General features: G+C 45.8%; 1 pseudogene; it reads left to right on the top strand.

The window, feature by feature from the left end:
• Positions 1-15,100: 15,100 nt before the first annotated feature.
• LOC132818900 (Ig kappa chain V region Mem5-like) lies at positions 15,101-25,641 on the top strand (annotated as a pseudogene).
• Positions 25,642-50,654: the final 25,013 nt, after the last annotated feature.

Here is a 50,654-nt window from a genome sequence, read left to right as displayed (position 1 = left end):
CTCAAATGAATTCTCAAATAAATCTCAGACATTTTGGTGAACTTGGAGTTTTATCAGAGGAAGGAGCTGAAGGAAGTCAGTTGTTGGAGTAAAATGGTTCTGGGAAAACTAAAGTATGTTAAATCAGCAGGGCCAAATAATCTATTTTCAGGAGTGCTTCAGGAAGTGGTTGTAAAATATTAGAAACATTGATGGTTATCTGTTTGGCAACTGTGAAATAGATCCTACAGAGTGGAGGGAGTTAATTTAACAAATTATTGAAAGAGAGAGAGAGAGAGAGAGAGAGAGAGAGAGAGGGAAAATAAGAAATTTTAGACCAATTAGCCAGAAATCAGCAGTGGAGAAAATGCCCAAGTTCATTATAAAATATTTTATAGCTTAGCACTTTGAAAACAGTGACAGAACTGGACAGAGTCAGCATGGATTGTCGAAAGGGAAATCGACTGGAATTGTGTGAGGATGTAGCAAGTGGATTTGATAAGGGGGGCCCATGGATATGGTTTGTTTGGACTTTGTAAGGGGAGTAGGTCGGCGGTTCTGTGGTCAAAAACGAGACTCACGAATAGCATGTTGCCTCCCAGTTATACGGCTCAGGGATGTCTCAGATCGGCTGCAGGATATTCTGAAGGCAGAGGTGAACAGCTAGCTGTGATGGTTCATGTAGGAATGATATTGGTAATAAATGGAATGAGGTCCTACAAGCAGAATTTAGGGAGTTAGGAACCATATTAAAATTCCTGAATAAAGGAAGTCAGGGGTCTGAGTTGAGTATGGTTGCCATTACAAAAGTGATAGTGCTAGAAAAGCTAAAAAGTCTTAAAATTGATAAATCTCCTGCCCCCGATGGGATACATCCTAGAGCTCTGAGAGAGGTGGCTGAGGAAATAGCAGAGGCATTGGTTGAGATCTTTTAAGAGTCACTGGAGTCAGGGAAAGTCCCGGATGATTGGAAGATTGCTGTAGTAACCCACTTGTTCAAGAAAGGATCAAGACAAAAGATGGAAAATTATAGGCCAATTAGCCTAACCTCGGTGGTTGGTAAAATTCTAGAATCCATCATTAAGGATGAGGTTTATAAATTCTTAGAAGAGCAGAGTCTGATTAGAACAAGTCAACGAGGATTCAGTAAGCGGAGGTCATGCCTGACAAACCTGTTGGAATTCTTTGAAGAGGAGACAAGTAGGTTAGACCAGGGAAACCCAGTGGATGTGGTCTATCTAGACTTCCAAAAGGCCTTTGATAAGGTGCCACACGAGAGGCTGCTGAGCAAGGTGAGGGCCCATTGTGTTCGAGGTGAGCTACTGGGATGGATTGAGGATTGTCTGTCTGACAGAAGGCAGAAAGTTGGAATGAAAGGTTCTTTTTCGGAATGGACGAGCGGTGTCCCATAGGGTTCGGTGTTGGGGCCACAGCTGTTCGCATTATATATATTAATGATCTGGATGAAGGGACTGGGGGCATTATAACGAAGTTTGCAGATGATACGAAGTTAGGTGAGAGGCAGGTAGTACTGAGGAAGTGGGGAGGCTACAGAAGGATCTAGACAGTTTGGGAGAGTGGTCCAGGAAATGGCTGATGGAATTCAACATGAGCAAATGCGAGGTCTTGCAGGTTGGCAAAAAAAAGCATAGACTACTTTCTAAACGGTGAGAAAATTCGTAAAGCCAAAGTACAAAGGGTTCTGGGATTGCTAGTCGAGGATTCTCTAAAGGTAAATATGCAGGTTGAGTCCGTGATTAAGAAAGTGAATGCAATGTTGTCACTTACCTCAAGAGGGTTGGAATATAAAAACACCATTGTGCTACTGAGACTTTATAAAGCTCTGGTTAGCCCCATTTGGAGGACTGTGTCCAGTTTTGGTCCCCACACTTCAGGAAGAACATACTGGCACTGGAACGTGTCCAGCGGAGATTCACACGGATGATCCCTTGAATGGTAGATCTAACATATGAGGAACGGCTGAGGATCCTGGGATTGTATTCAGGGGAGATTTAATAGAGACATACAAGATAATACATGGCTTGGAAAGGGTGGAGGCAAGGAAATTGTTTCTGTTAGGAGAGGAGATTAGGACCCGTGGACACAGCCTTAAAATTAGAGGGGGTAAATTCAGAACAGAAATGCGGAGACATTTCTTCAGCCAGAGAGTGGTGGGCCTGTGGAATTCATTGCCGCAGAGTGCGGTGGAGGCCGGGACACTAAATGTCTTCAAGGCAGAGATCAATCGATTCTTGTTGTCTCGAGGAATTAAGGGCTACGGGGAGAATGTGGGTAAGTGGAGTTGAAATGCCCATCAGCCATGATTGAATGGCGGAGTGGACTCGATGGGCTGAATGGCCTTACTTCCACTCCTATGTCTTATGGTCTTTTGGTCTTATGGTAGGATCTCAGAGGTAGTAATCTCAGGATTGCTCCCAGTGCCATGTGCTAGTCAGAGTCGAAATGAAAATATAGGCAGGATGAATGTGTGGCTTGAGAGATGGTGCAGGAGGGAGGGGTTCAGATTTTTGGGACATTGGGACTGGTTCCTGGGGAGGTGGGACAATTACAAATCGAGCGGTCTACACCTGGGCAGGACTGGAACCAGTGTCCTGAGGGATGTGTTTGATCACGCTCTTGGGGAGGGTTCAAAATAGTGTAGCAGAGGGATGGGAACCAAATGAGGAGGTTAGTGGGCAATAATGAGGGAGTAACTAAAGTCCGTCAGAAACCAGATATTGAAGTCAGCGTTACTAAGGTTAAGAGTAGGTAGGGAGCAGATGATGAACGCAAAGGAACAAATGGTCTTAGGCACATCTGTTTTAATGTGAGAAGCGTAGTAGGTAAGGCAGAGGAATTTAGGGCTTGGATTAGTATCTGGGAGTATGATGTTATTGCTATTACTGAGACGTGGTTGAGGGAATGGCAAGATTGGCAACTAAATATCCCAGGATACAGATGTATCAGATGGGTTCGAGAGGGAGGTAAAAGGGATGGAGGAGTTGCATTAGAGGTCAGAGAGGATATCACAGGTGTGGTGAAGGAGGGCACTATGGAGGACTCGAGCAGTGGGGCAATATGGGCAGAGCTCAGAAACAGGAAGGGTGCAATAACAATGTTGGTGCTATCCTACAAGCCACCTAACAGTGAACGTGAGATAGAGGTACAAATATGTAAACAGCTTATGGAAAGATGTAGGAGTAACAAGGTGGTGGTGATGGAAGATTTTAATTTTCCCAACATTGACTGGGATTCACTTAATGTTAGAAGTTAAGATGGAGCAGAATTTGTAAGGAGCATCCAGGAGGATTTTACAGAGTAATGTGGAAATAATCTAACTCAGGAAGGGGCCATACCGGACCTGGTATTGGGGAATGAGCCCGGCCAGGTGGTTGAAATTTCAGTAGGGGATTATTTTGGTAACAGTGACCACAGTTCCATAAGTTTTAGAATGCTCATGGACAAAGACGAGAGTGATCTGAAAGGAAGGCGGATAAACTGGGGGAAGGCCAACTATAGAAAAATTTGGCAGGAGCTGGGGAATGTGGATTGGGAGCAGCTGTTAAAGGGAAATCCACATTTAGACCATAAACCATAAGACATAGGAGTGGAAGTAAGGCCATTCAGCCCATTGAGTCCATTCCGCCATTCAATCGTGGCTGATGGGCATTTCAACTCCACTGACCCACATTCTTCCCATAGCCCTTAATTCCTTGTGACATCAAGAATTTATCAATATCTGCCTTGAAGACATTTAGTGTCCTGGCCTCCACTGCACTCTGCGGCAATGAATTTCACAGGCCCACCACTCTCTGGCTGAAGAAAAGTCTCTGCATTTCTGTTCTGAAATTTGATATGTGGGAGGCTTTTAAAGAGAGGTTGACTAGAGTCAGGACAGACATGTCAATAAGGGATTGAAATGGCAGGATTAGGAAACGCTGGATGACAGATGAAATTGTGAGACTAGCTAAGAGGAGAAGGGATGCATACATAAGGTCTAGGTAGCTGAAAACAGACAAAGCTTTGGAAGAATATCGTGAAAGTAGGACCAATCTGAAGTGAGGAATTAAAAGGGCTAAAAGGGGTCACAAAATATCATTCACAAACAGGATTAAGGAAAATCCCAAATCCTTTTATTCATATATAAGGAGCAAGAGAGTGACTAAAGAAAGAGTTGGCCCACTCAAGGACAAAGGAGGAAAGTTATGTGTGGAGTCAGAGAAAATGGATGAAATTCTTAATGAGTGATTTACGTCGGTATTCACCAAGGAGAGGGAAATGACAGATGTTGAAATTGGGGATAGATGTTTGATTACTCAGGTTCAAGTCGGTTTAAGGAAGGAGGGTATTTTAAAAGGCATCAAGGTGCACAAGTCCCCAGGTCAGGATGGGATCGATCCCAGCTTACTGAGGGAAGCAAGAGAGGAAATAACTGGGGCCTTAATCGATATCTTTGTAGCAACCTTGAACATGGATGAGGTCCCAGAGGACTGGAGAATTACTGATGTTTAAGAAGGGTAGCCAGGATAATCCAGGTATGAACCAGTGAGCCTGATGTAGTGGTAGGGAAGTTGCTGGAGAAGATACTGAGGGATAAGATCTATTTACATTTGGACGAAAATTGATTTATCAGTTATAGGGTGCATGAAGTTGTGCAGGGAATGTCATGTCTTACCAACTTTATAGAATCTTTTGAAAAAGTGATGAAGTTGATTGATGAGGGAAGGGCTGTGGATGTCATACACATGGATTTCAGGAATGCGTTTGATAAAGTTCCCCATGGCAGCCTCATAAAGAAATTAAAGTCGCATGGGGTCCAGAGTGTAGTCACTAGCTGGATAGAGAACATGCTGGGCAACAGGAGACAGACAGTAGTAATGGAAGGTGTTTCTCAGAATGGAGAACAGGAATCCGTGCTGGTACCGCTCTTGTTTTTGATATACATAAATGATCTGGAGGAAGGTATAGGTGGTCTGATTAACAAGTTTGCAGATGACACTAATATTGGTGGAGTAGCAGATAGTGAAGTGGACTGTCAGAGAATGTAGCAGAATATAGACAGATTGGAGAGTTGGGCAGAGAAACGGATGGATGGAGTTCAAACCAGGCAAATGCGATCTGATGAATTTTGGAAGATCCAAATCTGGAGTAAACTGTACGGTGAATGGAACACCCTGGGAAAATTGATGCCCAGAGAGACCTGGGTGTTCAGGTCCATTGTACCCTGGAGGTGGCAACACAGGTCGACAGAGTGTTCAAGAAGGCATATGGCATACCTTCCTTCACCAGACGTGGTATTCAGTACAAGAGTTGGAAGGTCATATTAGCATTATATCAGACTTTGGCTTGGCCACATTTGGAATACTGTGTACAGTTCTGTTTGCCACATTACCAGAAAGATGCGGATGCTTTGGAGAGGGTGTAGAGGAGGTTCACCAGGATTGCCTGGGATGGAGGTTGCTAGCTATGGAGAGATGCTTAGTAGATTAGGATTATTCTCATTACAAAGTCGAACGTTGAGGGGGGACCTGATTGGGGTCTACAAAATCATGAGAGATATAGACAGGGTGGATAGCAAGAAGCTTTTTCCCAGAGTGGGGGACTCAATTACTCTGGGTCATGAGTTCAAAGTGAGAGTGGAAACATTTAAAGGAGATATGTATGGAAAGTTCGTCACACAGAGGGTGATTGATCCTGGAGCATGTTGCCAGAGGCAGGCACAATAACATCATTTAAGATATATCTAGATACAAACATGGATGGGCACAGAGCAAAGGGAGACAGACCATTGGAAAATTGATGATAGGTTTCAGTGGATGATATGGACCAGTGCAGGCTAGTAGGGCCATAGGGCCAGTTCTTGTGCTATAATTTTCATTGCTCTTTGTTCTTTGAACTGAGGAAGCTCAAAGGAACAGAGTGATCGTGGGTGCTTCTCCACTGATCACTGAATGTGGCAAGACAGGTTAATAGAGCAGTTAAGAAGGCACAGGGGACACTTGCCTTTGTCATGTCAGGTGTTGGCTATAAAAGCAGGTGGATATGCTGCAGTTAAGCAGAACATTGGTGAGGCCACAGCTGGAGTACTGTGTGCAGTTCAGGTCACCACATTGTAGGAAGGAGGTGATTGCACTGGATGGGGTGCAGAGGGAAATCACCAGGATGTTGTGTGGGATGGAACCTCTCAGTGATGAAGAGAAATTGGATCATCTCGGGTTGTTTTCTTCAGAGCAGAGAAGGTGGAGGGGCACCTGATCGAAGTGTATAAGGTGATGAGGGGAATGGACAGGGAGGAGAGAAAGCAGCTGTTCTCCTTCTTGGGAGGGTCAATAACAAGTTGGTTCACATTCAATGTCAAAGATAGGAGGTTTCAAGATGTTTTGAGGAAAGTGTTTTTGACCCAGAGGATGGTGGGGGGTCTGGAATACACAATCTGGGAAAGTAGTTGAGGTGGGAAACCTCACAAACTTTAAAAAGTACTTGGATGAGCAGTTGAAATATCCTAACATTCAAGCTATGGGCTTCATGTTGGAAAGTGGGACTGGTATAGGTTTAGTGTAGTTTGGCTGGTACACAGTTAATGGGCTGAAGGGCCTCTTCTATACTGTGTGATTTTATGATTCTGTCGTGGGTAGTTTCGGGCTCCTTATCTGAGGAAGAATGTTCTGGCTGTGGAAGGAGGGCAGCGAAGGTTTACCAGACTGATTCCTGGGAGGACAGCACTTAGATCTGATGAGAAACTGGATCAGTTAGGATTATATTCACTGGGGTTTAGAAATTTGAGAGGAATCACATTGAAACCTGTAAAATCCTAACAGGATAAGACCGGTAAACACGGGAATTGTGTTCCTGATGACTGGAGAGTCCAGAACCGGGAATTACAGTTTAAAGAAAAGGGAAAGGCCATTTCGGACTGAGATGAGGAGACATTTCTTTAGCCAGAGAGTGGGAAGCTTGTGGAATATTTTGTCACAGAAAGCAGTTGAGCCCAAATATTAAATGTTTACAAGAAGGCGAAAGGGATTAAAGGTTATGGAGAAAAAGTGGGAACAGGGGACTAAGTTGGATGATCAGCCATGGTCATATTGACTGGCAGAGCTGACTCGAAGGGCTGAATGGCCTCCTCCTGCTCCTAGTTCCTCTGTTTCTATGTTTGAGAGACTGTTCATAAACATGGAAACATATGGAATTATAGAGTCACAGAGTCATCGAGTCCTACAGCACAGGGACAGGCCCTTTGGCCCAAACTGGACCGTGCTGACCAAAATATCCATCCACACTAACCCCATTTCCCTCCATTTGGCCCATATCCTTCAAATTACATACTATCTATGTATTTGTCCAAATGCCTTTTAAATGTTGTTAATGTACCCGCCTCAATCACTTCAGCTGGCAGCTCATTCCATACGAGTACCACCCTCTGTGTAAAAATGTTGCCCCTCAGGTTCCCGTTTATTCTAACCTTCAACTGATGCCCTCTAGTCCTTGATTCCCCAACTCTGGGACAAAGACTGAGTGCAGTCACCCTATCCATGTCTCTCAAGATCTTATACACTTCTAAAAGATTCCCCTTTAGTCTCCGACACTCTTCAGAAAAATGTCCTAGCTTGTCCAACCTTTCCCAAAAACATAGATGTTGAAACCTGGCAACATCCTTGTAAATTTATTCTGCACTCTTTCCAGTTTAATAATATCCTTCATATAACAAGGTGACCAAAACTGAGCACAATACTCCAAGTGCAGCCTCACCAATGTCATGTACAATTGAAACATAACTTCCCAACTTCTACACCCAGTGCCCTGACTGATGACGGCCAGTGTGCCAAAAGCCTTCTTCACTGCCCTGTCTAACTGTGACTCAACTTTCAGAGAACTGTGCACCTGAACTCCGAGATCCCACTGTTCCACTACAGTCCTGAAGGCCTTACCATTCACCATGAAACTCCTACCTTGATTTAACTTTCCAAAATGCAAGAACTCATACTTAAACTCAATTTATCATTTCTTTTCCCACTTCCACAGCTGATCAAGGTCCTGTTACAATATCTGATAACCTTCCTCATTGTCCACAATACCGGCTATTGTAATGTCTTCTAAATCATTGATATTGATAACAAACAGTAATGGACCCAGCATCAATCCTGAGGCACTCCACTAGACTCAGGCCTCCAGTCTGACAAGTATCCTTCCACTGTGTCCCTCTGCTTTCTCCCATTCTCGCCAGTTAGAGAAAAGTATTTATCTTTGGTCAGGAATTAGTTTGGAGGTAGGAGACAGAGAGGAGGGATAATGTGTGTGCTCTCCAATGAGCAAAATCTGGATAGTGGTGTCCCCAGGGAATTGGGCTAGAACCTCAGCATTTCACGATATTTCTAAATTACTTGGATGAAGGAATAGACAGCCATATATCCAATTTTGTTGATCACACTGAGTGAGGCAGTTTGGAGGAAGTTACAGAGATAGGGAGAGTGGAGGACAGGGAGGGACTTGAGAACAAGGATGAGAATTTGAAAATCAAGGTGTTGCTGGACCAGGAGCCAATGTAGGCACAGGGCGCAGGGGGTTGGAGGAATGGGATTTGATGCGAGTTTAGATATGGGGCAGCAGAATTTGGGATGAGCTGAAGGTTACGGAGGGCAGTGGCTGTGATGTGTGCAAGCACAACATTGGTATGGTCATGTTTGGAGTCCCATGCACATGACAGAGATTTTCAGTGGCTGATCTTTGTGAGATGGAGGATATGGGGCTCAGATCAGCCCCAAAGATGAGGCCAAGTTTGTAAAGAGTCTGGTTGAGCAGCAGATAGTGCTCAGGGAGAGGGATGGAGTTTGTACCGGGAGCTGAAGAGGAATGGCTTTGATCTTCCCAATGTGTTTCCCAGTGAGCCTGGCTCCTCAGTCCTGACTGCTCTTAGTTGCTGTGATTGTCACTGATCAGACACTTATTAGTAGAGATTCTGACCACAGCAGAAAGCCCCAGTGTAAAAAATAACTGCAAAGACTGTCAGAGCACAAGGTTGAAACTTCACCAAAAGAGGAAGTGAAATAAAGAGCTCGGAGCAGCTGGACGTTTGTTACTGAGATGGGAGAAAACTGTGAACTGTCTGCACCCCCAAGAACCTGACAGCACAGGAGGCTGGTTCTGGGATTTTTCTTTTCAGAAACAGCACAGTGATGGGAAAAAGGACAGTCACTCTCTCACAAACACATACACCTGCACTCGGAGATCAGAAACAGAACCCAGCAGCAGCTCTGTCTCCAAGCTGTAAAACCTGAACGGAATTGATCCCTCATTCAGTTTTTAATTGGCAGGATAGACCAAGCAGGGGAAGCAACACAGTGGTGTGTACAGTCAGAAGGGAGTTACCCTGGGAGTCCTCACCATTAACTATGGAACCCATGAAGCCTCATGACAGCAGGTCAAACATGGGGAAGGAAACCTCCTGCTGATTACCACATAGCACCGCCCTCCCCTCCAACCTCAACTGAGCAGTCAGTCCTCCTCCATGTTGAACAACACTTGGAGGGAGCACTGAAGGAGGGAATGATGCAGGATATACCCTGAGTAAGGGACTTCAAAGTCCACCATCCAGAGCTGCTCAGAATCATCACTACTGAGCAAGCTGGTCAGGTTCCACCTGATTCAGCTGCGAGACTGGACCTGGGGCAGGTGGTGAGGGAACCAACAAGAGGGAACAACATACTCACTATCACCCTCACCAACCTGCCTGCTGCTGGTGTATCTGTCCATGACAGTAATCAGTAAGGGTGACCATCGCACAGTCCGTGTGGAGACAAAATCCCATCTTCACATTGAGATTACCTTACATTTTGTTGGGCAAGAGATACGGAATCTCAGGAAGAATGTTTTTTAGCAGCAATTGGTAATGACTTGGAAATTAGTGCCCATTCAGGTGAGGCAGGTGAAGACACTCAGTGATTGCAATGGCAGATTGGATGGGCTCTTGATGAAAATAAACCTGCAAGGCTCTGGGGGTCGAGTAGGGGAGGGGGTGGGACTGACTGGATTGCTCCATGAAATGACAGCATTTACACACTTAGTCTCACCTTTACACAAAGACTGGGAGAAACAGACAAACCAGTTCACAGAAGTGTTTTCTCAAGCAAAACACTCTTGAACCAACTCAGAGAACACACCAGTCTAGATTTACTAGAATAAATCAGCAAATCAATGGCAAGGGAACAGCGAACCAAAAGTGATGGAACTAAACAGTATATTCAATAGCACAAACAACGAGAGAGGGAGGGATGAAGAGGGCAGAGAGGATACTCTCGGGGTCTGAAGGCTCTGCCGTCAATGATGGGATGGAGGAAGCAGCAATGGGCAGGAGACCAGAGACAGAAGATGGAAGGGGGAGGGAGGGAATGTGAGTCTACAGCAGGACACAGAGTGAGGGAGGAGGGAGGCCATGGAGGCAATTGGCTGGCAGTGAGGTCAGATTCTGGAACAACTGTAGTTGTGAGACAGGGAAGGGACCCTCCATATCAGACAAGTTGGGGTTGATGGAATGTGGCTTCAGGAAGCTGGGAGAAGACATTGAAATCATAGAGTCAGGAGGTGGGATGAGTAGGAATTGGGGATTCTGTGGTCAAGAGGCTGAGGTAGTGCAGAGACAAACAATGTTGTGCAGATTGAAATAAGGGACCTATGTGATGGACAGGATGTGGGGTTTGCAGCTCAGGAAGGAGGCCCATGTTTACTGTTTGTTGGTCCTATGGGAAGGTGCCCCATGTTTACATCATCATAGAGTCATAGAGGTTTACAGCGTGGGATCAGGCCCTTCTGCTCAACTCATCCATGCCGACCAAGTTTCCAAAACTGAACTAGTCCCATCTGCATGCATTTGGCCCAATCCTCTCTAAATCCTTCCTATCCATGTTCCTGTAAAAATGTCCTTGAAATCTAGTAATTGTACTCCCCTCCACCACTTCCTCTGGCAGCTTATTACACATACACACCAACCTCTGTGTGAAAAGGTTGCCTCTCAGGCCCCTTCTAATTCTTTCCCCTCTCAACTTAAACATATTCCTTCTCGTACTGGACTCCCCTACTCTGGGGAAAAAAACTTTGGCTATTCTCCTTATGTATGGCCCTCATGATTCTATAAACCTCTCTAAGGTCACCCCTCAATCTCCTGCATTCACTGGAAAAATCTCTGAGCTTATCCATCCTCGCCTTGTAATTCAAACTCACCAACCTTGGTAACATCCCTGTTAATCTTTCTTTTATCCAAACCAGTGCAGTAACTTCCTTCCTATAGCAGGGTAAATAGGAATGTACACAGTGTCCAAATGTGGCCTTCCCAATGCCTTGTACAGCTGTAACATGATGTCCCAGCTCCTGTACTTCCTGCTTTGACCAGTGAAGGCGAGCGTGCCAAATACCTTCTTCACCATCCTGTCTACCTGTGACACCACTTTAAAGGAACTATGTACCTGTACACCTCAGTCTCTCTGTTCAACAACACTCCCCATGGCTCTACCATTAATTGTGTAATTCCTGCCCTGGTTTGTCTTACCAAAATGCAACTCCTTGCATTTATCGAAATTAAACTCCATCTGGATTTGTTGACCCACTGGCCCAGTTGATGAAGATGACATTGCATTCTTAGATAACCTTCTTCCCTGTCCACGATGCCAACAATTTTAATGTCAGCCACAAACTTACTGACCATTCCTGCTATTTTCTCATCCAAATTGTTCATGTAAATGATGAACAACAGTGGATCCAGGATCGATTCTTGTGGCAGACGGCTGGTCAGTGGCCTCCAGTCTGAAGAACAACCCTCTCTCACCAACCTCTGCCTCCTACCTTCAGGCCCATTTTATATCCAATTGGTTAGCTCTCCCTAGATCCTCTGTGATATAATCTTACTAAGCAGTTTACCATAGGAAATCTTGTCTAAGGCCTTGCTAAAGTCCATGTCGACAATGTGTACTGATCTATTTTTATCTATTTCTTCAAAAACTCAACTATCCACTTGTCTCTATTAGAAGGACAAGTGAATAGGAGGCCCACATTTCCTGGTCTTCTTGGAGTATCCAGTCAGAAGGACGTCCATGTTTACTGGTCTCCTTTGGAGAGTCCATTAGGAAGGAGGCCAACATTTCCTGGTCTTTATTGGAGGCTCAAGGAGGAATGATGTCCATGTTTACTGGTCTCCATTGGGGGCTTCAGTGGGAAGGAGGCCCATGTTTCTCCATGGAGCACTCTCGTGAACTGACGTCCATGTTTACTGTTGGCGTTGGAAATGCGATAGGTGGAAGGAGGTCATAGTGAGGGTGATAGGCCGGAGTGGGGGTGGGGACGGAAAGGTCAGGAAGAAGATTGCAGGTTAGGAAGGCGGTGCTGAGTTTGAGGGATTTGACTGAGACAAGGTGGTGGGAGGGGAAATTAGGAAACTGGATAAATCTAGGTTCATCCCTTGTGGTTGGAGGGTTCCTAGGCGGAAGATGAGGCGTCGTGTTGCTATGGTCTGTTGGCCCACGGGGTGGTTGACCAACCAACCCAACCACCCCGTGGCTCGACACTTCAACTCCCCCTCCCAATCTGCCAAGGACATGCAGGTCCTTGGACTCCTCCATCGCCAGACCATAGCAACACGATGGCTGGAGGAAGAGCGCCTCATCTTCCGCCTAGGAACCCTCCAACCACAAGGGATGAATCTAGATTTCTCCAGTTTCCTCATTTCCCCTCCCCCCACTTGTCTCAGTTAAATCCCTCGAACTCAGCACCACCTTCCTAACCTGCAATCTTCTTCCTGACCTCTCCGCCCCCACCCCCACTCCGGCCTATCACCCTCACCTTGACCTCCTTCCACCTATCGCATTTCCAAAGCCCCTCCCCCAAGTCACTCCTCCCTACCTTTTATCTTAGCCTGCCTGGCACACTCTCCTCATTCCTGAAGAAGGGCTCATGCCCGAAACATTGATTCTCCTGCTCTTTAGATGCTGCCTGACCTGCTGCACTTTTCCAGCAACACATTTTCAACTCTGATCTCCAGCATCTGCAGTCCTCACTTTCTCCTCCATGTTGTGCAAAGACAGGATGGATCAGTGGGTCAGAGCCTGTCCTGTCCCTCCAGCTCACACTGACGGCCTGAGGATCTCCTCTCTCTGCTGGGCCTTCATGGAATGAGGTTTGTGTCCAAACCAATCCCCAGTGAGAATAGGCCAACAGCACAAAACTGCCCTTCATTTACCAACAATCTGTCCATCTTTCTAAGAGATACCAAAACCTGGTCGATGTAGAAATGGGCCTTTACTCCAGGAGAAGACATGCTTCTGGGGTCAAGGGTTAACATCCATTAGTGGGGCAGAGCAGAGAGAGATTTATCCTGAATTCAACTGTCTCCACCTGGGACACTGTGAGAAAGAGAGAGAAGTGAGACAGAGAAAGAGAAGTAGAGGTCGAGTGGGATGTGGAGAAGGAGGGAGAGACAGAGGGAGAAATAGAGAGGGGCAGATAACATTTGGAGGTTTTCAATTGAAGTGAGAGATGGAGCGAGTGACAGAGACAGTGAGAGATGGAGAAAGATTATGAGACGGAGTGAGGAAGCGTGAGTGAGTTGGAGAGAGTGGCTATGAGACAGAGTGAGAGAGAGGGAATATGAGAGAGATTAACAGTGGGAGAGAGAGATAGATGTAGAGAGATCAAAGTAGCAGATGTGAGACAGATAGGGGAAAAGAGAGAGAGGGAGAGAAAGGTCCTAGTCACAACATTCTGGGAAGGATGTGATTATACTTGAGAGGGGGCAGAGGAGATTTCCCAGGCTGCTGCCTGGGATGGAGGGTTAGCTATGAGGAAAGATTGGAAAGATTGGGGCTGTTTTCCTTGGAGCATTGAAGGTTGAGAGGGACCTGATAGAGAGGTATAAGATCATTGTTGGCAGTGATACGTTGCATAGGAAGGCACTTTATACAAGAGTAAAGGACTCAATAACCAGGGACAGAGATTGAAGGTAACACAGACATGGTCTCATAGAGACTTGGAGCAGGAGTAGGCCATTCAGCCCTTTGAATCTTGTGTGTCATTCAGTATGACATGGCTGATCCTCTCTCTCACTGCTATATTTCTGCTTTCTCCTTATTTCCTTCATGCTGTTAAAATGCAAAACAACTATCTCTCTTTTTTTCTTGAATATATTCAGTTCCTTGTCCCCCACAGCCGTTTGTGGTAGAGAATTCATCAGGTTGACCATCCTCTGAGTGAAGAAATGTTTCCTCATCTCAGTCCTAAATGTTCTACCCCGTATCTCCCTGAGACTGTGTCCCCTGGTTCCAGACTCCCCAACCAGGGGAACCTCCTTACTGCCCGGGCCTGTTAGACTTTTATATGTTTCAAATAGATTCCGTCTCATCCTTATAAACTTGAGTGAATCCAGGCCCAGTTGAGTTGCAGAGTGAGAGAAGAATTGAGGAGAAATGTTTTCACCCAGAGGGTGGTGGGAGTCTGGAACTCACTGCCTGAAAGGCTGGTTGAGTCACAAACTCTCATGACATTGGAGCAGTGTTTAGATATTCCCTTGTGTTGCTGTTGCCTCCAGGGTCATGGGCCAAGAGCTGGAGGATGAGATTAGTGTCATCACATCTTTGTTTACCAGCACAGACACAATGGGCCAAATGGCCTCATTCAGTGCTGTTCACATCAATGACTCTGAGACAGAGAGAGTGAGATAGAGAGAGAGAAGAGGAAGTGTGAGGGGCTGACGTGGCTCTCTCTGCCTGATGCTATTTACATACTGAGGAACACCCAGTCAGACTCTCACAGGCTGGAGCTTTATAAAGCAGAGCCCAGTGAAGGGAGAGTTTATCAGGAACCAGGCACAGGGACAGGAGCACACACCATGATTTCACACATCCAGCTGATCTGGCCCCTGGCATTCTGTGTCGCAGGTACAAATCTCTCTCCTTCCACCTTGAATCTTTAGCTGCTCTCCATTTCACTCCAATTCCACTGACTTGTGATTGATGGGAAAATGCTGAAACCAGAGGAATGCTCAGTGTCTCCAACAATCTCTCATTTGACCGGCTCTTTCTGTGACAGTTCTGACTTCACTGTGTTTCTCTCTGATCCCTCAGGTATCAGTAGGGACATCATCATGACTCAGTCTCCCCCGGTGCGGTCAGTGGGACTGAGCCAGACCGCAACCATCACCTGTACGGCCAGTCAATCAGTTAACAATGAGCTTTCCTGGTACCAGCAGCGAGAAGGTCAGAAACCCTCTCTCCTGATCTATGCTGCAACAAATCGATTCACAGGAGTCTCCGATCGATTCACCGGCAGTGGATCAGGGACCAGTTTCACCCTGACAATCAGCAACATTCAGAATGAGGATGTCGCTGACTATTACTGTATGCAGGATTACAGCTGGCCTTAACGTTCGGTAAAGGAACCAAGCTCAGACTGAGTAAGTAAACCTCAATCCTCCGTTATTAACCCTTTCAATACTGAAACTTTCTAAATCACAAATGCTGAATTGATGCAGGTGTTAGTGGGGAGCTGCAGTGAATGATTGAGGAGCACTGTGTCTAACAGGGTGTCCAGCTGTATTTCTGTCGTCCTATTGCCCTGCTTAAGCAGCAAGATATAAGTCAGTCAGCTTTACTCACCATGTGGAGGAGCTCTGTCCATTTGCAGCCTGTGGTCCCATTCCTGCAGCATGGAGTGAAATCAGTGAGTAGCCTCCTGCCAGTCTCAGTGTGACGGACACGGGGCAGAGTTTGATGTGAGCTCTGGCTCCCTGTCCCAGTCCCTGATCTCACTGACCTCAGCAGCAGCAGCAGCAGCAGCAGCAGCAGCAGCACAGTGAGACACCGAGCTCCCACCTCCCCCAGCTTTAACTCTGCTCAATCACACAATCACAGAATTGTTACAGTGTACACGGAGGCCGTTCCACCCATCCTGTCTGGACCGGCTCTCCGAATGAGCAATTCACTGAGTGTCATTCTCCTGCCTTCTCCCTGTCATCCTGCACATTGTTCCTTTTCAAATAACAGTCTCATTCCCTTCAGAATGTTTCAATTGAAGCTGCCTCCACCACACTCTCAGGCAGTGCATTCCACACCTTAACCACCCACTGGCTGAAAATGTTTCGCACTCATCTCACTTTTGCCTCTTTTACTAATTATTTTCAATCCATGGCCTCTCCCTCTCAATTCTTTCTCAGGTGGGAACATTTTCTCCTAGTTTACTCTGTTCAGACCCCTCCTGATTTTGAATTTCTCAATCAAATCTCCCCTCTGCCTTCTCTTCTCTGAGGAAAACAGTCCCAACGTCTTCGGTCTATCTTCATAACTAACATCCCTCATCCTCAATGGGTCAGATAGCCCACTCCTGCTCCTATTTCTAATGTTCTTATTACCTTATCTTCCGATGTGAGAGACACACATCAGATTTCCACTTAACACTCTGTGGCTGTACCTTCCCAGTCTTATTCCCAACACTCCGTGCAGACCCATCCTTACACAGTGACCCTGATTTAGAATTTATTACTCTCTCTCCCTCACTCTGAAACTGGGTCAGAAGTTCTATTCCTTATTCTGGTGCTATCTATCTCTCCCAGGATTCTGTGCACCTCTGTGTTCCTCTCTGGTATTAGCTCCTGGATCCCACAGGCCAAGATAGTTTAAACCCTCTCCAACAGCACGAGTAAATCACCCCAAAGGAACTCAGTCCCAGGTCTGTTCAGGAGCAACCCGTCTGGTCTGTACATGTCCATCTCCCCCCAAAGCCAGTCCCAATGTTAAAATAATCGAAAGACCTTCCTCCTGGACTGTCTTTTCAGTTCCACCGTCACCTGTGCTATCCTCCTCTTTCTATTCTCAGTTGTGTGGGGCACTGGGGGTAATCTTGGAGATTCCTACTTTTGAGCTCCTGCTGCTAATTCCCTCTGGAACTCCCTAAATTCTGACTGGAGGACCACATCCCTTTTCTCCCACTGTCACTGGGACCGATGTGGACCACGACTGCTGCCTGTTCCCCCTCTCCCCTCAGGGTGCTCTGCAGTCGCTCAGTGACATCCTTCACCCTGGCACCAGGGAGACAACACACCATCCTGGATTCTCATCTGCAGCTGCAGAAACACCTATTGATGCCCTCACTCTCGAATCTCCTCTCACTATTGCTCTTCCAGTCTTCCTTGTGCCCCCCGTGTACAGCTGAGCCCCCCATGGTGGCAGGGACTTGGCTCTGGCTGCACTGCCCAGATGAACCATCATTCTGATCAGGATTCCAAACTGAATCCTGGTTGGAGAGTGGGATGCACTCATGGGATTCCTGTACTAGCTGCCTGGTCCTTTTGGACTGTCTGCTGCTCCCCCATTCCCTCTCTCCCTGCATACTCTGAAACTGCAGAGTGACCACATCTAGAAACGTGCTCTCTACGGAGCTCTCAGCCTCACGGACGTTCCTCACTGACACCAGCTGCTGCTCAAGCTCCGAAACCCGGAGTTCCAACTGCTGTCACTGACCACACTTCCTGTACTCATGGTATTCCAGGAAGCAGGACAAGCAGTTCCCTCATGCAACCTGATGCTCACTCTCACCAATCCCTGATTATCTTTTGTCAAAGTTCTTTTGAGAAACAGCAACAGCAGGGCCCACAAACCAGTACTTCCAATGTCCATACAATCACAGAATTCCTACAGTATGGAAACAGGCCATTTGGTCCAACAAGTCCACGCTGACCCTCCGAACAGTAACCCACCCAGACCCATTCCCCTACCTTTTTAACGTCCATTTACTCCTGACTAATGTACCTAACCTGCACTATGGGCAATTTAGCATGGCCAATTCACCGAACCTGCACAGCTTTGGACTGTGGGAGGAAGCCAGAGCACCCGGAGGAAACCCACACAGGCACAGGGAGAACATGCAAACTCCACACAGACAGACGCCCGAGGCTACAATCAAACCTGGGCCCATAGCGCTGTGAGGCAGCAGGGCTAACCACTAAGTGACTGTACTTCCAGTTTTCCAGGGATTCAAGGAACCTCTACATAAACCCAAAATACTTAAGATATAGGAGCAGAATTGGGCCAGTCACAAGAGAGTCTGCTCTGCCATTTGATCTTGTGTGATGTGTTTCTCAACCCCATTCTCCTTTTAACTTTTGATCTCCTTACTGATCAAGAACCGATCTGTCTCTGTTTTAAATACTCTCAACATCTTGGCATCCATAGACCTCTGTGACAATGAGTTCCGCAGATTCACCACCCTGTGGCTGAAGAAATGCCTCCTTACCTCAGTTCTGACGGATCATTCTTCACTCTGAGGCTTTGCCTTTGGGCCCGAGTTTCTTCTATTCGTGGAAACACCTTCTCCATGTTCTCCAGGCCTCTCAATATTCTGTAGTTTCAATAAGATTCCTCCGTCATCTTTCTAAACACAATTGTATACAGATCCAGAATCCTCAACCACTCTTTATATGACACCCCCTTCATTCCCAGGAGTATTCTTATTCTTTCTCTCTTTTTCCTCTGGACCCTCTCCAATGACAGCACATCCTTCCTTAATAAGGAGACCAAAATTCCAAATGTGGTCTGATTACAGACTTATACAAACGCAGCAGTACACCTCTGACGTTAAAGTTAATGCTAACATTGTAACTGCCTTTCAAACAGCCAATGGTGAATCTGCACGTTAACCTTCAGAGAAACTTGAGCAAGGACTCCCAATTCTCTTTGTGCTTCAGATTTCTGAAATCTTTCCTCACTTAGAAAACATTCTGTGTCTCTATTCTTCCCACCAAAGTATCTAGCCTCACAAGTCCCCGCATTGTACTCCACCTGCCACTTCTTTGTACATTCTCCCAGCCTGACCAAGTCCTTCTGCAATCTCCCCCACTTCCTCAACTCCACCTGTCCTTTCACCAATTTTTGTGTCATCTACAAACATATGAACAATATCTTCAGTTCCTTATCCAGATTGTTAATGGATAATGTGAATAGTTGTGGTCCCAACACAGATCCCTGAGGATCACCACAAAGCACCACCAGCCATCCAGAAAAAAATCCCTTTGTCCCTACTCTCGCCTTTGTGCCGGCCAGCCAATCCTCTACAATTCGCAGTGCCTTGCTCCTGACAGCATGGGCTCTGATTTGACTAAGCAGTCTCCTTTATTGTACCCTGTCAAAGGCCTGATGGAAATCCAAATGGATCACATCCACTGGCTCTCCTTTGTCTAACTCACTTGTTACCTCCTCAAAGATTTCTAACAGATTTATCAGGCATGTCTCCCTTTGATGAAGCTGTGCTGACTCAGCCCAATTTTGCCAGGCTGCAATTTTACCAGACTTAAGGGTGAGATTCCAAATACCTGCAATCTCACCCTTAGATAGACCTCTAAAATCTTACCAATGACCGAGGTCAGGCTAACCAGCTTATAATGTCCCATCTCTGCCTCCCTCCTTTCTTAAACAGGGATGTTACATTCACTATTTTCCAGTCTTCTGGGACCACTCCTGACTCCAGTGATTTCTGAAAGATCACAGCCAATGGCCCTACAATTACCTTAGCTATCTCCATCAGAACTCTGGAGTGTAGTCCATCGGGTCTGAATGATTTATCCACCTTCAGACCTTTCAGCTGCCTCAACCCCTCCACCTTAGTGATGCCCTTTCCACTCACTTTTGCTCCCAACTCTCTTGAAGGTCAGGTGTACTGGCTGATATTTAAGCATCATGGTTAGCCACAGGTGAGGTGCCAGAAGACTGGAGGATAGCGAAGATTGTGCCATTGTTCAAAAAGGGCTGAGAAACAAATGCCTGGGAATTATAAGCTTAACATTTGTGGTGGGTAAGTTGTTTGATAAGATAAGGTACACATGCATTTGGAAAGAGTGAATTTGATTAGGAGTTGTCAGCATGACTTTGTGAGTGGGAGAATATGCCTCACAAATTTGTTAAGGTACTTTGATGAATTTACCAGGAAGGTTGATGAGGGCAGGATGGTAGACGTGGTCTATATGGATTTCAGTGAGGCCTTTGATAAGGTTCCACATGGTAGGCTGTTATGGAAGGTTAGATCGCATGGAATCCAAGGTGACCTGGCAAATTGGATACACGATTGGCTTGATGGTAGAAAGCACAGGGTAATAGGGGAAGAATCCTTATTGTACTGGAGGCCTGTGACTAGTGGAGTGCCTCAGTGTTCAGTGCTGAGCCCATTGCTGTTTGTTATCTATAACAATGTTTTGGATGAGAATGTACAAGGCATGGTTAGTGAGTTTGCTGATGACACTCAAATAAGCAGCATTGTGGACAGTGCGGACAGTTATCAGAAATTGCAGCAGGACCTTGCTCAGCTGGGGAAGTGGGCCGAGAAATGACAAATAGAGTTTAATACAGACAAATGTGAGGTCTTGTATTTTGGAAATTTAAAGCAAGGTAGGAGTTTCATGGTGAATGATAGGACCTTAAGGAATATAATGGAACAGAGGGTCCTTAGAATTCAGATAAGCAGTTCTCTGAAAATGGAGTCACAGTAAATAGAGCAGAGAAGAGAGCTTTTTCTGCAGTGCCCTTCATCAGTCAGAGCATTGACTACAGATGTTGGGAAGTTATGTTGCAGTTATGCAGGACACTGATGAAGCCACACTTGGAATATTGTGTTCAGTTTTGGTCACCTTGTTCCAGGAAGGATGTTATTAAACTGGAAAGAGTGCAGAAGAAATTTGCAAGCATGTTGCCAGGATTCAATCGTTTGGGTTAAAGGGAGAGTACTTTTTTCTTTAGAGTGTAGGAGACTGAGGGAGGACCTCATAAGATCATGAGAGGCATGGATAGGGTGAATTCACTCGGTCTTTTCCCCAAGGTTTGCGAATATGAGCTAGAGCGCATCAGTTTAAGGTTAGAGGGGAAAGAATAAAAGGGAACCTGAGGGGCAACCTTTTTACACATAGGATTGTTCGCATATGGAATGAGCTGCCAGTGGAAGTGGTTGAGGTGGGTACATTAATAACATTTAAAAGGCATTTGGACAAATACAGCAAAGGAAAGGATTCAGAAGGATATGGGCCAAGTGTAGGATTAGCGTAAATGGACATTTTGGTTGGCATGGACCAGTTTGGTCCAAATGGCCTGTCTCCATGCTGTAGGACTCTGTGACATTGTTATGGACCAGGCCAGACCCTTCAAAACATTTTAAGAATGCAGCCCAGACCTTACCTTTTCGAATTGTGTTCAGCAAATGTAACCTGGATATTCCAGGAATGATACAACTGGCCAAACCACTCAGCTTGAAGGAGAAGAGTATTTATTTACAATCAAAAGAAAACAGAATTTAGAATAACTTAACTATTTGAAAACCTAACTGACGAAAAAATGTAACTTGACAAAGAGTTGTTCCAATTTGCTGTAATAGCCTTGGCAAAAAGGTAAATATAAACACAGGGGTTCTTACAGGAGAGGAATTTCAGACAGTGAGTCCACTGGAAAATGTTGAATTGGGGAACCTTTCTCACCAGCAGCTTTCTTTATCCAGGAGCTTCCAACCGACTGTTTGTCAAAAACAGCAAACTGGAAGAACTGGCCACTCTCCTTTTATTGGACAAGTGTTTAATATAAAACCTAAAAGCCTTTTCCCTGACTGTTGCCTTAGGCAGTATCTGTTAGACATGAGCAAAGTCCCTAACCCAGACAAATTGGAACCTCTGCCTTTACAACCCCTCTTGAAAAAAAAATCCAAGGACAACTCAAACTTGTGAAATGAGCAGCATTGCCACACTACTGTGAAAGCTGATTTAAGGCACCGATGCACTTTTTCCACCATTTCTTTGTTCCCCATTACTACTTCTGCCTTTTCCAGTGGTACAATTTCTATTATTGACTCCCTCTTGCCTTTCATATATCTAAAGAAAACCTCTTGCAATACTCTTTTATGTTACTAACTCGCTGACCCTTATATTTTATTTACACACCCATCCTTACCTTTTTTTTAGTTACTCTCTGCTGTTTTTTAAAGGCTTCCCAATCCTCCGGCTTCCCAATAATCTTCACCACATTGCATGTTTTTTCTTTTGCTTTTATGCTGACCCTGACTTCCCTCATCAGCCATGGTTGCCTTGGCCTCCACTCAGTACCTTTCTTCTTCCTTGGGTTAAATTCCTGCTCTGCCTCCCAAATTACCCCCAGAAACTCCTACCATTGCTGCTCCATTCTCTCTTATGCTCAGCTTCCTTTCTTCCCAGCTCTGGCCAGCTCCTCCCCCATGTCTTTGTAGTTACCTTAAGTTAATTGCATTACCGGTACAACTGACTCCAGATTCTCTGTCACAAACTGCAGGGTGAATTCTGTCATATTACGGTCAATGCCCCCAAGGGATTCCTTCACCCTAAGTTCCCTAATCAGGTCTGCTTCAATACACATCACCCAATCCAGAATTGCCTGTTCCATAGTGATCTCTACCACAAGCTGCTCCAAAAACCATGTCGTAAGCATTCCATTAATTCCTACCCTTGAGATCCCCAAACAACTTAATTTTCCAGTCTCCCTGCATATTGAAGTCCCTCATGACTATTATAGCAGGGCCTTCTCTATCACCTGATTTATTTTCTTCCTCATATCCTGACTGCTGCTGGGGGGTCCTGTGCTAAGTTCTCATCATGCTCTTTCTCCCTTGCAACTCCTCAACTCTACCCACACAGATTGAATGCATTCCAACTCTAAATCCCTTCTTGTGATTGATCTCATTTCATTTCTTACCAAGAAGGTAACCCCACCCCCATCTGCCCATCAGCATGTCCTGTCAATCGGATGTGCATCCTTGAGTATTTCATTCCCAGCCCTCAACCCCTTACAGCCAGGTCTCTGTGATACTCAAAACATCATACCTGCCAATTCCAATCTGCGCTACAAGCTCATTTACCTCATTTCGGATACTCCCTGCATTCAGGTACAACACCCTCAGTCCTGCATTGACTACCCTCCTTTTCATAGTTGTCCCCTTATGCACTGTGCCTAAAATTAATTTTCTGACCCTTTCCATAATCTATGTCCTATTAATTATTCTGGAAACTTTACTAACCTCTCCTGAGCCCTGCGTCACTTTAATGATTTTAAAGTCTTTGGGAACCTCAATTTGTGGCATCACTCTGTCTACCTTATTCCGAATGCGTTATCATACAAAGACTTTAGGTTATTTCTACTGTCTGTATTGCCTTGTTACAATATGACATTCACAAATTCTGATCCTTCCTTTTATTTTCTGGTAACAATCAAACCCATCACTAACCACGACTCCCACTTTCTCCTGTGCCTTTCATTTTCTCACGTTCTGTGCAAGTGAACCCATTTGCTTTCTCTTTGAGTTGACTTCAGGTCAATATTTATCCCTGAAACATCACTGAACATGCTTCATAATCTCATTTACGATTGCGCGATATTGCTGTGTACAAATTGTGTTTTCTGCATTACAACAGTGACCAGTGTCCAGACAAGTCCCTCACTCTCTGTAAATGCTTTGGGAGAGCCTGACATACAAGTCTCTCTTTTGATGCACTGGGAGCCTTTCAGATATCAGAGATGCCATTCCATGGCTCTATTAGACAGACAGCAGGACGGTGTCTCCTGGTGTCCTGGTCAATATTGATTCCCTAATGAGCATCACTAAAAATCGGATCCTCGCCTCATTGTCACCCAGCTCTCTGGGATCTTGCTGAGCACAGTCTGATGGAAAGAGCCACTGCGACATCCTTAGGTGGAGGCAGGTGCAACATAAATGCAAGTCTTTCTTTGTGGTTGGAGTCTCCTGAACCTGACCCTTGCCCGTTGGATACACGCTTCCATCTTCCAGGGAACATGGGATCATTAAGAGCAGTGACACTGTCTGATCCCGGGACACTGAGACTCTTTGCACCCTCACATTTGACCTTACCCCAGCGCTGAGCTGGAAGATTTGAAACAAAATCTAGAACCTTCTACATGGACACCCAACGTGACTCCTTCCTGAAGTGTGCTGATCCAACTCTGCTCCAATATTGTTGGATAAAGTTCTCCCGAGCTGTGAGTGATCGGAGGTTTGTTAAAGAGGTGTCGAACTCCACCCCACATACCAGCTCTTGCTCCATAGCTCTGGAGGCTTTGGTGTTTCAAGTGAATATCCAAGTGTTTTTTCAATGTGATGAGGGTTTCTGCCGCTCTCACCCTTTCAGCTAGTGAGGTCCTGATCCCACCAGCCACTGGGTGAAACAATTACTCCTCAACTCGCCTCGAACCCTGCCCCCAATTCATTTCAATCTCTCCCCATGGTTATTGCCCTCTGTGCTGATGGAAATCAGTCCTTCCTACCCACTCTATCCAAACCCCTCATCATTTTACACACCATCGATCAAATCTCCCCTCAGCCTCCTGTGTTCCAAAGAAACTAGTCCCAGCCAAACCAATCATTCCTCAAAGCTAATACTCCTCATTCCTGACAAAATCTTCCACTGTCCCCATCTCTAGGGGGATCACATCCTTCCTGCAATGTGGTGACCAGAACTGCACACAGTTCTCTCACTGTGCTCTAACGGGGCTTCATTTGAGGTCAGAAGTCACATGACACCAGGTTATAGTCCAACAGGCTTACTTCAAATCACAAGCTTTCAGAGCTCTGTTCCTTCAGCACTGAAGTCGCTTCACCTGAAGATGGAGCAGCGTTTCACAAGCTCGTGATTTTAAATAAACCTGTTGAACTGTAACCTGGTGTCATGTGACTCCTGAACATGTCCACCCCAGTCGGACACCAGAGCCTCCACATCATATCAATAGTTTCACATCTTTGCTGAGACTCTCTCTTTGGGAGTGCCACTCTTACTCTTTTGGGAAAAGATTCTGAATGATCTCTGTGCCTGTCTCATCCTTGGAGACCTCCCACTGCCCTGTCACTGATCTCCCATCAAGTCGATGGTTCCAGTACTCTTTTATCAAATTACCACACAGTTTGGTAAAATGGATTGTTCCCAAATCAAAACTTTTACACTTGCTCCACGGTTCTCCATTTCCATCCCTAATCTCAATCTCACTGAGTTCCGATCACTGTCACTAAAATGCTCCCACATTGATAGCCCTTCCAGCTGCCCACATTCATTCCTTAAATGGTGGTCCAGGACTGTACCTTATCATTCTGCTGCGTCACCATCACCTTCTCAAGGACAATTAGGGATGGGCAGCGACTGGCTCTGCCAGTGCCGTACACGTCCCAAAAAGCAATTTTTAAAATGCCAGTGCTTTGTCAGGTCTGCTAGGTACTGGGTACAAATGTTCAAACGTTTTTGCAGTTAATGTTCAGAGAGTTTATGTACCTTCAAAAGGCAGGGATTAAAATTGTTTCTCTTGTCTTTCAGTCCGTGACAACTCTCAGCCCAAGCTGACCCTGCTGCCCCCCTCCCTGGAGCAGGTCAATGCCAAGGGCACTGCCACCCTGGTGTGCCTTGCCAATCACTTCTATCCCGATGAGCTGGAGGTGCAGTGGAAGAAGGACGGTGCAGTCATTTCGGATGGGGTTCAGACCAGCAACTACCTGCGAGCTTCGGACAGCACCTACAGTGTCAGCAGCCTGCTGACCCTCTCTGGGTCTGACTGGGAGTCCAACGCTCGCTTCTCCTGTGCCCTCACCCACGTGACCCTCCCCTCTCCCCTCAGCAAGAGCATCAGGAGATCAGAATGTGTGTAGAGTGTTTGAGACAGTCCACAGAGGAGACACAACTTTAAATAGAACAGGGCTGAGCTGGCAGGTCAAAGGTCATTGTCAGCACTGAATTTCAACTCTCTTCCTTCTCAGGACTGGCTTGGAGATACTTCTGAGCTTCAGGGGTTAAGGCTGGTTGTTGGGATAGTGTAGAGAAAACTTTACTCTTTATCTAGTCCCATGCTTTCCCTGACCTGGATGTGTTTGATGGGGACAGTGTTAACTTGCGATGTCAAGTAAAACCTCTCCGAAGATGCTAAAGACTGTCAGCTGTGCAAAAACAATGTGAACCTCAAAAGTCTCTGTTTCAGTAAAACAGACCTCCTTTCTGCTCAGCCGCCAGTTCCAATTTAAGGTTTTGTCACTGTTTAAAGGGACAGGATTCTCATGTTATTGAGAAAATCTCCACAAGTGTTTTCCTCAAGCTCCATTGTGGCTGTGAATTTGTGCAGCTTCCTCTGTCTGGGCTGTTAATTGCTGACTGTTTTCTGTCAATGTCAATCTGGAAAAGAGAATAAAGATGAAGAAGATTCAGACTCTGTCTCTGTGTGTGCTTTGGGAATGGCCAGAGCTGAGTCCTCAGGGATAGGTGTACGAAGTGAAAAGCTCCATCCCACCCCCAGGTATGGAGCAGGAAGGGGAGAATAGAGGGGGCAATGGGGAACACAATAATCTGATGGGAATTCCCCTGAACACCAACACATCCTTTAAGCACAGCAAGATCCCGAGCCAAGCAGTTCAGTTCGCATTTTATTGATCAATTTGACCAGCAGGATCTTGCTACCCAGAACAACAATACCACAGGGTTTGCAAAGTAAATATTCCATACAGCATTTGATTTGTATTTGGAGAGAATGTGCAAAATCCACATAGATATTCTCCTGAGGCAGGGATCGAACGCAGATCCCTGGCACTATGAAGCAGCAGTGCTAACCACTGAGCCACCTTGTCACCCACTATACTAACTTGATCCATCCTTGGTACAAAGTATTCTGATGGCAATTCCCCCTCCACACCAACCCATCCATCAGGGACAGCAAGATCCTGAGCCAAGCAATTCAGATCAGGGTCACTGGGGACACTCTATTGATCAATATGATCAGCAGAATCTTGGAACTCAGAATAACAATTCCACAGGGTTTGGGTAATAAATATTCCATAAATTAGAGCTGGGTTTTCTTTACTCTTCAAATGAGATGGAATTGCCCCGTGTGTCCCTGGGGTCAGATTGAGAATGTTCAGTCTGGGGGAGTCTGGGAGTCATGGCTGGGGGGGGTACAGTCAATGATAAACTGGTTCCACCTCCTGCTGTCATATTCTGTAGCCCCTGGGCCATCTCAGTGACAATCATCCAGGGCTCAGGGTGGATTCCAGAGCAGCTCATTGTCCTGACTGTTGTGTTCCTCAGTTCACATGTGGCTCCAGCAATCTCACTCCATGGTTCTCGTATCAGTGGGAACCATGGGGCTGAAATCTTATCCAAACAGAATCTCACACAGCAAGGAGGCTGCTGGTGGATCAGAAACGCCTTGGATTCAGTCCCAGATTCCACTGTGGCTCTTTCATCAAACACAGCATTAGCACACTGACACCACATTCAGAGGGCAATCCTGAGATGGGGCAAGTTTGGTTCTTGATTCCAATGTGAGGAAATGGGGGCTGGGTGTGAAATGTCTAGTCTGAAACTGGTGGGGGTACTTTATAATGAAGAATAGAAACTGATGTCAGAATAAAGTCAGGTGTTGATGGGAGTGAGGAATATCTCAGTGATCTGTCTCCAGAATCCACAGCCTACACACATCCTTCTGTCAGACACTGAAGTCTGAGAAAGCAGCTCATCGACATCCAATATTTCTCCAACCTTCCCAGAAAAGGTGAAATATTCTCTGTCTGAGTGATTCCCCGGGCAGGGCATTTTAAAAAGGGCTGTGGGAAAGGAACCGTTGGCTCTCAATGACAAAGTCAATGGAAGGATGTGGAGCTGACACTGTGAAACGTAAGGGCGCAGAGGATGACACAAGAAGCAATTCAGTGTTGTCACTCTCTCCTTTGGTTTTCCCTCATAATGTGCTCTCTTGTATTCGATCCACCTGTCTTTTTTGCTTTGCTTCTTTTGACTTGAGTCTGTGGGTAGTTCCATCAAAACCCAATCTCCTCACACTCATCCTGGCCCCTGAAGGGATTGGTTAGAGAAGACTGGATTACAGCAAGTGACACAGATATTTCTTATCTTACCACATTGAATCAAACCATTGAGCCCATTAATCTTCAAAACAGATTCCAGCATTAAAGTCACATTTGTTGGTTATAAAAGTAACGTATTTCTCAGGCTGAAAGAAGGAAGCTTCAGACTGAGAAATGATCTAACTTAACCCAGATCCTGAGCATTGGCAAGTGGAACTAGATTGCGTTGGGATATCTGGTCAGCGTGGACAAGTTGAACCGAAGGTTCTGTCTCTGTGCTGTCTCTATGACTCTAATAGCACGACAGAACAAAGTGATATCAATTAGCACCAGTATAAATACAGGGCAGCCTATATCCTGCAGTTGACACTCAGTGCAGCTGGCACAGAGGGGGATGCTGGGAGGTTTGGTCAATGTGGGAGTTCGGTGAACTGTGGGAAGGAGGTCTACCTTTGCTTTTCCAAACTGGTTTGGAACTGTCACTTCAGCTGATGGGAGCCTGCACATGCACTTGGTTTGAAAATAGCAAAATAATAAACAAGGGGACAGGAGTCTGTTGACCAGATCAGCTGGGAAGAGCTTTGTGTAAGGAACCATATAAATAGTATGCTTAGGAAACCTCAAATAGGGAAATCCTAGAAATGAAAAGCACTGAAACATTGATCCAGAGACTGAGGACAATTACCAATTTCATGAAAGAATTGATTTCTTTCATTTGTAAGTAGGATCAGCATTTGTTCATTAAACTGAAATGATTCAGGGTAAATACATCTGTAGTGACTGTATAAATCTACAGCAACTCCCACTCAGGGGGTTTGGATTGGAAGCTGAGTTGTAAGAATCCTGATACATCAGGGAGGGGCAGCGATACCTGGAGACTTTGTTCCAGATGGAAGGTGTAAGCCTCAGGACTGGGCAGTCCGATTCCATGTTAGTAAGGGGCAGGAGGGTATGACCCAAGAGGGGGTCAGGTAAGGGTTTGGAGAATACAGTGGGACAGGAAAACCCCCCACTCTTCGAAACTCCAGTGAGATCAAGGCCAGCCTTTCCAATCCTTCCTCACCACACAGCCCCCTCATACCAGGGATCAGTCGGGTAAAACTCCTCTGAAACACTTCCAATGGATTTATATTCTTTCTGCAATTAGGAGACCAAAAGTTCATACAAACCTTGAGATGTCCAGGAGGAACTGAACCATCACATTCTCACTTTCAGATCCCTAATCACACCTGCTCTTACTTTGCACCAGCCTTGTTACTGTCCATCTCTCATTGTCATGTACACAGTGGCGCGGAGCTGCTTTCTCGAACTGTTACAGTCTGTGTGCTGTAGGTAGACCCACAATGTGCGGAGGAAGGGAATTCCATGAGTCTGACCCAATAACAATGTAGGAACAGCGATATATTTCAATGAGGGGAACTTGCAAAGAGTGGTGTTCCTGTGTATCTGCTACCATGTCCTTCTTGATGGACTTGGTCATGGGTTTGGAAGGTGCTCTCTCAGGATCTTTGCTGAACATCTGCAATGTATCTTGTAGATAGTGCTCACAGCTGTTACTGAGGGTCAGTGTGGAGGCAATGGATATATGTCGATGTGGTGCCAACCAAGCCGGCTGAAATTTGATACACAAGATTTAAATAAAACAAAATAACATAAAACAGGTTAAAATGAAATAAAATCATCAAAAACTGTGGCTTCTTTTTGATAAAACATCACTGAATCCAAAACATTATTCCCTCCTCTCTCTAAAGCGGCTGCACCTGTTCCCTTTCTCCAGCATCTTGTTTTATTTGAGATTTGCTGTATTTTACTCTTGTATCTGTTTTAATGCCATTGGTTATAAGAGAAGCATTGGTCAGCACACTGGGGAGAGTTTCCCTGAGATGGTCACAAAGCCCTTATATTCACATCGACCTGAGAGGGCAGTGGTTTAACCGATCATCCAGCAGATGGCGCCTTTGCCTTTGCCAGCCTCAGGATAGTGCTCCAGTGTCTGGAGTGGGGCTTGAAACCTGCAGGTTCAGGTGACGGTGTTACCACTGAGGCCGTCTATTCTTTCCTGGGATGTGGGTGTCACTGACAAGACCAGCATTTGTTCTCCATCCCTACCTGCCCTGAAACTGAGTGGCTTGCTCGGCCTTTCAAATGGCAGGGTCAGCCACATTGCTGGAGTCCTGGCAGAGTCAGATGTCTACAACAGGTCTACAAGAACAAGGCCCTTCGGCCCAATGAGCCAAAGCCAGCCGAACAACCACCTCACTATTCTAATTCCATGTTCCAGCAGTTGGCCCGTAGCCCTGTATGTCTTGGCATCACAGCTGCACATCAAAGTACGTCAATGTTATGGGAGAGCTTCTGCCTCAACTACCCTTACAGAAAGCAAGTTACAAATTACCACCACCTTCTGCATGAAAGTGTGTTTCCTCACATTCCCTCTTAATCTTCTGCCATTTCCCTTAAATCTATGCCCGCGGTCATTGATCATGAAATAACTCCACATCATCAAGTCACCCTTTATTTACACATCAACCATCCTTGACTGTAATGTCTCGTATAGAGTTAGGCACCAGAGGCACAGGGTCCCTAACACCCAACCTGTTTGATGTCAGTAAGTTATCTCCCTGTTAAATCCTTGTAAAGATTTGAGATTTTCTTGTGAAACTCCTTTGGGACTTTTTAATGACACAGAGTCTTCCACACACTCCCATCTCTCTTGATGCTCACCCTTGTCTGGTTAATTCTTCCCATTTCCTTCTCTTCTTTCAGTTCATTCCATTTCAGTAAAGTCTGTGATATTTCCACGGAGAATGTGTACTTGAAACCACCATAGAGAAGCTCCTATGAAGAAGCACTACAATGGAAGGAAGGCTGATATTTGCAGGAAGCCTGGACTGTGCCCTTGTGAACCTTTTCCAAACATTTCCATGTGATCTGTCAGCTTCCTTCAACTCTTCCCATTTCCTCCAAATCCAGTGGGTGGCCATGGGTCCCAGCTATGTCTGCTTGTTGTTGGCTACATCAAACAACACCTCACCAGTACATGCACAGGCACCGCTCCCCAAATCTTCCGCCATTACATCAGTGACTGCATCAGTGCTGCATCCACCACCCAGGCTGAACTGGAGCTGTTCATCTACTTTGCTAACAACTTCTAACCTGCCCTCAAATTCACACCCGGCCCAACCAACCCAACCACCCCGTGACTCAACACTTTAACTCTCCCTCCCACTCCACCAAGGACATGCAGGTCCTTGGACTCCTCCATCGGCAGAACATAACAACATGACGGTTGGAGGAAGAGCGTCTCATCTTCCGCCTGGGAACCCTCCAACCACAAGGGATGAACTCATATTTCTCCAGTTTCCTCATTTCCCCTCCCCCCACCTTGTCTCAGTCGATTCCCTCGAACTCAGCACCACCTTCCTAACCTGCAATCTTCTCCCTGACCTCTCCGCCCCCACCCCCACTCCGGCCTATCACCCTCACCTTGACCTCCTTCCACCTATCGCATCTCCATCGCCCCCTCCCCCAAGTCCCTCCTCCCTACCTTTTATCTTAGCCTGCTGGACACACTTTCCTCATTCCTGATGAAGGGCTTGTGCCCGAAACGTTGAATTTCCTGTTCCTTGGATGCTGCCTGACCTGCTGCGCTTTAACCAGCAACACATTTTCAGCCCTGATCTCCAGCATCTGCAGACCTCACTTTTTACTCTTAAATTCACGTAGTCTATCTTGGACAAATCTTTCTCCTTTCTTGACCGCCCCATTTCCATCTCCGGTGACAGTCTAGGAACAGACATTTACTGTTAACCCACAGACTCACACAAGTATCTGGACAACACCTCCTCCCAACCAGTATCCTGCAAGAACACCACCCCGTTTTCCCAATTCTTCCATCTCCGTCACATCTGCTCGAACGAGGAGACGCTCCCCTCCTAAGTGTCCAGATGTCCACCTATTTTTAATCATGTACTTTTCCCAGCTCTGCCATCCAGAAAGCCCTCCACCGCACCTCCTCCATTCTCTGCTCTCCAAATCTAAACACCCCCCTCCAAAATTCAATAAAGACAGGGTTCCCCTTGTCTTCAACTTACACCCCACCAATCTCCGCATCCAACGTATCATCCTCAAACAATTCTGCCAACTCCAGCTAGACCCCACCACCATGAACATCTTACCCTCCCCACCCCTCTCTGCCTTCCACAAGGACTGTTCCCTTTGCCAATCCTTGGTTTTCACCACACTTCACACCTACCCCCACCTCCCCCAACAAAACCCTGGTACCTTCCCCTGCAACCGTAAAAGATGCAAAACCTGCCGACACACCACCCCTGTCATTTCCATCCAGGGCCCCAGTCCTTCCAGGTCAGACAGAGGTTCACCTGCCTCTCCTCCAACCTAGTTTATTGTATCCGGTGCACCCGTTGTGGTCTTCTCTGCATCAGTGAGACCAAACATAAACTAAGGGCATGTTTTGCTGAGCATCTCAGCCATGCTCACAAAGGCTGACCTGGCCTCCCAGTCACTGCCTATTTCAATTCCCCTTCCTATTCCCTCTCAGACATGACCATCCTCTGCTTCCTCCATTGCAACAAGCAATCAGACTGCAAATTGGAGGAACAAATAATCATCTTTTGCCTGGGAAGCTTACAACCCAGAGGAATCAACATTGAATTCTCTAGTTTCAAAAAGCCTCCCTTTCCCAACTTTTGACTCCCTTTCCAGTCCCCCTCCTCCATCTATTCCACTTACAGACCCTCCCTTTTAGCCACCAAATGAATTCATTCCTCCCATCAACCAACCACTTCAAACCCTCTACCTGTGTTCATCCATTAATGCCTACCACTCCACCATTACCCCCACCCGCCCAAACAACTGATCCCACCTTGATTTGCAGCTCCCCTACCCCCACCTGCAGTTCTGAAGAAGGGTTATACCCGAAATGTTGACTGCTCCACCTCCAGATTCTGCCTGGCTTGCTGTGCTCTTCCAGCCTCCTGTAAGCCTCCATCCCAGCCTGGTAACCATCTCGGACACTGGAAGGAAATGCCCAGGGCGCAGGTTAACATGGTGCAAAAAGCCTTTCAGCTGAAGCTTCAGTGTTTGCCTTCAGTGTGGATTTTCAGTTACTGATTAGCTCCCCTGTTATGTGACAGGAAGAAAGAACACTTGTTGGTGCAGTGTTTTTTTGTAATCATCCCAGGATATTTAAAGCTGCCTGCACAGTGCAATCACCTTCACAAGACAAAATGCTGACGTCCCAAAATCAGCAAACGAATGATGAGACAAATCTTTTTGGTGGCATTAGTTGAATATTGAGCAGGATACCTGAGGGAATCTCTTCAGAATGGGACTTGTCGAGCCCCCTGAGGTGGAGGGATTGGGGTCTGGGTGGTGCTGGTGGGGCTTTAAATGAGCATCTCATACATAACATTGTGCCAGAGTTCACTGCAGTCTCAACCTGGATTCTGTGTTCTCATTTCTGAGGTGACCATTTGACTCTGAAGCAGGAACATTGCCCATGGAGTCACCGTCAGTAACAATGTAAACTGTGTAGCTCTGAAAGCCTAAGTCTGTATTTCAGCTTAGAAGGATATCATCTCATTCATCAAATCTGTTTCTGCCCCTCTGCAGGCTGACCAGGCTGCCGGTGCCTTTCCAATACTCCCACGTTTCCTCTTGTGCCACAGCTCATTCTCCTGAAGGATAGTTTACTCGGAGTCAAAAAGTGTGGCGCTGGAAAAGCACAGAAGGTCAGACAGTTGTGCTCAGGCCGAGGACATGACCTTGTCCCTCTGTCAGACCCTCTTCAAGAAACCCATGGCTCACCACCGCCCTCTCCAGGACAGTTAGGGAAGGGCAACAGCAAGGATAGAGATGGGGACGCGGTGCTGCAGGTGCTGTACTCTGCAGTTTGGTGACCCACTTTGATAGCTGTTTGCTCGATCTTTGAGAGTAATTCATTTTTTGCTGATCCCAGTGTCAATCCAAAGGACACTTCACCTTTCAGTCTGACAAACCAGGGTCACCCATGTCATGGCTCTGTTTCTGGCTGAGAGTCCAGTCTTTCAAAGAGATTAATTCAAGCCTCACCAGTTTGATTATTTTAATTTTACATCATTTCTCCTGATTTCTCCCGGGATGGGGCAGGCGTTGACGTGTTGGTTATTGGTTGCCTTTCCCTAATTGTCCTGGAGAGGGCGGTGGTGAGCCATGTAATATCTGGAAAGGAAGGCGCTGGAATCTGTACAAAATAGACATGAAATTCAATGTGATGTTCACAAATGTTCTTTCGGTGAGGGAGCCCGGTTTGTGACTCCTGCCCCACTGTGACATGATCCATTTTTAATGACCCCATGATCTGGCTCAGCAAAGAACTTCGTCCAAGCAACTGGGGGTGGGCAATAATTATGAAGCTCACCAATGATGAAGCAGAAATAATAATGAGAAGGAATAATGCAGCTCCTTGCTCTCTGCCTTTTAGCCTCTGAGCCAGCACACTCTCACCGTTCTGGGTTTCTAATCCTCTAACATTAATTCATTAGAGTGTGGGAATATATGAAGAGGTTTTATTTTGAACTATAAGGTCTCTTTTCTCCGTGACTCTCTCCTTTTCAACCCCCTACAATCCTGTCACCAGATGCTTGTGCTGACAGCCTTGTTGTGCAGAGTGAAAGCTCTCGGTGCTCTCTGAGGCCTCACTGCCCTGTGTCTGTCTCCACTGCAACATAAGGCAAATGATGTGTTTCTAAAACCCTGCTGAAATTAAAATCCAGCAAAGAAAATGACTGCAACAAGAGTTGAGTTGGTCTTGTTAAAGAAAATAATTTTAACTTTTGTCATTTTTGTCAGTGAGTGACAAAGGAAAGCTGGGGGTCCAGGATTGCTGCAGCCACTGCCAGAACATAGGGCCCAGGAGCAGGAGCAGGCCTTTTGGGAGCTGCTCTGTCAATAAAGAAGATCACTACTTATCTGGGTGTTGTCTCACCTGTACTTTCTGCTTCCCCACCCCCTCCCATTATCCTTAATTGCCTTGTTCATCAAAAAATCTGTCTACTTTAACCTTGTGCCAACTCCATGAGTGAACCTCCATTCCCATGTACAGAACAGAATTCCACAGGCTATCAACCCTCAGCAAGAAAACCCCTCCTTCCTTTTCAATGGGAGACTACTTTGTGCTAAACTGGCCCTCCAGTTTTCGTCTGCCCGATAACAGGATCCACCCTCTCAGTATCCAGCCTGTGATGTCACCTTCAGATCAGAAACTGTTAATGAGAGAGAACAGGCTACATCAGCGTTACTTTTCCCCAGAGATGATGAACAATGTTGATGTAAATTGCTTTCTCCAGTCCCAGAGTCCAGTACAAGAGGCATGTCAAAATTGTAATTCAGGCAATTTCAGGAAAATTTCCTTCGGATAGAGTGATGGAAATCTGGAACCCTCAATCCAAAATAAAAAGCTGTTGAGGTTGGGTTTCAGTAGCCATTTACTCAGGGCAGTACGGTTTACAGGACAAAGGGAGAATGTATTCCAGGTCAGCCATGGCCTGATTAACTGGGGAACTAGGTCAAAGCAACTGATTGGTCATTCCCACTAGAATCCACTGGAATGACTACTGGTGTGTTTGCAGCTAATGGAAGGAGTCATTACCCATAGTCTTCAGTAGCTGTGGAAGTCCTCCATAGTAACTAGAAAGCAGCTGTTTCAAAGTCAGAGGACACACTACACCAGGTTCTAGCCCAACCGATTCATTTGAAATCACAAGCTTCCGAAGCGCTGCTACTTCATCAGGTGTACCCCAGTCCAACATCGGCATCCCCACATTACTGAACAGTCCAAATAAACTGGGGCTGTGTGAGGATCTAACCAGCTCGATCTGTACAAACGAGGAAAGAGAAAGAGAGAGAGAGAGAGAGAGAGAAAACATCTTTTGAACCAGGATACCTAATTGCACCACAATGAAAATGGTCTGCGTGCTATGATATATCAAAAAGAAGTAATTTTGTGTAACTTTTGATTGTCCTCGTAGTGTGCTGTTTTATTCATGATGTGACACACGGAGACTACGTCAGCATTGGGTGGCAAAAAGTATATTTTCTCCACTAAAACCTTTCCAAAACTCTCCTTCAATCTTGCTTTAATCCTTATTGACTCTTCTACAATTGCCTCTATTTCCTCATTCCTTTCCGGTCCCAAAGGAACATATGGACAGATTTCATGACCCCACTCTGTCTGAAATTTCGTGTGTAGTGTGTTGGAGCTTGGGCCCCTCCCTCAGGCCCAGGTGTAGGGGCCTGTTCAACAATCTGCACATTGTCCTTTGTCTCTTTCTGACTGAACTGGATCAAGTTGCAGTAACGAGCTGGCAACAAGGTGTCTTGTCTAAAATGTTCCCAGCACTGGGCACAGAACTGGTTGAGTCAGAGGAGACAGAGGGTAGTGATGGAAGGATGGATTTCAAAATGGAGGCTGTGTCTTGTGGGGTTTTGCAGGGATCAATGATGGGACCTTTGCTGTTCATGGTCTCCAGTGATTTGGACGAAAACATGGCTAGTCTCATTGATGAGTTTGTGGATGCCACAAAGATTGCTGGAGTTGCAGTTAATGATCAGATTATCAGAGGCTACAGCAGGACACAGATCATTTGGATGCATGGATAGAAAACGGCACATGACATTTAAATGGCACATGATATATGTGAAATGATGCATTTTGTAAGATGAAATACAGGTGGCAGAATACCTGCACAGTGAATGGCAGAATCCATTGGAGTATTGAAATGCAGAGGGATCTGGATGTACATGTTCACAGATCACTGATGGTGGCAGCACCTAAGGTAGTAAAAAAGGCCAATGGCAGCTTTGGCTACATTGGGAGGAGCACTGAGGATTAGGATAGACAAGTTACACTGCAGCTTTACTGAACTTTAGTTTGGCCACACTGGGAATATTGCATATGGTTCTGGTCACCATGACCAGAAGGATGTCGATGCTTTGGAGAGGGTACAGAAGAAAAAAATACCAAGAATGCTGTCTGATATGGAGGGTTTTGGTGATGAAGGAAGGTTGGATAGACTGGATTTGTTTTCATTGGAATCAGGAGGTTGAAGGGCAACCTAATAGAAATGGATGAAATTGTGAATAGCATGGAGAGAGTGGGAAATATGAGGGTTTTTCCCAGGGTAGAGGGGTCAGTTACTAGGGGACACAGGTTCAAGGTGTGGGGGGGGGGGGGGGGGGGGTTGCGGTGGGGATTTAAAACAGATGTGTGAGGTAAGTATTTCACAGAAGCGGTGGTGAGGGGCTGGAACACACAGCCAGTGGACGTGGTGGAAGCAGACACAATGGCAGCATTCAAGAAACATCTGGATGAATACATGGATAGGAAGGGAATAGAGGGATATGAATCCTGTAGGTGAATACAGTTTCAGTCAGGAAGGGCAAAATGTGTCAGCACAGGCTGGGAGGGCCAAAGGGCCTGTTCCTGTGCTGTATTGTTCCTTGTTCTTTGGTCCCTGCTGTTGAATTGGATTCTCGGGAGCCAGCTCCGTATGAAGAGCCTGTTCTCATTCTTTTGTTGGAGTTCATGGGGCAGCTGCTGCTTCCTTGCTACGTCACTGATCAAACCAACAATATGGGAAGACTCATGATGGAGTGGGTGGTTTTTGATTTCTCACTTGTGTTGATACAGTTTTAAATGTGTCAGTGTACCTTCCCCTCTCTCTGTGGAGGGCATCACTGTCACTATCCCCACCCGACCTTTCCACTCTCATAGTGATAGCATTTTTGGCATTCCTTCTGTTTGGGGATCCTGTCATTCCCCCCTACCCCCCAACATTACAACAATGACTAGACTTTGGAAGTATTCCATTAGCTGTAAAACATCTTTGAACATCCTGAGCTCATGAACGGTGTAACAGCAATGCAATTCTCTCTCCTTTTTGTTTCCTCTCCATGCCTTCCCATCTGTCTCCGCACAACATCCCTCCCTTGTTTAAAATCTGGAATGAATTATGAATCTCTGGGAGAACTTAATCTGTGGCAACATTGAGACTAACAACAATAGACAATAGACAATAGGTGCAGGAGTAGGCCATTGGGCCCTTCGAGCCTGCACCGCCATTCAATATGATCATGGCTGATCATTCCTAATCAGTATCCACTCCCTGCCTTATCTCCATAACCCTTGATTCCACTATCTTTGAGAGCTCTATCCAACTCTTTCTTAAATGAATCCAGAGACTGGGCCTCCACTGTCCTCTGGGGCAGAGCATTTCATACAGCCATCACTCTCTGGGTGAAGAAGTTTCTCCTCATCTCTGTCCTAAATTTTTAAGCTGTGTCCTCTGGTTTGGCACTCACCCATCAGCGGAAACATGTTTCCTGCTGCCAGAGTGTCCAATCCTTTTATAGTCGTATATGTCTCAATCAGATCCCCTCTCAGTCTTCTAAACTCAAGGGTATACAAGCCCAGTCGCTTCAGTCTTTCAGTGTAAGGTAATCCCGCCATTCCAGAATTGACCTCGTGAACCTACGCTGCACCCCCTCAATAGCCAAAATGTCCTTCCTCAAATTTGGCGACCAGAACTACACACCGTACTCCCGGTGTGGTCTCACCAGGGCCCTGTACAGCTGCAGAAGCACCTCTTTGCTCCTATACTCAATCCCTCTTGTTATGAAGGCCAGCATGCTATTAGCCTTCTTCACTACCTGCTGTAACTGCATGCTTGCCTTTATTGACTGGTGTACAAGAACACCCAGATCTCTCTGTACTGCCCCTTTACCTAAATTAATTCCATTGAGGTAGTAATCTGCCTTCCTGTTCTTGCCACCAAAGTGGATAACCATACATTTATCCACATTAAACTGCATCTGCCATGCATCTGCCCACTCATCTAACTTGTCCAGGTCACCCTGTAATCTCCTAACATCCTCATCACATTTCACCCTGCCACCCAGCTTTGTATCATCAGCAAATTTGCTAATGTTATTGCTGATACCATCTTCTATATAATTAACATATATTGTAAAAAGCTGTGGTCCCAGCACGGATCCTTGCGGTCCCCACTGGTCACTGCCTGCCATTCTGAAATGGAGCCGTTTATCACTACCCAATGTTTCCTATCAGCCAACCAATTTTAAATCCAATCTAGTACTTTGTCCCCAATACCATGCGCCCTAAGTTTACTCACTAACCTCCTATGTGGAACTTTATCAAAAGCTTTCTGAAAGTCCAGGTACACTACATCTACTGGATCTCCCTCATCCATCCTCAGAGTTACATCCTCAAAAAACTCCAGAAGATTAGTCAAGCACGATTTCCTCTTTATAAATCCATGCTGACTCTGTCTTATCCTGATACTACCATCCAGATGTGCTGTAATCTCATCCTTTATAATAGACTCCAGCATCTTTCCCACCACTGAGGTCAGACTAACTGGTCTATAATTTCCTGCTTTCTCTCTCCCATCTTTCTTAAAAAGTGGTATAACTTTAGCCACTCTCCAATCCTCAGGTACCGATCCCGAATCTATCGAATTCTGGAAAATCATCACCAACGTATCCACGATTTCCCGAGCCACCTCCTTCAGTACCCTGGGATGTAGACCATCAGGCCCCGGGGACTTATCAACCTTCAGACCTAACAGTCTCTCCAACACCAAATCCTGGCAAATACAGATTCCCTTAAGTTCAGGTCCTTCAGTCACTGTTACCTCAGGGAGATTGCTTGTGTCTTCCCCAGTGAACACAGATCTGAAGTACCCATTTAATTCTTCTGCCATTTCTTTGTTCCCTGTAATATATTCCACTGTTTCTGTCTTCAAGGGCCCAATTTTAGTCATAACCATTTTTTTGCCTTGCACATACTTGAAAAAGCTTTTACTATCTTCCTTTATATTATTGGCCAGTTTACCTTCGTACCTCATTTTGCCTCTGCGTATTTCCTTCTTAGTAATCCTCTGTTGTTCTTTAAAAGCTTCCCAGTCCTCTGTTTTCCCACTTATCTTTGCTCTGTTATACTTTTTCTCTTTTAACTTTATATGGTTCTTAACTTCCCTCGTTAGCCACGGCCGCACATGCCTCCTCCTGGGATCTTTCTTCCTTTTAGGAATGAACTGATCCTGCAACTTCTGCATTATACACAGAAATACCCGCCATTGTTCCACCACGGTCATCCCTGCTAAGGTATTGCACCATTGAACTTTGGCCAGCTCCTCCCTCATAGCTCCATAGTTCCCTTTATTCAACAGAAGTACTGTCACTTCCGACTGTACCTCTCCCTCTCAAATTGCAGATTGAAACTTATTGTATTATGGTCACTACTTCCCAATGGCTCCTTCACTTCGAGGTCTCTGACCAATTCTGGTTCATTACACAACATTAGATCCAGAATTGCCTTCTCCCTGGTCGGCTCCAGCACCAGCTGCTCTAAGAATCTATCTCTGAGGCACTCCACAAAGTCTCTTTCATAAGGTCCAATACCATCCTGATTCTCCCAGTCTACCAGCATGTTAAAATCCCCCATAACAACTGTAGTAACATCTTTACCACAGGTCAATTTCAGCTCCTGATTTAACTTTCATCCGACATCCAGACTACTGTTTGGGGGCCTGTAGATGACTCCCAAGAGGGTCTTTTTACCTTTAGTATTTCGCAGCTCTATCCACACTGACTCTACATCCCCTGACTCTAGGTCCCCCCGCGCAAGGGACTGAATATCCTCCCTTACCAACAAGGCCACTCCACCCCCTCTGCCTGTCAGTCTGTCCTTACGATAGCACGTGTAGCCTTGAATATTCATTTCCAGGCCCTGTCCACTTGAAGCCACGTCTCAGTTATCCCCACAATATCGTATCTGCCAATTTCCAAAGGAGCCTCAAGCTCATCCATCTTATTTCTAATGCTTCGTGCATTCATATACAGTATTTTTAATTTGTTACTGCTCTCACCCTTCCCATCAACCCCTATTCACTCAACCTTACAGCATGATCCCTTTTCAAATTTTCTGCCTCATTGCTACAGTTGTCCTTCTTGACTTCTCTTGTTCTAACTTTCCCTTCAACTTCCTTTTTATACATCCAGTTTGTCCCCTTCTTGGTGGGCTTTGAGTGTGAATGTCAAGAACACTCTCGCTGGGACTTGATCTGGGTTGTCTCCAGTTAGTCAGTGTTATTGTCCTGGGGCCAGACATTACTGACCAACCTTAGACCCTGTGATCTGATTGAGATGACGGATGACCTGCGCTGGGCTTTAACACTCTGTTACCACAGCACAGAGTGAAATCATGTAGCGCTGGAAAAGCATGGCCGGTCAGGCAGTATCCCTGGAGCAGGAGAGTCGATGTTTTGAGCATAAGCTCTTCATCAGGGGAATGGGGAGGAGGGAGTGAGGAGTCGGAGAGATAAATGGGAGGGAATTGGGGCTGGGGAAAAGGTAATGAAGATTGCAATAGGTACGTGGAGGTGGGGGGTGACAGTGATAGGTCAGAGTGAAGGGTGGAGTGGATAGGTGGGAAGGAAGATGGACAGGTTCAAGAGGGTGGTGCCAAGTTGGAGGGTTGGATCTGGGATAAGCTGGGGAGTGGAGATGAGGAAACAAGTAACATCAACATTCAGAGTATTGAGTACAGGAGTTGGGAGGTCATGTTGCGGCTGTACAGACATTGGTTAGGCTACTGTTGGAATAGTGCATACAATTCTGGTCTCCTTCCTATCGGAAAGATGTTGTGAAAATTGAAAGGGTTCAGAAAAGATTTACAAGGATGTTGCCAGGGTTGGAGGATCTGAGCTACAGGGAGAGGCTGAACAGGTTGGGGCTGTTTTCCCTGGAGCGTCAGAGGCTGAGGGGTGACCTGATAGAGGTTTACAAAATTATGAAGGGCATAGATAGGATAAATAGACAACGTCTTTTCCTTGTGGTTGGGGAGTCCAGAACTAGAGGGCATAGGTTTAGGGTGAGAGGGGAAAGATATAAAAGAGACCTAAGGGGCAACTTTTTTCACGCAGAGTGTGGTACGTGTATGAGCTACCAGCGGATGTGGTGGAGGCTGGTACAAATGCAACATTTAAGAGGCATTTGAATGTGTATATGAATAGGAAGGGTTTGGAGGGATATGGGCCGGGTGCTGGCAGGTGGGACTAGATTGGGTTGGGATATCTGGTTGGCATGGACGGGTTGGATCGAAGGGTCTGTTTCCATGCTGTACATCTCCATGACTCTATGACTCTATAACATTGATTCCATGTCATTGGAGGGTCTCAAGGTGGAAGATGTGGTGCTCTTCCTCCAGTTGTTAGATGGCTTCAATTTGGCAGCGGAGGAGGCCTAAGGACTTGCATATCCTTAGCAAGTGAGAGGGGAGTTGAAATGGTCAGCCACAGGGTGGTGGGGTTGTTTAGTGCGTGTGTCCTGAAGATATAATCTTCCAATCTTCCAATGAAGATGCACTGTCCTCACCAAAACATGTTGGCAAATCTCTTCATAACACATAAAGGGAGAGAAACATTGAAAACAGAATTATCATGAGTGAGAGTCCATTTAAAACAAGGCTTATGATGTTAAATGTTCCTAGCTGTAAAAAACACTGGTGTATTGATATCATTATCTTATTAAACAATATTAAAACCTCAGCCAAACATTTTCCTGCAGACAGTGTACTTAAAATATCAAGAGGCTTTCCCCATTGTTGGTTTGATCAGTGACGTAGCAAGGAAGCAGCAGCTGCCCCATGAACTCCAACAAAAGAATGAGAACAGGCTCTTCATATGGAGCTGGCTCCCGAGAATCCAATTCAACAGCAGGGACCAAAGAACAAGGAACAATACAGCACAGGAACAGGCCCTTCGGCCCTCCAAGCCTGTGCTGATACATTTTGCCCTTCTATACTGAAACTATCTTCATCAACAGGATTCATATCCCTCTATTCCGTTCCTATTCATACATTAGTGCAGGTATTTCTTGAATACTTCTATTGTGTCTGCTTCCACTCCCTCCTCTGGCAGTGTGTTCCAGGTACTCAACTCCCTTTGTGTGAAATACTTGGTTTGTACATCTCTTTACAATTAATTCCCCCCAAACCCCTGCACCTTGAACCTGCGTCCCCTAGTATTTGACCCCTCCACCCTGGGAAAAGGCCTCATATTTTCCACTCTGCCTATCCCATTCACAACTCTGTAAACTTCTATCAGGATGCACCTCATTTCCCTGCATTCCAGTGAAAACAAACTCAGTCTCTCCAACCTTTCTTCAGAACTATAATCCCCCATACCAGACAATATTCTGGTAAACATTTTCTGCACCATCTTCAAAACATCCACATCCTTCTTTTTGGACTGTATGCAGTTATATGCAATCAGAACAGTATACCATATTCCAAGCGTGGCCGGAATAAAGTTCTATAAACCTGCAGCATAACTTGTCTATCCTTACACTCAATGCATCTTCCAATGAAGGCAAGCATGCCCTAAGCCTTTTTTACTGCCTTACCTCCCTGTGCTGGCACCTTCAGTGATCTGTGAACATACACACCCAGATCCCTCTGTATATCAAAACTTCAAAGGATTCTGCCATTCATTATATAATTCCCACCTGTACATCACCTTTCAAAATGCATCACCTCACATTTGTCTGGATTAAACTACACCTGCCATTTTTCTGTCCAAGCATCCAACTGATCTCTATCCTGCCATATCCTAGATAATCCTTCTCATTATCTCCAATTCTACCAATCTTTGTATCAATTGTAAACTTACTAATTAGACCAGCTACGCTTTCCTCCAAATCATTTATGTAGACCATATACAGCAGAGTTCCCTGTGGAACCCCACGAGTCACAGCCCTCCATTCTGAAAACCATCCTCTCATCACTATCCTCTGTCTCCTCCAACACAGCCAATTCTGACCCCAAGGACACACGGGACAATTCCATCTCATTTGAAGAGTAAAGAAAACCCAGGTCTAATTTATGGAATATTTATTTCCCAAATTGTTATTGTGCAATTGTTATTCTGAGTAACAAGGTCCTGCTGGTCATATTCATCAATATAGGGTTCCCAGTGGCTCTGGCTCCCAAACAGTTGATTTGAATTTCTTGGCTTGTGATCTTGCTGTGCCTAAGGGATGGATGAGCGTTGATGGGGAATTTGCATCAGATTATTGTGTTCCCCATTGTCCCCTCCTGATCATGATCCTGATTACTGCTTGGAGACCTGGACATAACTTTAATCAGATTCTTTATCTCTTGAGGTTCCTCAACTCTACTCACCCAGATTCTACACCTTCTGACTCTATATCACTTCTTGCTATTGATTTAATTTCATTTCTTACTAACAAGGCAACTCTTGCCCCTCTGCCCATCTGCCTGTCCTTTTGATAGGACATGTAACCTTGGATATTTAGTTCCCAGCCCGGATCCCCTTACAGCCATGTCCCTGTGATACCCACAACATCGTACCTGCCAGTTTCAATCTGTACTACAAGCCCATTGTGTATACTGTGTGCATTTAAGTCCAACACCCTCAGTCCTGCACTGATTGCCTTCCTTCTCATCATTGTCCTCTTAACTCTTGTGTTCGATGTTCAACTCCTGATCCTTTCCATATTCTCGGTCCTATTACATCTTCTAGAAACCTGAATAACTTCTCATGAGCCCTCCTCCACTTTAACTAGTTTAAATCCCTTGGGAACTCAATTTACCTCAATTTGTGGCATCACTTTGTCTCCCTTATTCGGAATGGTTCACACATTTAGATAAAAACTCTTTGAGTTTGTTCTATTATTGATTTTCCCTGCACTTTCAAGGTTCCTTTGATATTCAAAAATTCTGCCCCTTCCTTTTATTTTCTGGTAACAATCAATCCCATCACTAACCACCAACCTACCTGCTCCTTTCCACTCCATTTCCTCATTTCCATCCAACTGAACCCAATTGTTGGGTCTTTGGGTTGAGTTCAGGACAATATTTATCTTTGAACCATCATCATTAACAGTGGTCTTTGATCTCATTGCTTTTTATGGGATCTTGCTGAGTAGAAACTGGCTGCCACTTTCCCGACATTGTAACAGTGACTGGTTTTCAAACAAAACTGTCAATAAATGTCTTTGGGAGAGCCTGAGGTGTTAAGGGTTCAAGTGAACTTCAGTTGGAGTCAGAGATTTGTACAGCACGGAAACCAACCCTTCAATCCAACTCATCAATGCTGACCAGATATCCGAAATTAATCTAGTCCCCTTTGCCAGCATTTAGCCCATATCCCTCTGAACTCTTCCTGTTCATATACCCATCCAGATGCCTTGTAAATGCTGTAATTCTACCAGCCTCCACCACTTCCTCTGGCAGCTCATTCCATACATGTACCACCCTCCTTATGAAAAGGTTGGCCCTTAAGTCCCTTTTAAATCTTTCCCCTGTCACCTTCAACCTATGCCTTCTAGTTTTCAACTGCCCCACTCTGGAGAAAAGATCTTCTCTATTCACCCTATCTATGCCCCTCAAGATTTTATGAACCATTATATTGTCACCCCTCAGCCTCCAAAGTTGCAGGGAAAATAGCCTCAGCCTATTCAGCCTCTCCAGATAGCTCAAACCTCCGACCCTGGCAACATCTTTGTAAATCTTTTCTGAAGCATTTTAAGATTTACAACATTATTCCTGTAGCAGGGAGACCAGAATTGCACACAGTATTCCCAAAGTGCCCGAACGAATGTCCTGTACAGCCGCAACAGCTCCCAACTCCAATACTCAATGCACTGCCCAATAAAGGAAAGTACACCGAACAACATCTTCACCACACTATCGACCTGCAACTCCACTTTGAAGGAACTATACTTTTTTTTGGATGAACTGGGAATCCTTCAGTTGTGAAAGATGCCATTCCATGACACCATTGGAGGAAGAGCAGGCAGTTCCCCAGTGCCCTGGTCAATACTTATACCCAATCAAAATCAATAAAAATCTATTTCCCTGCTAATTATCATAATGTGTTTGGGATCTTACTGTGCACACTCTGCTGGAAAGAGCCATTGGGGCATCCTGAGTTGGGAACAGGTGCTACACAAATTCAAGTCTTTCTTTAAGGTTGGAGCTTCCTGATCCTGACCATCACCCATTGTCCGTGTACTCTCACCTTCCAGGGGTCATTGAGTCATTAGGAGAAGTGACCTTGGCTGACCCTGGGGCAGTGAGACTCTTTGTAGCCTCACCCTTGATTCAGCCCATTCGTGTGCAGCAAGGTTTGAAATGTAATCTGGAACCTTCCACATGGACACCCAATGAAGTGTGTGGATCCAAGTCTGCTCCAATGTTCTCGGATAAAGTTCTCCTGATCTGTGGGTGATAGCAGGTTTGTTAAAGATGTATTGAGCTCCATCCCACTTTCCAGCTTTTGCTCCATAGCTCTGGAGGCTTCGCTGTTTCAAGTGAATGACCAAGTGTTTTTTCAATGTGATGATGGTTTTGGCCTCTCCACCCTTTCAGTCAGTAAGTCCCAGTTCTCACCAGCCTCTGGGTGGAAACAGTTACTCCTCAACTCCCCTCAAACCCTGCCCCAATTCATTTCAATCTCTCTCCATGGCTATTGCTTTTCTGCTGATGGAAATCAGTCCTTCCTACCCACTCTGTCCAGGGCCCTCATCATTTTACACACCTCGAATGCTCCACCATTCAATATGATCATGGCTGATCATCCAACACAATCCCCTGTTCCTGCTTTCTCCCACATTCTTTGATCCCTTTAATCCTAAGAACAATATCTAATTCCTTCTTGAACACATACCACATCTAATTCCCTCATGCTGGAAGAATGGATGAGAATTATTGGGTTGTTATTTTTTGATCAGTATGGACACAATGGGCTGATGGGCCTTTTGGGTCTCTATGATTCTATGATTGTATATTATGAATAACTGGGTTACCAAGGACTGACCCCTGTAGTATGACAATTGGTAACTACCTGCCATTCAGGAAAAGACTTGTTGTTTCTGTCCTGTCTGCCAACCAGTTCCCAATCCATGTCAGTACATGACCCCAATCCTCTTGTTCATTGGGATTTCCCTGATTCAGTTGGACATACTTCATCCTGTCAGCTCTTTGCTTTCCTCAGGTCCTGTTCAATGTCACCCTGCATTTTCTATCCTCCTCTCAGCTTTCTGCAGGTTTGATCTCCAGATAACAACATCACCATCACTGTTTGGTCTTCCCTACTCTGCTGCCTTTTGACATCCCAGGCTGAGAGTCTAGATTTGGGAGTCCCACCCTTACTCATTGTGGGAACAGATTCTGAACAATCTCTGTCTCATCATTCGAGGCCCTGACACTGATATTCCATCCACAGTTTCAGTCCACTTTTGCTAAATCACTGCACAGTTTAGTAAAATAGTACATTCCCAAATGAAATCTTTTACACTTGCTCCATTGTTCTCCATTTCCATCCCTACTCTCAGTCTCACTGAGTTCTGATCACTGTCACTGAAATGCTCTCCCATTGATAGTCCTTCCAGCTGCCCATATTTATTCCCTAAACAATGGTCTAAAACTGTCCCTTCTCTTTCACCATCACCTTCTCCGGGGCAATTAGGGATGGGCAATAAATGCTGGTCCTGGCAGTGACTCTCATATCCCAAGAAGCAATTTAAACAATACCTGTTCTTTTGTCGAGTTTATTCTGTATTGACTATAAATGGTCAATAAGATTGTATTGCCAGTGAATATACTGAGAGTCAAAATCCATTTGTTTGGCAGGGATTAAAATTGTTTCTCTTGTCTTTCAGGCCGTGAGAACTCTCAGCCCAAGCTGACCCTGCTGCCCCCCCCTGGAGCAGGTCAATGCCAAGGGCACTGCCACCCTGGTGTGCCTTGCCAATCACTTCTATCCCGATGAGCTGGAGGTGCAGTGGAAGAAGGATGGTGCAGTCATTTCGGACGGGGTTCAGACCAGCAACTACCTGCGAACTTTGAACAGCACCTACAGTGTCAGCAGCTGCTACTTGGCTCACTCTGACCTCCTGGGTTGACTGGAGTCCGACGTCGTTTGTCCTGTGCCCTCACATGTGACCCTCCCGTCTCCCTCAGAGAGAGCATCAGCAGATCAGAATGTGTGTAAAGTGTTGGAGACAGTCCACAGAGGAGACACAACTTTACTTAGAATAGAGCTGAGCTGGCAGGACAAAGGTCATTGTTAGCACTGAATTTCAACTCCCTCCTTGTCAGGACTGGCTCAGAGATACGTCTGAGGTTTGGATGTTGAAGTCGGTCACTGCGACAGTTTTGAGAGACATTACACTATGTCAAAGTTCATGCTGTCCTTGTCCGGGGAGTGTTTGATGCGGAAGTGTTGACTGTATGCCAAGTAAATCTCTTGAATTTTGCTGAAGACTGTCAGCTGTACAAAACAATGTGAACCTCAGAAGTCTCTGCTTCATTAAACCAGATCTTCTTCCTGCTTAGCTGTCAGTTCCCATTTAAGGTTTTGTCACTGTTTAAAGGGACAGAATTCTCATGTTATTGAGCAAATCTCACACAGTGTTTTCCTTAAACTCCATTGTGGCTGTGATTTTGAGCAGCTTTCTCTGTCTGGGCTGTTAATTGCAGTTTTTTTTCTGTCAATGTGAATCTGAAAAAGGGAATAAAGATGAAGATTCAGTCTCTGTCTCTGTGTGCTTTGGAAATAGATGACCTTTCCCGCCCGCTCAGTTGATTGGCTGCATTTCAGCAGGTCATTGTCATAATTGGTTGCTTGGCTTGTCAATCAATTACAATCATCATTCATTAATCATTTTCACATAATTCCTTTGGTCAGGACTTTATGCAGGTTACAAGATTCCAAAAGAACAGAAACTGAAAGTTGTTAGGACTCAATAAGTACAATCTGACGCATTCCCTCCAGGCCCAGCTGATGGGATTGCACTGTGCAATCTCTGTGGCATGTTGGGTAGCCCCTGAAACAATCTTCAGTCATTCACAGACTTTGTCGGCTGTGTCTCTCACAGTGTGAGTGTTTAACTTTATGCAGCCTGTAGGTGTCTCTCTCAGTGTGAGTGTGTTACTTAGTGCTGCCTGTAGGTGTCTCTGTCAGTGCGAGTGTGTTACTTAGTGCAGCCTGTAGGTGTCTCTCTCAGTGCGAGTGTGTTACTTAGTGCAACCTGTAGGTGTTTCTCTCAGTGCGAGTGTGTTACTCTGTGCTGCCTGTAGTGTCTTGAGGTCTGTGTCTCGAGCGATGGATTGAGAATGGGCTTTTGTGCTGGGGATTGAAGATTAGACTTTAATCTTCTCAAATCAGGAATCAGCTCAGCTAATTCAGTCTGAGAGGCAGTTCATTCAGATGGCCAAAGTTAAAAAGCACACAATACCAGGTTTGAGTCAAACAGGTTTATTTGGAAGTAGAAGGACTCGGTGCGCTGTTCCTTCCTCATGTAGATGGAGGGGCAGGATCACAGGACAGAGTTTATAGTATATTCAGATGGCAGCTGAGAGTGTATTCTCGGTAAGGAGTGATTTCAGAGGCAGTGGGCACTGTGCTCCCTAATGAGTTGCCCAATTACAAGGGGATTTTCTGGATACAGGCTCAGAGCAGTAGTGGCTGCCTGCCCAGCCAATGCTGGCTCACCATAGTTGTATTTCAGTTGTTATTAGCCCAAAATTAGAAGCAGCAATATTACATTCCAGGGGTGGGAGGGAGGTTGAATTCTTGCAGCCAAGAGAGGTTGCAGTGGATTAATGACAGGTATGACCACATGAAGGTGCCAAGTTCTCTCCTCCTGTCCCAGCTGTGATGCCCCTCAGGTTTTAAAAACGTGACTGTGCTCCTTTAGGATGATGACCATGTTCTGGGTGAGGTAGGGAGGGAAGGTCAGGCTCTCCCAAAGGCAGCACAAGCTGGATCGAAGGGGCATCAAGCGTAAGCATGGGGAGATTGAGGATGACAGAAGGAGGGGGTTGGTTGCAGGTTGTTATTCAGAATCAGGTCCTAGAGTATCAGTCCTTCTGACAGTCCCATTTTCTTGTTTTTAGAACCTCTGACACTCCTGTTTATTTTATTTCTCTATTTACCCCACACTACGCCTAACTGCTGTAGTGCTTATTTTTTCCCAGCACCCATGTTGTGTGTGTGCAGGTTTGAGAGAACAGTGAGAGAACAAGGTGTCTGAATCTTTATTCAGTTTCCACCACCAGGAAGAAAGGAAACACCCGAGTGGCCTGTGACAAGCAGTGCCCTTCGCATCAAAGGGCAATGCTGTGTGATCAAACAGTGCAGGGGAGGGCAGGGATTAAATCAAAATAGAGTTGGAGAAGGAGATAATGCACTCCACTCCTTGCGGCGCGCCCGTCTCTCCCTGAACAACTCCAGGGTGTTGGTGGAGACCGCATATGCTCCTTCTCCAAGGACACCCGGGCTAACATAACCACGGAAGAGGGGCAGGCAGGCGGCCTTAGCGACCTGCTCCATGGCTTGCTGCCTGGACCTGTTTATGGCCAGTTTGGCCAGGCCCAGGAGCAGACCACGAGGAGGTCTTCAGGACTTGCTCTCCCTCCTCCTAACCAGGTGCCCAAAGATCAGGAGCGTGGGACTGAAGTGCAACCAAAGCAGAGGAGGAGGTTTTTAAGAAAATCAAAAAAGGGAGTGCAAACGCCACACCCAATATATGTATGTTCCACGGACTCCACAGCCCCACAGAACAAGCAGTTGTGCTGGGAGTCCATGAACCACCACAATCTGCGGTTGCAGGGGACCGCTGTGCGCAACACCCCAGATCCCCGAGAGAAAGGGAGAGGACTCCTGCATAGAGAGCCTTCCACTGGGGATCCC

This window comes from Hemiscyllium ocellatum, chromosome 9, assembly GCF_020745735.1.
Source record: "Hemiscyllium ocellatum isolate sHemOce1 chromosome 9, sHemOce1.pat.X.cur, whole genome shotgun sequence".
Lineage (NCBI taxonomy): Eukaryota > Metazoa > Chordata > Chondrichthyes > Orectolobiformes > Hemiscylliidae > Hemiscyllium > Hemiscyllium ocellatum.
The sequence above is the reverse complement of the archived record's forward strand: the minus strand, read 5'-3'. Positions and strand labels throughout refer to the sequence as shown.